The sequence below is a fragment of the Natator depressus genome, chromosome 13 (genome assembly GCF_965152275.1).
Source record: "Natator depressus isolate rNatDep1 chromosome 13, rNatDep2.hap1, whole genome shotgun sequence".
Taxonomy (NCBI): domain Eukaryota; kingdom Metazoa; phylum Chordata; order Testudines; family Cheloniidae; genus Natator; species Natator depressus.
In genome coordinates this window covers 3,559,736-3,629,346 of record NC_134246.1, presented here as the reverse complement: position 1 = coordinate 3,629,346, position 69,611 = coordinate 3,559,736, and the positions used below count along the sequence as shown (strand labels likewise).

Genomic DNA, 69,611 nt, shown 5'->3' with positions numbered 1-69,611 from the left:
ACCCCCGCCCCAATGTGGGGCTGTGAGCCCTGACCCCGAACCTGGCCAGGAGCGGGGCTGCAAGCTATGAGTCTCGACCCCTGTGCTGGGCTGCAAACACAACACCTGACCCTGACACCGGCACGGGGCTGTGAGTCCCGACCCCCGTATGGGGCTGCAGAGCTGCGAGCCCCAACCCCAACCCTGGCCAGGAGTGGGGCTCTGAGCTCTGGCCAGCTGCAGGGCTTTGGGGCTGTGAGACCTGACCCCGACCCCCGTGCACGGCTGCGAGCCCCAACCCCGGCCAGGCGCGGTGTTGTGATTCCCAACCCAACCAGGAGTGGGGCTGTGAGCCCGGAGCTGGGGCATCCAGGATGCTGTGAGCCCCGAGCCCTGTACTGGGGTTGTCAGGCGGAGCCCGGCCATGCTGAGGGTTATCAGCCGGGAGCTCCGCCAGGCACGAGGTGGTTCACCACCAGCCCTGCTACGCACAGGGCTGTGAGCCCGGCCAGGTGCTTGTGAGCCCCCGTCACCACCATGTGTGGAGCTCAGAGCCCCAAGCTCCTCCAGCCCAGCTCCACCCCCAGCTCCACTCCACCTCCAGCCCTGCTCCACCCCCCAAAAAAGGGCGCCAAATAGAAGTTTGCCCAGGGCTCCATTTTTCCTATGGCCGGTCCTGATTCTGAGACAACATTAGAGGGCTTGACTCTTTCGCAGCTGAACAGGTACTTTATGAATTAACAGTCAGACCCACAAGCGCAAACCTTCTCCTGAAAAGAATGGCCACCTGCTAAAACCGCTACAAAACGACCGTATCTCGTCTTACATTAAAACGGGTTTTCCAATATCCTCACCTCCGGTATTGAGAAACCGCAATGCCTCATTTGCTGTGAAGTCTTCTCTGCTGAATCAGTGAAACCGTGCAAACCGCAGCGACATCTGGAAACTAGACCTCCCGAGGCTAAAAATCGAAACGTGGAGAAGACGCAGCGAAGGCGGCCGGGCTTGATGCTGATGGAAGTTTCCGACAGCAAATGTCCTCAACGGTGGAGGTCTCTTACGTTGTGTCCCTACGAACTGCCCGTACCAAAGCGCCGCGTACAGGAGGTGAGGAGCTTCTTCTGCCAGCAGGCAAAGAGATGGAGGTTGGCAAAGATACTGCCATAAACCGGAATATGCTCTCCATGTCTCATGACACTGCGAAGCGCAGAATATGTGAGATGTCTGAAGATATCAAGAAACAAGCTGTGCCTGAAATTAAACATTCTGCTTTCAGTATGTTCAGCCTGCAGCTTGATGAAACCGCTGATGTTACTCGCTGCGCACAACTGGTCGCATCCGTACGGTGTGTTAATGCCGGGGATGTGAAGGATGAGTTCTTCGTCTGCGAACAACTTGAAACAACCACAACGGCACAGGCCATTTTCAATAAGGTGAACACCTTGTCGGAAAGCAGTGACACTGAGTAGAAGAATCTTTGTGGTATCTGTCGGGACGGTGCTCCAGCAAGGATGGGTGCGCAGTCTGGCTTTCAGCAGAAGGTAAAGTGTGTCTCACCCAATGTGATTGTCACTCATTGTGGAATCCATCGTCAAGTCCCAGCTGCAAAGACATTGCCAATAGGCCTTAATGCTGTGTTGGATGTTGTTATACGAGCAGTGAACTACATTAAAGCTCATGCTCTGAATAGTCGTCTCTTTCGAGAGCTCTGCAAGGAAACGGGAAGTGAAGATGAAGTTCTGCTTTTCCACACTCAAGTCCGATGGCTTCCTAGGGGATGCACATTAAAGCGCGTTTTTATACGTGGTGAAGAGATGGCAGATACGGAATGTTTCCAACACTTTCCTCGTTCAGCGAGGAGGAGGAAGTTAACATGGATAGTGCTCTCAAGTCAGTGATCAGTGAACATTTGAGAGCCCATCACAAAGAGTTCTCACACTACTTCCCAGCGCTACCAGAAGTGCTTCATTCTCTGGTGAAGAACCCATTCGGCGTAACAGCCAAGCAGTTATCTACTGACGATATTCATGCACAGGAACAGTTTGTCGACATGATCAATGATGATGAAGTGAAAGCAAAATTCACACAGCTGCCTCCAAATCAGCCCTGTGCTCAGTTGTAAGTGAATACCCACTGGTGTCTGAAATGGCCCTGGGAGTCCTTCTGCCATTTCCCACTACCTACGAATGCGAGAGTGGATTCTCCAGCCTTCTCACAACAAAGACAAAATCTCAAAACCGGCTTGATGTGAAGGGCGACATCAGATGCACCCTTTCTGAAACAACACCAAGAATAAAATTTCCTGTGTCAAATAAACAGCATCATCCATCTCACTGGTTTTTGGCTGCTTCAGGTCATTAATTGCTGTCAATTATTAAAATAAAATTCTACTTAAAAATAACTTTTCCGCTTATATTTAATTCAATAAAAATGTGTTTTAGGCTTAATTTAAAAGCAGTGGGAAAAGGTAAATTCATGTTAAGCAATAGGGTTTAAATTTAGTATTTTACATAGTGTTAAGTATAAAAAATGTGTTTTTAATTTCGGGGGGGGGGGTCGCACTCAGAGGCTTGGTGTTCGAAAGGGGTCACTAGTACAAAAAGTTTGAGAAGCACTGTTTTAGCCCAACCCTCTGTGCTGTCTGCGCTGACCTTCACTACAGAGAGCAAAACTAATATATGCGGAATACGGGGATGTAATGCCTGGAGCAGCCCCCCTGAGTCCTGTGGGTTCGACCCTGAGGGTCAGACTCTTGCTCCCGGGGCTGGCAGGAGCTGGGCGTTTTGAAGATGTGACGCCATGACTTGCAGGAGAGAACTGGTCGAACCTGGCCCAGTGATGGAGCAGCCTGATCAAACCCTATTATCCTCCTGCAGGAGGCCTCTGGGCCTGACTCTGAGACGGGAGGGATGAGAAGACACGGTGGTAAATGGAAGCCGAAGTAAGGTGAAAATGAAGCGATTCCCTGCACCCCCATTCCCCCTGTTAAGCACCCGCCTTCTGCTCTGGGCAAGGTTGGATCCTGTGGCTGACCATGCTGGTCTGTGCTCTGGGACACGGAGGTGATGGGAGCAGGGAGCCCAGACCATCTGTAGAGTTGGCTTGTGCCTTTCTGTGATTCTGGACTCCGGCTGGAGCCTCCTGCCTCTGCTTGGCTGTGAAGAGGCAGGAGAAATTTGTGTAATAATTTCTGGCAATGTTTGAACTCACTCCTGACTGCGGAGCTGGGGTGGGGAGACGGGAAATGTCACGGAGCAATTCCCTAACATTTGTAGCTGTTTTAAAGTCCCATGTCTGAGGCGGGCCTGGGGGGCAGAGCCCCCCTCCACACACTGTGCCGGAGCATCTTTTTCCCCACCTGAGAGAAGTGTCTGTGAGTGAATAGATAATATAGCGACTCATCTGTTCTTACCATTTGTCATTGCTTGTGTTATTTATAAAGTGGCTACACGGTTATAGTCTGTCTGGGAAACTGTCTCTGTATCAGAAGAGCCTGGAGACTTAAGGTCGGGGCGCACAGTTTGTCTGGACACTAGGACGGTTCATGGTGTATTCATACCCTTTGTGCTGGCTGGTCCCGTTTTGAATTTCAGACTTTGCTGAGTCATAGAATCATAGAATATCAGGGTTGGAAGGGACCTCAGGAGGTCATCTAGTCCAACCCCCTGCTCAAAGCAGGACCAATCCCCAATCAAATCATCCCAGCCAGGGCTTTGTCAAGCCTGACCTTAAAAACTTCCAAGGAAGGAGATTCTACCACCTCCCTAGGTAATGCATTCCAGTGTTTCACCACCCTCCTAGTGAAAAAGTTTTTCCTAATATCCAACCTAAACCTCCCCCACTGCAACTTGAGACCATTACTCCTTGTCCTGTCCTCTTCTACCACTGAGAATAGTCTAGAACCATCCTCTCTGGAACCACCTCTCAGGTAGTTGAAAGCAGCTATCAAATCCCCCCTCATTCTTCTCTTCTGCAGACTAAACAATCCCAGTTCCCTCAGCCTCTCCTCATAAGTCATGTTTTCCAGACCCCTAATCATTTTTGTTGCCCTTCGCTGGACTCTCTCCAATTTCTCCACGTCCTTCTTGTAGTGTGGGGCCCAAAACTGGACACAGTACTCCAGATGAGGCCTCACCAATGTCGAACAGAGGGGAACGATCACGTCCCTCGATCTGCTCGCTATGCCCCTACTTATACATCCCAAAATGCCATTGGCCTTCTTGGCAACAAGGGCACACTGCTGACTCATATCCAGCTTCTCGTCCACTGTAACCCCTAGGTCCTTTTCCGCAGAACTGCTGCCTAGCCATTCGGTCCCTAGTCTGTAGCTGTGCATTGGGTTCTTCCATCCTAAGTGCAGGACCCTGCACTTATCCTTAGTGAACCTCATCAGGTTTCTTTTGGCCCAATCCTCCAATTTGTCTAGGTCCCTCTGTATCCTATCCCTGCCCTCCAGCGTATCTACCACTCCTCCCAGTTTAGTATCATCCGCAAATTTGCTGAGAGTGCAATCCACACCATCCTCCAGATCATTTATGAAGATATTGAACAAAACCGGCCCCAGGACCGACCCCTGGGGCACTCCACTTGACACCGGCTGCCAACTAGACATGGAGCCATTGATCACTACCCGTTGAGCCCGACAATCTAGCCAACTTTCTACCCACCTTATAGTGCATTCATCCAGCCCACACTTCTTTAACTTGCTGACAAGAATACTGTGGGAGACCATGTCAAAAGCTTTGCTAAAGTCAAGAAACAATACATCCACTGCTTTCCCTTCATCCACAGAATCAGTAATCTCATCATAGAAGGTGATTAGATTAGTCAGGCATGACCTACCCTTGGTGAATCCATGCTGAGTCCCTTTGGAGTTCTCTGGCCACCCACCCTGATCGGTCCTTGTAAAACCAAGTGACACGCCCAGGGCCAGATCTCCTGGGTCGGCCTCCCAGGCCCTCAGTGTACAGTCCGCAGGGACCAGGGGCCTTGGCACAAGCAGGGGAAGCTGAGCACCACCCAGCTTGTTCATGTGCCAAACTGGGGGAACTCCATGTCCAGAGGGTGTGGGCGATAAATGGGCCCGTGCAATTTCTGGAGATAAGTTGCAGCCACAGAAAAGCCGGGCCCAAGGTGTTTACTGCCAGCAGATGCTGCCCTGGGACTGCTTTGGGTTGGGCATTGTCGTCCACCGACCCACGCGCATCTTCTCCCCGCACCAATAGAAACTCTGTCCCTACGGCCCAGGTGGGCTGACATTTTCCAGAGACCCACAATGTACAACACAACCTGCCTCCCTTTTGTGGCCGCCAGGGGCAGCTGTTGGCAGAGGGAGGCCTGGCAGTGGGGGGGCCAGTGGAGTCACCCCACCAGGGAGCTGGAGAGAGCTGCGGAGGGCCCCAGAGCTGGACAGACAAAGGCAATTTTAAGATGGGAGCGGAGGCCGTGAAGGACTCAGTGACTTCCCCAAGATCACAGATAATTGAACATCTCCTGGAGCCGAGTCCAGTGCTTTTAGCCAAACCTTCTTCCTCCTCTCATCCAAACTGGATCCAAACTAACTCCCAAACCCAAACTCCAGCCTAGACCTAATTCAGAGTCACCCTCTCCCTACCCAGCCCATCTCTAATTAACAGATCAGGTGCCGCGAGTGACCATGTGCCGTCCCCCCACGGAGGCGTGTGTTGAAGGAGCCTCTCTGGTAGCAGTCACAGCCAGGGACTAGCTCCAGAACAGGGGCCTCCGGGCCCAGCTTTCCGATGTCTCTTTGGACAGTGTTTCTCAACGTGAAGTGGCTGGTAAACGCTCTGCTTCGGTGTTCGGGAGGGAGATTTAAAGGCTGTCAGGGAATTCCCTTCCCAAAGAGCCGCACTCTGCCAGGGCCCCTCTTTCCACCCTTCAATACCCCAGCAGCGTTAGCATGGCTGCTTAAGATCATGGCACACAAAGGGCTGGGTTACATGAGGCTTCATGAGAGAACACGGGTCACCAGCCGCTTCGCTGTGAGAAGTAAAATTCATGGTGGGAAAAACCAGTTGAGTCTGCCCAGAGGTGGAAGCAGGAAATGTCACTAATGCAACTCACTTCCTTCTGCATTAGGGGAAGGGCTGATCCTGCACCTCCAACTTCTCAGTATCTCTTTGGACAACGGAGAGCTGGCAAAGGCTGTGGTGCTGACAGGTCGCCCCTCTGAGAGCAAAATGGATCTGTCGACCCCTGTGTCTGGATTGTCTCTTCCATGGCTGGTGCTGCTGCTTCTCCTGGAAATCCCTGGTGAGTGTAGAACACAGACACGGCCCGCGCGAGCACACGCCGGCTCATCTGCTTTCTTGTTGCTTGAGCAGAGGGAAATGCCAGGTGCTCTAAAGGGAGGAATAAACCCTTGTGTAGTTTATATCCCAGAGGAAACCTTCCTGACCCCAGCTTGTGATCACCTTATGCTCTGGAGTGTGAGAACCGGAAGCAGTGTTTAAACTTGATCCCAGCTCATGTCACTGCAGGGGCTGTTCTTATTTTTATAAACGTCTGATCTTTTTGTAGAAATCTGACAGAGCAATTAGATTCAACAATATCCTGCAGCAGTGAATTCCACAGGTTAGTTAGATGTGGGTTAAAAATATTTCTTTGTATCCCTTTAAATCGTGTTGCTTTCAGATTCCATCGGGTGCCATGTCTGTGTGGGGCCATCCAGGGGCAAAATAACCCTCCGTTCATTGGCAGTGACACACCCAGAAGCTCCTTCTCTGTGGCTGGAGCAGCGCAGCAGCGGGGGCTCAGGGCCCTTGTCCCTGCTCGTGCCCAGGAGGCTCTGTCCCTGCCCCGGCTCCCCTGCTCACGCTCAGCGAACAGCTCCCTGGTCCCTGCCTGCCCCCGGGAGCCGGGGCGGAGCTCTGGAAACGCGGCTCTGGGGGCAGCCTGCAGGGGTCGCTGTGGAGCGACACAAAGTCACTCCCCGGGGTGGTAAAGCCCCCCCGCGCGGGCAGGGCCCGGCTCTAGGCAGGGCTGGGGGCAGGATCCACAGAGCGGTGCCCGGGCCTGGGGCTCAGCCCCCTGCGGCTCCGGGGCGGGGGCTTGTGAACCAGCCTCCCCCAGCCTGGCCTGTTCTCTCCTTCCAGGGGCCGGGGCCCAGGAGTTCCAGCTGCTGCAGCCCCCGGGCGCCGTGTGCACGCCAGCAGGAGAGGCTCTCACTCTGACCTGCTTTGTGACCGGCCTCGCTCCAGTAGGACCCGTGAAGTGGTTCAAGGGCTCGGGCGGGGGCCGGCAGCTCGTTTATGCAGAGACGGGATCATTCCCCCGGGTGACGCGGGCTGCGAGTGGCTCTGACACAGACTTCACCATCCACATCAATGACACCCGCCCTGCGGACGCCGGGACCTATCGCTGTGTGAAGTTTAAGAGGGGGTCGGGAGCCGATGAGGAGATCAGATCCGGCGCTGGCACGGCCGTGTCTGTGAGCGGTGAGGGCGAGCTCCCGTCCCAGCCACATGCCCCTGCCCGCCGGGGGCTGGGACCAGGGCGGGGAACAACCTCGCTCCGCCCCGACCCTCCCCGGGGAGCTGCGCTTCCCACCGAGACAGTGGGACCTGGGTTGAGACCTACACCTGTGTGGGGGCGCGGGGGGGGAGGCTGTGGATTTTAGCGAGATGGGGGGGGAAGGGGGAGAAATTTCTCCTCTATCCCCAGGGATCGCTGCCCCCCAACGAAAACGAAGTGCCAGGTGCACCAGGGTGTGCAGTGCTGGTGACTGCCCGGGTGGGTGCATGGGGGGGGTTTCAGGTTTTGAGTTTATTCTTCCCACTCAGCCCCTCCAGAAAGAGCAGCCGGAGCTGCTGGCGGGGGGTGTGGGGGGGCCTCTGCCACCCTTCGCAGCCTCCAGCTGAGCCGGCTGCGACTCCTCACACTCACCTACTCGACCCGAGCTCGGCTGCAGCCAGGGAGTTACTGGGATCTTCTTCTTCTTTTCCTATGACACTTCCCCCGCCCCAGCAAGGACTCTCCTAGTCTGTCCCCCCATCCCCCCGCATTTGCATTTGCTCAGGGGCAGGGGCTGTGGCTCCCCCGAACTCAGGCTGTCCCTGTGGGGAAGCGGGCCCCGTGGGGTGGGGCGGATGGGCTTTCAGGCGCAGAGAGATCTGACTGATAAACGCTTCTCCCTGCAGCCAGCCCCTCGGCCCCGTCCGTGTCCGGCCCCCCCAGCAGGGCGGAGCCGGGACCCTCAGTGACTTTCACCTGCACGTCAGGAGGATTCTCCCCCAGAGATATCACTGTGATCAATGCCACTTTGGCTGCACTCTGTGGCGAGGGAAGATGCTCTCTGCAGCCCTGCAGGGTGTGAATGTCCCTTGGAGAGGGGCTCGAACACGGTGACTCCCGCAGAGCTGGTGATCCAAGGACTCCGGCACTGCTCAGGGGTTTGAGGCTTTTAAGTAAAAGTGCAGGTGGTTCCTCAGTCCTTATTCTCCTGCTCTGCGAAGCTCGAGGTCTCCACTGTAGAGTCTGGCCCTCCCTGGGGCCAGCCAGCCGCGTGTGGAACCAGCTGCCAGGCAGAGCTGGGCAAACTCTGCAGAGGCCATTTGCCAAACTGCTGTTCACAGGTAGGAACTCGCCAAGCCCCGTGGAAGGCCAGTTTCCTCGGAGCCTGGTAAAGGTGACGTGAGCCAGGGCGGGATGGCCGGGAACCAGCAGTTCTCTTGTCTGCTGGGGGTTTCTCTCCATTGGCTGATCTGAGGCATTTCCACTGCAGGTCAGAGCCTGTTCTCCAGCCCCGCTCTCTGGATTGGGCTCTTCCTGGAGAAGATGCTGAGTGCCGCCTTCCTCCTCTTCCTCTTCCTGAGAAGTAAAGAGTAACCAGGTAAATGTCGATTTTCTGTGAGTTACCCTGGGGCATTAAAAAGGAGCCAGAGGGAACCGATTGTAATGCTGCAGCCCAGGAGCAGAGCAGGAAGCGTTAATGTCTCACAGGGAGTCAGTGTCATGGGGTTGGATGTCTCTGGGGCTGCGCGTAGGATACAGACCCTCCCAGTCTGATGCCAGGCCAGATCACTAGTGACCGGGTGGTTTTTTCCGGGGCCCAGTGCAGTTCCTAGAGCCCAAACGGGCCCATCACCAGGTGGCCATCTCCCTGGGCACTAACTGCTGCTCTAATCGGGCATCAGAGACCCCCAGGATTGTGTACAGGTGGGAAATGAATTGCTCTGCCCTATAGAGTGGGTCCTTCTGGCTCAGGGTGAGCTCCGTGGCGAACTGGCAGGGCTGGTCAGGCTTTCCATCACTGTCTGCGCCCCCGTCACATAGAAGCCGCTTTTCTCCTCTCCTGTTCACATGAAGCTTCCTCTCCACACGCTCCCTCCGTTTGGTAAATGCCTCCCGGGTTCTGCTGGGGCAGGTTCCCTGGGGGACACAGTCCAGGGCCCTCGGTGAGCTCCTGAATCCCTGCCCCAAACAGCCAGGCGGGTCGGGGGAGCCCTGCAGGGGCCAGGGACACACAGGGGATCAGTTCCCTTTTATCTCATGTTAGGCGCATTGTCCTAGCCATGTTGCTGCTGGAAATCCTGCCCCAAGGTATTCACCCCCAAGAACAACAGTCCCACTCCAGCCGAGGGCCCGGCATTCCCAGATCCCTGACTCTCTCCTGCGCTGGGCCTGTACAGAGGGTCCCAGCGACCCATTCGTGGCTATGGTCCAGATTCCTTAGTTCCAGAGCCCTGTGACTGCTGTTAACCAGCCTCCCCTGGCATTGCCGCCCAGGTCCCCATATCTGTGCCCCAAAGAGACAAACCCCCAGCTAGTTCCATCCTGCTCAGCCTGATCCTCAGCCCAAAGCTGGTGGCACCGTCCCTCGGGGAACACAACAGTTATAGCTTGAATCCTCCTCAGCATCGCTCTCCTCTGGGCTTCCTAATACTCCTGATCCGGTCCTGATCCCTGACCAGGAGGGTCCCTCCCCTTTCTAGGGCGGGGAGAATTCAGGTACCAGCTTGTCACAGTCACTGGAAATTCAGGAGAGTCAGAGCCCTGAGTAAATCTCCCCTCGGTTAAACGTACAGCGTGAGATGACTGCTCCCTGACACCCCCCCCCCCCAGCTCAGGGCATGCTGGGGGCTGACATGGAGCGCACTAGAGCAGTTTGTCCCTGGGCGGGCTCCTCCCTGGGCTGGGTTAATGCTAAGGCAAGGGTCATTGACTGACTCTCCTCATTCACCTGTTGGATTCTTTCCTTCTGCAGCCCCTAGTCTATTTCCCAGATTTCTCACACTGTCGCCACCTGCCAACTTCTCTGTCAGCAGCCTCTGTCCCCGCAGTCCAGGAAAGGAGTCCCTATATGGTGGAGCTGCAGTGACCCCTGCTGGTGAATGCGATTTAGCCCAGGCCCCTGATGGGACATACCCACCGCTCACTCATGCCTACTGATTGCGAATCCTGACTGGGCTCCCTGCTCCTTCTCGCCCACTGGTTCTCAAACTTGGGATCGCAACCCAGTTGTGTGGGGGGTCGCGAGCCCAGACCCTGCGGCGGGGCTGCGAGCCATGAGCCCCGACCCCTGCGCCAGGCTGCGAGCCCTGACCCCAACAGCGGCGCATGGCTGCGAGCCCTGACCCCCACCCCAATGTGGGGCTGTGAGCCCTGACCCCGAACCTGGCCAGGAGCGGGGCTGCAAGCTATGAGTCTCGACCCCTGTGCTGGGCTGCAACCACAACACCCGACCCTGACACCGGCGCGGGGCTGTGAGTCCCGACCCCCGTATGGGGCTGCAGAGCTGCAAGCCCGAACCCGAACCCTGCTAGCCAGGAGGGGACCCCGAATACAGATTATACAAAGGTTATATACTTTTTAGCAAAGCATGTTGCCCTCGTGCATCGGAAACCTTAGCCAATAAACAAACCCTTTTCTTATCTACCACCTATCCCTGCTTGGTGCATTCCTCGTGCTAAACCAGTATGTTAATTACACAGCATGGTCCTAAAGCCATGCATCAGTAACTTTTATTATCAGGATGGGAGGCCTCACATCAAAGGCCAGGAGATAGGGAGTTAGGGACTGACAAAAAAACAGATACTGGGAGTCAAGGCAGGCTGGAGACAAGGAGGAGGATTTTCACAGGAATGCAGTATCTAAGGAACACGCCTCCTTGTGCATGATGTGCTTGCTTTTAGACAATGGTGGACCCCAAACCAAAATGGAGTCACATGTGCCAGCTTTTCCTTAACAGCCTGCAGCTTTTGGGGGACGTGGTTCAGACCTGGGTCTGTGTTTGTAGCAGGCTAGCATGTCTGGTACCCCGCAGAGGAGCCACTGGAAAAGAATCAGTGATTCTTGTCTGTGGGTCCAGCCCTCTGCCCTATTAAATACAGTATTAACCTCAGAGCCCAGCTTCCTCTCTAGAGTAAATTCAGAACTATATGCATTGAGTATTAGTATTGCCATGCTGCTCAGAGGCCTGAGTCCGGACCAGCACAGCTGGATGCAGCTGCTGTGCAAATATATGGCCCTTGCCCCAAAGAGCCTGCAGTCCAACGATGGGATTTTTTAAAGGGCTCAGGATTGGCCCAGCCCTGCTCCCATTACAGTCAATGGTAAAACTCCAAAAAATTGGTGGAATCCTGACAAGCAACAATGTGCAAACATCCCTCTTTGCATCCTTCGGCCAGCAATGTTGGCACGGATGCTTTATCTCATGGAACTCGAAGGGATGGACTGCATGAAGCTTTGCAAGAGAACACGGGGCACCAGCCGCTTTGCTGTGAGATGCCGAATATATAACGGGGAAAACCAGTTTAGTCTGCACAGATCTGGAAGGAGGACATGTAGCTAACACGCTCCACTTCCTTCTGCATTAGAGGAACTGCCTCTGAGCTCCAAGCTTCTCAGTACCTCTGTGAAGAGATAACAACAGCAACTGTGCAGAACGGTCTCCCTTTACCATCAACCCAAGTGTCTGGATTGTTTATTTTGTGCCTGGTGCTGATGCTTCTCTTGGAAATTCCTGGTGCGTGTAGAACATATAAATCGCCCACATTAGCACAAACCAGCTAGTCTGCTCTCTTGCTGTCCACAATTCCAGATGCTTCCAAACCCTCCATAATGCAACAATTGTGGCATTTCTACCATGAGGAGAAAGTTCTTCCTGACCCAGGTGATGCTCTGGGATCTGGAGAATGAGAATTAGTAACCCTGTAACTTTAGCTCAGCTGGTATCCGTGCAGGGGCTGTTCTTGTGTGAATAAATGTAAAAACTATTTAAAAAAAAACTCTCTAAGCAATTAGCTTCACTAATATCCTGCAGCAGTGAATTCCACAGGTTAATTATTACTGGTCTAAAAAGAATTTCCTTTTAGATTCCATCAGGTGCCCACTATTATTTCTGTGCTAAGAGGGTAAATAGCAGCACTTGTCTTTTTGCTCTTCACTATTTTACCTCTTTATTTTCTTTTCCTCTTTGAAACAGTCCCATTCTTTTTAAGTCACTCACTATATGAAATGTTCCCCACACCCACAGCCTTTCCCAAGGTCTCTGCTAGTTTGGTTGCTCCTCTGTGTCATTTTTTTATTTCAGCTGGAGGAACATCATTTTAGATGAGGCCATTTAATGGGAGTGCAGAATTCAAGGGGAAAGATACAACTGCAATGTATAATTGTCTCGTTGCTTCTTCCTAAAGCTTTATTCTCTAGTCACTGGTTTTTAGCAGTATGCACCGAGCAGACACCTTCACTGAGCTGCCCGTGAAGTTGCCAAGATCACTGTCCTGAGAAGTTCTAGTTACTTTTTGTGGCATTTCCCTCAATCTCCCACTCCGCCAACCCCCGAATCTTGATTAACCTAAAAAATGTCACATTGCCCCCTTGCTCCAATCCCTCTTCCAGATCACTCCAAACTATACTGAGCAGCCCCGTCCTAGTGCTGATCCCTTGTTTTCCCGCTACTTCTCTCTTAGCATGCAGAGCACAGAGCATATATTCCTAATTTTCTTTTCCTGTCTCTTCACCTGATCCATGACAGCCCTTTACTCCTCACTCTGAAGTTGTTGCCTTGAAATGCTCTTACATGGGGACTTATCAGGAAGTATCTGAGAGCCTGATTATGTTCTGTGCACTGGGTATGTTCCTAAGGAAAGCAGCCAGGTTAAACAGAGCTGGGGAGCTGCCCTGGCTACATGGGGTTGTCTAAGGAGCAAAGTCCCCCTCCATTTATTGGAAGTAGGTGACACACAAAGAAAGTCCCTGGTCACCAGAGGTCACTGTAATTTGCATTGAGCTAGTGATTTATTTACTGTGTCCATTTTATTACCCACTGCATCCTCCTGGGGTCAGTGCCATTGGGCTGATGCAGTCTGTGATGGAAGCTTCATCTGCCCTAGCTTTTGAGGCCACTGAAATCAGAGTAAAGACACTCACTGATGGCAGTGGGTTTGGGATAGGGCTCCTACCCCATTTCAGGTGCCAGCGGCCAGAAGTTCCAGGTGCTGCAGGCCCAGGGCCCAGCAAAAGGAAAACATGAAGTATGGAGTGTGCAATGCAGATTATTTCATGTGAATTATACCAGGTTGCTGTTTGACCCGATGGCCCAGGGTAGGTTCCCTGACGATGTGGGTTTGATCCCAAAGCTCAGACTCTTGCTCCCCTGGGGCGGTAGGAGCAGGGAGCCTTGCAAATGTGACCCTTTAGCTGACAGGAATAGAAACAGTCTGAGCTGTTACTACAGCCTCTGTAGCTGGCCTAGCCCTGGAGCAGCCTTGAGAGGTTTCCTAAGGGAGCTTTGGGTATGCTGCTGGCCATTGGGCCTGGCTGCGGGAAGTGGGGGATAAGAGGAAAGTCCGTGATGAGAACGGGGGGGTCTCAAGCAGGTGAATGTAATGCATTCCCCATGGTGATGTCCTGCCTCTCTGCTTTGGGCAGAGTCTGCCGGGGTAGGTGTATGCTCTGATCCCTAAGCAGTGACACAGGGGAGCAGGGAGCGCAGAGGGCCCCTTCTGTGCTAGTCGTTTACACCAGGCCAGCTGGCCATGCAGCGTGGGGAGGTGCTGCTCGGCTGGTTAGGGAGGGAGTTGCTCTCACTGCGCACTGTTCTATGGTAGGTCTACACGGCACACGCCTTTCGACAGTGTGCGGAGCTCACACACCGCACGCCCCCCTACGATGGGTATGAAGTGCTGTGTAGATGGTGAGACATTGGTTAGGCAAGTACAGTAAAGACATCCCTGCACCCTGTGGGTATGTACCCGGATATGTACCTTGCAGGGCTCTCTGCTCACCCAACCAGCACCTCCCTGCATAGGTGCTGACTCCATGGGTGCTCCAGGGCTGGAGCACCCACAGGGAAAAAATGGGGGGTGTTGAGCACTCACCAGCACCCCCCCAGATCAGCACCAGGCCCTCCCCCCAGCGCCTCCCGCCTGCTGGTAGCTCTGCCGATCAGTGTCCCGCCGGCCGTGGATCAGCTGTTCCACGGTGTGCAGGAGGTGCTGGGCGGCGGGGGGGGGGGGAGCGAGGGCGGGGCACGCTTGGGGAAGGGGTTGGAATGGGGCACAAAGAGGTGGGGCGGGGCAGGAACAGGCGAGGGCGTGAAGAGGCAGGGTGGGGTGGGGCCTTGGGGAAGGGATGGAGTGTGGGTGGGGTCTGGGGCAGAGCGGGGGGTGGGGGTCAAGCACCCCCCAGCACAGTAAAAAGTCAACGCCCCTGCCTCCCTGTCTACTTTGCTATTTTCAGCAGTGAAGTTTCCTGCTGCCTCCCTGCTCCCGAAGCCTGTCCCTGCGGCAGGGGGCTCCCGGAGCCTGTCCCCATGCAGGGTTAGCTACGGGATTAGACGGGAAGTGCCGCCAGTGCCCAGAGCAATTTGGCCTCTCTATGCCAGTGATGGCTGGAGGCAGGCAAATCCCCATGCAGGCCTAGCGTGCAAAGAGTGGTTTGTGGGGCTCTAGGTCTGAGCTCAAGCAAAGGGAACTGGGCAGTCACAACAGGAAGTCAAGAGAAAAAGAACGCAGATAGTTAACCCTCTCAGTGCCTGCCCTACTGGTAACATCATTCAAGACGGAGCTGGTTGGGCACAAATAAATTGGGATTTCAAACATAACGTCTCGTGTGTTTGTGCACGCTGACAATTAGAGACGGGCCAAAATGGCTACTTTGAATCCAAAGGCTTTATTTTATTTTATTTTTCTTGGGAATGGGGGTTTCAGGCTGGAAGCTCCGGATCCAAACTTACAGTTTCAATTCCATGTCTGAGCCAGACTGGAAAAGGCCCATTTGATGGATCAGGTTTTGATCTGGGAGAGGGGCTCATGTCATGAGACCTCTGCAGTTTTGGCCCCATTGGACCATTATATCGAGAAGGGCAAAGGACTGGAGAAAGTGAAGCTTCATGAAAGAACATGGGACAGCAGTCGCTTTGCTGTGAGAAGCAAAGTATGTTAATAGTTAAGTCTGATCAAATCTTGTGGCTGGGGCCATCACTAACGCAATCTACTTCCTTCTGCAGTAGGAGATGGTCTGAGCTGGAGCCGTAAGCTTCTCGGTAGCTCTACAGACAACGGAGAACCAGAGCTGGCAAAGGCAGCGAGGCTGAAAGGATTCCCCTCTGCCAGCACAATGGCTACATCAACCCAAGTGTCTGGATTGTCTCTTCCATGCCTGCTGCTGATTCTTCTCCTGGAAATCCCTGGTGAGTGTAGAACAGCAGGTTTCAGCCTGTGGTCTCTGGACCCCTGTAGGTCCACAGACTATGTCTAAGGCTTCCAAAGGATCTGCAGGTCTGCACCTCCAGCTGAAATTTTTTTGCCGGGGCGGGGGGGGTCCGCACATGAAAAAAGGTTGAAAACCACAAATGTAGAAGATACCCAGCAACGGGCACTAACCATCTCGCCTAACGTTTGTTGTCCTTCTATGGATCTTTTCTGTTTCTCCTTTTCCATAGTGGTATCACAGCATTCCCTGAGTTATTGTCTGATCCCTTCTTAACAGAGCCTGATTTCCTCTTTCTTTCTTGACTGCTGCTGCACAGAGAGCAATGTCTTCCTTTGGCTAGCCACAGTGCTGCAGACAGTTTGTTTTCCTCTTAGCCCTTCAAATTAGCTCGGAACCCACCAGCCTGGAGTTTTTAAACGGTTCCTCCGGTTTACGTTTCGGGATGACTAACGCTGTGTTGCCGTAGGAACCCTAGGTACGTCCTGGGGCAGCTTGCCTGTCCTGCTGCCACTGCAGCCATGGCCACACTGCTATTTTTAGTGCACTCGCTCCATCAGAGCTAGTGGAGGCATGTCTCCTGAGGCTGGAAATCTTCCCTCCAGCTCCAGTGTAGACAGACCCTTAGCCTGTCCGCTCTTCGGCGCAATGACCATCATTTTGCTCCGTGTTCATGCAGCACCTCGTGCAATGGGGTCCTGGTCTGTGGCTGGGACTCCAGCATGCTCCCCCAGTGCAGATACACAATGAGCAAGTAGTGATCAGCGCTGAGTTTGATCGGCTGGTGTTGGGCACAGTGCCTTCGTTCAGCTCACCACGTTCCTCCATAGCCTTGATTAATCTGACCAAAGGCAAGGATGCCATGTGGCTATTCAGCTGCCCTTCGAAAACCAGCTGGCACAGCCCCTGTCCTAGCGCTGAGCCCTGGGTGCCCAGCATTTACCTTCTTTCCACGCTGAGCTGTGGCCATTTGCTCTTTGCTTCCAGCTAGTGCCCTAACCCAGGGAAACACTTCACCCTTTAACCTGGAGCTGCCAAGCATTCCTCTTCTGATGGGGGGATGGTCAGAAAGGTTAGGAATTCCCTTTGCCACCCTTTGCTAACTCCTTAAAGAACACTAACAGGTAACCGGGGAATCTGACCTGTCGGGCTAGAACTGTAAAGGGCACAAAGTCTCAGTGTTGCCAACTATTATGATTTTATCTCGAGTCTCGAAATATTGGGTGTGTTTCTTAGCGTTCCAGCTGCTGGAATCAGCAAACTCCTCCCAGCTTTGCTTTTATTTTATTTTTTATATTTTTATTTTGTATTTTTTATTGTTTTTAATTTTTAATTTTTTTAAAAAAATATTTTATTTTATTTTTAACCTAAGTTTCTCACCCTCCTTGTGGAGAGAAGCTGGAGAATGTGAGGTGAATGTGCCCTACAGGCTGATAACCCAGAAAAGAAATTAAAAAACCCAATATCTATTTTAATCTCCTGATTTTTAAGCCAATCTTGTGATTTTGGGGACCTGACTTGTGATTTTTTTTTTAATATTTGGGGCTGGCAATCCTGCTGTCTCACCATTGATTAGATGTGTAGGAGACACACCAGGAAGGCCCTCGTCACAGGAAGATCCCTCCCTGTATTTCCACAGTGAGCTAGGGATGTCTTTATTTTAATTTCAAATCCCCAATGAAGAGCCTGACTCTGTGTGAGTGAGTCTGGGAGGGTTGGCTTCGTCTCAGACCTGCAAACCCTGCTCTTCTAGGAGACATTGTGACACTATGCCCCATATTCTTCATAGAGATATGCTTTTGATATGATTATAACAGATCTAAGATGTATTTTCGGTGAGATGGGTCATGTGAGGTATCATGGGAAAGGTTCTGATTTACTGAATATGATTATCCTATTTGTATACATGTATCATTTCTGTATCTGAAGTTAGGAATATTGACTATGTGTGTTTACACCTCGGGAACGCCCACCAGACAGGATGGCTGGCTGTGAGGAAGAGCCATTAGAGAGAACAATACGTCTCAGAAGATGTTTATCACTCACAGAGAAGTCTTCCTGGGGATGCAGCAAACTAACTCTGAGTTATGGCTGCAGGGTCATGTGATCAAGTCATCTCATACTGACTCCATGATAATATGAGTATTTTTCCACTGACCGGGGGTGGGAATCACACTGGAAGACAAAGGATTCCTGCCATATGTAAAACCTATTTAAGGCAGGGGAGTGTCATAATCATGGTTTGTTCTTCACTGGCTCCCTGCCCAAGATGACTGCTGCAAACAGCTAAGAAACAAAGCCTGAGGGGGAGAGGGGAGAAGAGCTGAGCCCAGGCTAGTAGGTGGACTAGTCTGTGAATGAAATATCTGAAGTTTTAAGCTGTGGGCAAGGACAGCTGGCCTTCAAGAATCTCTGCAATCTGTCTAAAACAACATTTAGGGTGAGAAATTGCTTCTTGTAACCAGTTTCTTTAGTATCTTAAGATTAGCTTGAGTGTTTTATTTGCCTGGTAATCTGCTTTGATCTGTTTGCTATCCCTTATAATCACTTAAAATCTATCATTTGTAGTTAATAAACTTTTTTTTGTTTTCTCTAAAACCAGTTTGTGGAATTCATAACTGGGGGGTAAAAAGCTGTGCATATCTTCCTCCACATTGAGGGAGGGGGCAAATTTCATGAGCTTACGCTGTATAATTTTCTGTGCAGCGCAAGACAATACAATTTTGGATTTATCCTCTAGAAGTGGGTGTGCACCTGAGTATCTGGGTAGCTCCTTAGCTTTCCACCTACATTGTTTACGCTGCATACTCAACACCAAATGGCAAGATAACGTCAGCAACATAGAGGTTCTTCAAAGGACAAATTTACCAAGTGTGACAGCTCTGCTCAAGCAAAGATGACTGCACTGGCTGGGCCATCTGAGTAGGTGGGAAGACGGACGCATACCCAAGGACATGCTATATGGGGATCTATCAGAGGGAATAAGAACAACAGGTCATCCCAAGCTTCGCTATAAAAAGACTGTCATAAATATAAAGGGAAGGGTAACCACCTTTCTGTATACAGAACTATAAAATCCCTCCTGACCAGAGGCAAAACCCTTTCACATGTAAAGGGTTAAGAAGCTAAAATAACCTTGCTGGCACCTGACCAAAATGACCAATGAGGAGACAAGATACTTTCAAAGCTGGAGGGGGGGAAAACAAAGGGTCTGTCTGTCTGTGTGATGCTTTTGCTGGGAACAGATCAGGAATGCTCTTCAGAACTCCTTAAATTAGTAAGTAATCTATCTAGAAATGCATTAGATATCCTTTTGTTTAATGGCTGGTAAAATAGCTGTGCTGAATGGAATGTATATTCCTGTTTTTGTGTCTTTTTATAACTTAAGGTTTTGCCTAGAGGGATTCTCTATGTTTTGAATCTGATTACCCTGTAAGGTATTTACCATCTTGATTTTACAGAGGTGATTCTTTTACTTTTTCTTTAATTAAAATTCTTCTTTTAAGAACTTGATTGCTTTTTCATTGTTCTTAAGATCCAAGGGTTTGGGTCTGTGTTCACCTATGCAAATTGGTGAGGATTTTTATCAAGCCTTCCCCAGGAAAGGGGGTATAGGGCTTGGGGCGATATTTTGGGGGGAAGACATCTCCAAGTGGGCTCTTTCCCTGTTCTTTGTTTAACACGCTTGGTGGTGGCAGCATAGGGTTCAAGGTCAAGGCAAAGTTTGTACCTTGAGGAAGTTTTTAACCTAAGCTAGTAAGAATAAGCCTAGGGGGTCTTTCATGCAGGTCCCCACATCTGTACCCTAGAGTTCAGAGTGGGGAAGGAACCTTGACAGAGACATGCAAGCGAGATATGAAAGAATTTGGAATTGATCCTGACCAATGGGAAGTCTTGGTAAGTGATCGTAGCAAGTGGAGCCATCGTCTCCATCAGGGTATCAAAGTCCATGACAGGAGCTGGCCCCCCAAAGCTTGAAGAGAAAAGAGCCGGTAGGAAGCAAGCAGCTTCCAACCAAGACACAGATATTTGCAACAACTGCCAAAGATCATGCAAATCTCGGATTGGACTATTCAGTCCCATGAGACATTGCAAACCATCTACACCCTAGGCTGCAATTCCCACTGTCTCTCTCAGATGACAGAATGCCAACATCAGGCCTTAGCTGAAGCATGCCCATGCAGGGGCCAGGCAGAAAGCCTGTTTGCAGGTTACAACAGCTGGGTGTTTCCCACCTGTATGTGTGCTGGTGAAAGCGTGAGACTGGGAGTGGGTCTGCAGCTTGTCACAGCAGTACAGTTAAAGAGAGCCCAGAGTTGGCAGAGGTCCAGCTCCCTCCTCCCTCTTAGTCCCCAGACACAGTTCGCCGGAAAATAACAGCCCAGAGTCCAGGCCGCAGGCAATGCTATGGGTTTACTGGGGCTAAACAAGCAAGCATATTCTGAAGCCCTTCACACCAGTCGGGCTATCTCTATATGCCGCTAGTGATTTAGGCTTCCTGTTATAATGGGCTCAGGCAGGCTGGGTCCGGGTTGTCTGGCACACTATGGTGCGGGTTTACTACTGTTTACACACGTTACAACTGATGGCTGCTTTTCATTTTGCTGTGGTAGTATTGTTTAGTCGGTACCCCATTTACTTCACATTTTTCTAACACCTAGGCTGGTGGGTCAGGTGGGCTCAGTGGTACCCCAGTTCCAAGTGGCATCCTGGGGCGGGGGGGAGGTAACATCACAGACGTCTCCCCTGAACATGAGCTGTAGCATCCTCTCCATCTCCCTCAGTAATTCTCTCACCTGTGCGGGGCTCCCAGCTCCAGGTGGACGTGAGAACAAGTCTTTCAAACAACAGGGCTCAGACTCAGGAATCCAGCACAGTAGCATTGATCCCTGATACTCAGTTCAGGCTGTCCAAATAAAATGTCTGTCTCTCCTCTCTCCGCCTGGCCTGTTCTCTGTGTTAGGTGCCGGGGCCCAGAAGTTCCAGCTGCTGCAGCCCCCGGGCGCCGTGTGGGTGTCAGCGGGAGAGACTCTCACTCTGACCTGCTCTGTGACTGGGGTCGGTCCAGTAGGACCCGTGAAGTGATTCAAGGGCTCGGGCGGGGGCTGGCAGCTCGTTTATGCAACCTGGGGATCATTCCCCCGGGTGACGCGGGCTGCGAGTGGCTCTGACACAGACTTCACCATCTGCATCAGTGACACCCGCCCCGCGGACGCCGGGACCTATCGCTGTGTGAAGTTTAAGAAGGTGTCGGGAGCCGCTGAGGAGTTCAGATCTGGCGCTGGCACGGCCGTGTCTGTGCGCGGTGAGTATGAGTTCCCATCCCAGCCACACGCCCCTCCCCACGGGGGGCCGGTACCAGGGAGGGGAGCAAACCCAGCTCAGCCCAGACACTCACCAGGAAGTTCACTGGGCCGGTGTTAAAGTAGGGCCAGGGGGAGATTTATGCCTCTACAGAGGGGGCGGCAGTACAGGAAGGACCGGGGGAATTTCTGCTCTAGCTCTGGATTTGCTCTGGAGATTCCCCCTTCCTGCCTCCCCCACACCTACCTGAGCAGCAAATGCTTGTGTATGTGTGTGTGAGAGAGAAGCCGTGCAGAGCAGGGTGGGGACCCTTTTTGCTATTTTTCCTCCCTTCTCATGTTTCCCCACGGGGGAGAGGTAAGGGAATGAACTGTTAATTTCTCTCTGCAAATCTCTCCAGCAAAACATGGATCCGTGAGGGTCTCTGCATCCCCTGCTGGGCTAGGTGAAGGTTCAGCTTGATCTGAGCCTGGTGCAGGGGCATGGCAGCATGTGCGGGATGGCTAAGAACCAGCAGTTCTGTTTGTGCTGTGCCTGGGTGGAGATGCCGGGTGGGTCACACTCTGGGCAGGTCACGCTCACACACTTCACAGACACTCCCAGGGGGCTCCTGTCCATTTGCTGATCTGATACTTTTCTGCCACAGGTAGGGGGCCGTTAGCCAGCCCCGCTCTCTGGATTGGGCTCTTCCTGAAGAAGGTGCTGATTGCCGCCTTCCTCCTTGTCTCCTTCCTCTCCACGATGTGCAAAGGGTACCTGTCGCTTTTCTGTAATTTGCGCTGGGCAGAGCACAGGAACTAGCATGAGCGGCATTAATGCTGCAGCCCAGGGACAAAGCCCCCTGGGGAAGGGAGCGTTATGCTCTGGATGTCTCTGGGGTCACGACTTGCTGGGAGAAGGTGATTCCTGGGAAGACGAGAGTAACTGGCTCAGGCAGGGCTGGATTATGCAGTCCAGGCTTTAGCCACATGGGCGTACAAGAGCTGTGGTCTGGGCTAGGCTGGAGGGTGTCTGGGCAGACGGGGGCTCCCCTTCTCCTCCCAGCAATGACAGGGCCCCCCACCCTCTGCCTGGGAGCAGTGGCAGGGCCCCTCCTCTGCTCAGGAGTGGCAGCAGGGGCCTCTTCCCCTGAGGGCCAGCAGAAGGGCTGTCCTCCCCTCATCCTCCGGAGACGCAGAAGTGGCAGCAGGGCCCTCCACCCTGTGTTTGTCCCAGCAGCCAGGGGGTATCAGTGGCAGGGGCTGGGGGACTGGGCCCACTGCACTCTTCCCCTGCTACGCAGCCAGCCTTGGGCTGCAGTGGGGTTGGCAGGGTCCCCTGGAGCAATGGGCCTTGGAGAATTAACACCTCTGCTGCCAGACTAACGATGATTTACCGTCTGGACGTTCTCCAGCACAGGGATGTGAGGCGCTGGTGACACTTTGCCCTGGGGGGCTCCTGGCTGGGCTGGGCTAATGCTCAGGGAAGGGTCATTGACTGACTCTCCTTCATCAGTTGGATTCTTTCCTTTTGCAGCCCCAGGGCTGTTTCCTGGTTTTCTTGCACCGTCGCCACCTGCCAACGTCTCTGTCTGCGCCTCCATCCCCGCAGGCCAGGAAATGAGTCCACAGATGCACCTGCAGTGAGCCCTGCTGGTCGGGCAGAGGGAGCCCAGGCCTGATGGGATGTACCCACCAAGCTCACCCACCTCCTGATGGAGCAGCCGACGTGGAATTCCTGACTTGGCTTCTGGCCACTCCGCCTGTCTCTCTGCGCTGTCTGCACTGACCTTCACTTCAGGGAGCAAGCTCAAATATGAGAAATTTAATTATTGATTTTATTCCTTTAAGATGGGGTGAAATGCAATTTACTCCTGTTTAACACATAGTGTGGCCCCACAGCAGCACCCCTGAGTCCTGCGGGTTCGACCCTGAGGCTCTGACTCTTGCTCCCTGGGCTGGCAGGAGCTGGGTGTTTTGCAGATGTGACCCGGTGACCTGATTGGAAAGAGCTAGTCACATGCTCTTACCACTGGGTCTGCCCTGGCCAATCACGGGAGCAGCCTGGAGAGGGGGGTTTTAAACGATATCGTTCTCCGGGAAGAGGCCTCCGGGAAGAGGCCATTATCACACAACACAGTGTGATAAATGGAAGCTCCCCCCACCCCATTAATCACCCACCTCTCGGCTCTGGGCAACCTCCGAAGAACGAACTCACTGCGCACGACTCCCTGGCCCCCTGGGCTGATGCGAGCAGGGAGCTCACAATCCATAGAGCTTTATTACGCCTTTCCTGCTACTTTCAGACAGGCTGGAGCCTCCTGCCTTTGTGAGAGGGCAGCGGGTAATTTGGTAATCACTTCCCTTTGCAAATAAACCACATCGAAGGGGGCTGCACTTACCCGGACATGCAGAGTCCTCGGGCGGATCTACCACGGAGTCAGGGCTAATTGTCCCATGTAAAAAGAAAAGGAGTACTTGTGGCACCTTAGAGACTAACAAATTTATCACGAAAGCTTATGCTCAAATAAATTTGTTAGTCTCTAAGGTGCCACAAGTACTCCTGTCCTTTTTGCGGATACAGACTAACACGGCTGCTACTCTCAAACTTGTCCCATGTAGTCAGTCAAGGACCAAATCAAGCATTTTCTGTGGACGTAGGTTGTGGGGACTTGGGCTGAGCATTTCCTAGTGTTTTGAGATCTGGGTTTGATGCCCACAGTCCTGAAAGCCCCTGGGAGCTGGCAGTCCTTCTCTGCAGCAGCGACCTTAACGCCCCGTGAGTGACGAGCTAATGCAATGGCTGATCAGTGTGTTGCTTATAAAGCGCCCCTGCTGTGCTGTGGGCCACTCAACTAACTGGTGCGGAGCTGGGGGCACCGGGCGCTGCAGAACGGGTTGCGTGGCTGGGTGGGCGGAGTTGATGGGCTGGGGCAGAGGTCAGGGTTGGAGGGCACGATATTAACTGAGGTGGGGCTGGGGGTGCAGAGCTGATGAGGGGGCTGGGGCATGGAATTAATTGTTGTCAGGATGCAGTGGCCAAAATTGTATCCCCCGCTATAAACTGGCAACACAACGCGACACACACACATGGGGTGGGGTGGGGTCAAAAACCAGAAGACAGCTCAAAAACCATTCATCTTTTTTTTTAATCTCATAATTTGGGGGGGCTGTCTCCTGATTTTTGGGGTCTGACTCAGGTTGTTTTGAATGTTGGGGCTTAGCAAGACTGCTGCTTTGACAAGTCCCGTGGGAGTTATGGGCGGCCAGCCCTCCTCATTCCTTGTGCTCAAAACAAACATACACCCAAATGACCCCCGCGCGGCTGTGGGTGAGAATCTCCTTTGCTAAGCCTGTGTTAGGTGCGTCCCTGCCCTGCTGAAGGGTTTAGCTAGACACCAGAGCTCCCACAGCCACGTGGACTTGAGGGGAGAGTGTTTAAGCACTGGGAGCTTGGGAGGGCTGAAGCACTGGGTCTGGGGTCTGAGGCAGTCAGACTGTGGGGTCCCACTGCCTCAGAAGGGGGTCAGCCATGGGGCCTGCACCTGAGAGACCCAGAGCTAGGATCAGGGACCAATCTCTGCTCAGAACCAGGGGCCCAGCCCAGTACCTCATGGACTCAGGGTTTGGCTCAATTTGCAGCAGACTGGTGTCCATCCACAAGAGGGGCCAGGATGGAACAACTGTGGGTAGAAAATATGGGGTTGGAGGAATGAAACCCACTTGGTCCATGCACAGAAGAGTCCCCTCTGCTCATGGGTCTCACTCTGCTTGCCTGGAGGGCCAGGTCAGCTGTCTGCAGCACAATCCCCCTGGCCACAGAGAGCATCTGCCAAAGGTTTGGAGCTCTGTGTATGGAAAGGGTTGGGGATGGGGGGCTGTGTAATCTCTACCACAGCTCCCCTCCGTACTGGAGAACCCGCTTATCAAAGCACTAATAATTCACCGCAGACACCCCGGGTAACCGAAACGGTGTCACAGCCTGATGTGGGTAGAAGGGGAATGACGAAAAAAATCTGGTGAGAAATAAAAACCCAAATAAGGTGCAAATGAAACAACTCACTGGTCTGGCTGTTAATAACCAGCCTCTGCTTTAAGCAGCGTCAGATCCTGGAGGTGGCCATACGGGGCTGTGCTCCGGGACATGGGGGAGATGAGAACAGGGAATTGCTGCTTTGAGCCTCGGTCTGAAGCCTCCTGCTTCTGGGGCTTGAGACGGCAGGACAGTTTTTGCATTTACTTCTCTATTAAGATAAGCTGCTCTGAAGATGCCTGAATTCACCCCCAGATGTGCCGAGTCCTTTACTTGCCCGCCCACCGATCCCATTGTCACAGGACGTATTGCAGAGCAGAACTGCAGTGTGACCTCTCTTACAGCCCGTTATCTCCGGGGACCCTGCTGGTTGCATGCTGCCGGGGAGAGTGAGCAAGTCTGGGTTCTGCTGGTGGAAGTGTTCCCCCCACTGTGGGAACGGTTTTAACGACAACCTTCACGTCTGTCTAATCTGCCTAGTACTTTTATGGCCCCGCCACAGTGGTATAGGAGCAGCTCACAAACGACTGAGTGTAGCCCGTCCCTGAGTATTTCTCTCTTGGAGGGTCTGGGCCTGTATCTTTTTGGCACCCTGTGAGGTAGGCTGAGGTTATTATCCCCATTGTGTGGAAGGAGAACTCAGGCTCAGAGAGATCGGGACCAAAATGTTCAAAAGCAGCCCCGTGATTTTGGAGTGGCTCCGGTTTGGGGCACGCTCCTGGAGGCCTGCTCTCCAGAGAGGCCATCCTTCGCATGGCGGCTCCCAGTGGGGGACGGTGGGATGTTCAGTGTTTCTGAAAACTGGGCCCAAGTTGGGCACCCAGAACCAGTGGCTGCTTTTAAAGCTCTTGGCGTAAGTGGTTTGTCCGTGGAGGCTGGGACAGGGCTGGGAACTGAGCCCTCATCCCCCGAGCTCGGCGGAGCCGGGGTCCTGACGCACCCCAGGAGAGGCGCCCTAAGCCCTGGCGCCGGCTGGCCCCAGGAACGGTCCGTGTCTCTCCCTCCCTTGGCCCAGCTCCTGGTGGTGTGATTGGGGGTCAGATGCAGGAGGGGGCTGAGCACCCAGCAGGGACCTTGGTGGGACGGGACCCACGTGGGAACCGGGGGCAGGTTGATGAAGTGGGGACCCCAGGGGCCCCTGCGTTTCCATCTCCCCCCAGCAGAGGGCAGCGTGTGTCCGCCTCTGCGCCCGGCCGGAAGCCTCCCGCTGCCCGTCGCGCTGGGGGCCGGCAGGTGGCGCTGTGGGCGGCGCGCGTTTCCGCACGGAGGGCTTTGAGTGCTGCACGCCCGGCCCGCCAGGCGCGGCCTCCGGCGCGGGCCGGGGGGGATTGGCCGCTGCACCGGGAAGATGGCGGATCGGCAGGAGGCGCTGAGGGAGTTCGTGGCCGTGACCGGGACCGAGGAAGAGCGGGCCCGCTTCTTCCTGGAGTCGGCGGGCTGGGACCTGCAGGTAGCGCAGGGCCGGGCCGGGGGAGGGGCCGCCGCGGAACCGCACCGTCATCCCGGCATGGGGGGGCCCGGCCCGGCCCGGCCCGGCCTCCCCCGGGCCCGACTCGGGCCGACCTCCCCGCCCCCTCCGGCTCGCTCCCCCCATCCCGGCCTCCCCTCCCCGGCGCCCGCCCGCAGTCCCGACTTCTCCGCCTTCACTGCTGACCCGGCCCCGCTCCCCCTGCTCCCTACCCCGGCCAGCGCCCCCCGGCCCCCAGCCGGAAGGAGATTCCTCCATCTCCCTAGGTAACGCATTCCAGTGCTTCACCACCCTCCGAGTGAAAAAGTTTTTTTCTAATATCCAACCTGAATCTCCCCCACTGCAACTTGAGACCATTACTCCTTGTCCTGTCATCAGCCACCACTGAGAACAGTCTAGAGCCATCCTCTTTGGAACCCCCTTTCAGATAGTTGAAAGCAGCTATCAAATCCCCCCTCATTCTTCTCTTCCGCAGACTAAACAATCCCAGCTCCCTCAGCCTCTCCTCATAAGTCGTGTGTTCCAGTTCCCTAATCATTTTTGTTGCCCTCCGTTGGACGTTTTCCAATTTTTCCACATCCTTCTTGTAGTGTGGGGCCCAAAACTGGACACCAATGAGGCCTCACCAATGTCAAATAGAGGGGAACGATCTGCTGGCAATGCCCCTACTTATACATTCCAAAATGCCACTGGCCTTCTTGGCAACAAGGGCACACTGTTGACTCATATCCAGCTTCTCGTCCACTGTAACCCCTAGGTCCTTTTGTGCAGAACTGCTGCCTAGCCATTTGGTCCTTAGTCTGTAGTGGTGCATTGGATTCTTCCGTCCTAAGTGCAGGACTTTGCACTTGTCCTTGTTGAACCTCATCAGATTTCTTTTGGCCCAATCCTCCAATTTGTCTAGGTTCCTCTGTATCCTATCCCTACTCTCCAGCGTATCTACCGCTCCTTCCAGTTTAGTGTCATCTGCAAACTTGCTGAGGGTGCAATCCACACCATCCTCCAGATCATTAATGAAGATATTGAACAAAACCGGCCCGAGGACCGACCCTTGGGGCACTCCACTTGATACTGGCTGCCAACTAGACATGGAGCCATTGATCACTACCCGTTGAGCCCGACAATCTAGCCAGTGTTCTATCCACCTTATAGTCCATTCATCCAGCCCATACTTCTTTAACTTGCTGGCAAGAATACTGTGGGAGACAGTGTCAAAAGCTTTGCTAAAGTCAAGGAACAACACGTCCACTGCTTTCCCTTCATCCACAGAACCAGTTATCTTGTCATAGAAGGCAATTAGATTAGTCAGGCATGACTTGCCCTTGGTGAATCCATGCTGACTGTTCCTGATCACTTTCCTCTCCTCTAAGTGCTTCAGAATTGATTCCTTGAGGACCTGCTCCATGATTTTTCCAGGGACTGAGGTGAGGCTGACTGGCCTGTAGTTCCCAGGATCATCCTCCTTCCCCTCATATATATTAAGAGCACTGAAAATTCCTCTGATTATCCTAATTTCAGCCACCTGAAACTATTCAAAGTCTATGAAATATGCTTAATCAAGATTGTATATGATACAGACTCCTGTATTTAGCCAGTCAGGTAGAGTGGAAGGCTCTGTAAATGGTATCCACTTGGTCAGAAGGGGTGAAAACCAGTTATTGCTAGCACAGATTCGGCCATGGTGTGAACAGGACCTGAAAATTGTAAGTGAATGCATGATCACCAGTTTGACCAATTGCCTTTTTCCCTGCAAACTTACCCTCTGGCCATGTCTACACTAGCACATTTAATTGAGGGCTTGTGCGTGCTTGGAAATGTACTGAAATAGCTATTCTGTAATAATTATTTGTGTATAAACCCCCATGAAGATACTCTTATTCTGGAATAAGGCTGCCTTTTTCAGATTTAGCTAAATCCACTTTAGAAGTAGAGTAAGCTAAATCAGAAACAAGCAGCCTTATTCTGGAATAAGGAGTTATTCCAGAAGAAATGTTTCAGTACATTTCTGAGTGTAGGCAACCCCTAACATGGCAGTAAAAAAACTGGAAGCTGCTAGATGAGCCTTATCTCTGCTAAGACTCCTGAAGGTGGAAATTGTTTTGTAAAATTCCTTAGAGTAGATGTGGCTTAAGCGATTGGGTGTGACAAAAGTTCTGAGTAAATGCAGTATTTTAATCTTTTTAATAGATATAGTTCTGACATCTTTCTGACAGCAATGATGTACGAGATGATTGGTCTTCTTCTTAAAAGCTGCTGTAATTCTGTCCTTTCAGATTGCTCTAGCTAGTTTTTATGAGGACGGGGGTGATGAAGACATTGTAACGCTTCCTCAGCCAACTGCCAGCTCTGTGTCCAGAGGCACTGCACCCAGGTGAGGAGAAACTTTGCAAATTATATGGGTCTGCTCATTAAGCAGTTATACATGTGGGAGTGGAAGCCACCTATCGAAGTACTTATACTATGCCCATCACATTGCTGTATGACCGTTATCAGAGAAGACATCCATGAATTCTGTTCAGCTTTATTTCGTAAGTTTCATTAGCCTTTGTGAAACCCCAGCAGTGTTGTATTCCCCTAGCTTGGATGTGATTGCACATCTTATGCAAAGAATTTTGTAGAATGATTTTACCTCATTGCTCAAAAAGAATGGATTATTCTATTTTAGTTTGCTTTGGGGCCAGAAGAGAACTCAGCAGATCTAAACATTTTCTGTAATACAGAATACTATAATTCTCTAGAATAGTTTGCAATTCTATACGCCGCCTATCTGAGGGTGTCAAGGCACTTTACAAGCTTGAATGAATTTGGCCTGATTCTGTCCCAGTGAAATAGGAAAATATTATCCCCATTTTACAGATGAGGGATCTGAAGCACAGAGAGTTCTCATGTGATTGGTAGTTGTCTGTGTAAAATGAATTTGATGGTCTAAGTGCAGATTCTAGTGGGTAAGTGTCCACATCACAAAAAAATCGCCATTTCAGTTAGCACCCTAGTAGGTAGCTCCGCAGAAACACAGAGGATCAACAGACATGTAACCTGAACTCCATTCACCTTTAACAGAGGCTCCCTAAACAGGGCCACGTTAGATACCTTGCATTTTTGGGGATTATGCCATAACTATTCTGTGGATAAATAAAGGTTCCTAAATCCAGTACATCTGCAGGGAAATGACTGAAGATTTGTTACGTTTGTTGTGTTCATGACCCCTTATCAAGCATTGTGCGTACACTCACCTGGTATTTGTCGATGTAATGGGGAGAGGATGAGATACTTGGAGACTGATTCACCACTCTTACACCAATGTGACTCGATGGTCTAGTGGAGTGATGAATCAGGTCCCTAGGGTTGGAAGGGACCCAGATTAACCCACTATATAATTGCAGAAATTCTTCTACTCCAGCTTTCTTCAATCCAGGTTCCTTTTTTTTGTCTTGTATAGAAACCTTTCAGATCTTTCTTTATATATCATAAAGACACAAAAGGCACAAACCTGTTTGTTTCTAGTGATCTCTTAGATATGTTTAGACTATTCTAAGAGTGTATGTTGTTTTCACTTGAGGTCAGGGAGGGAGCTAAGTGTTGGGCAGTGGTTCCCAAACTTGTTCTGCTACTTGTGCAGGGAAAGCCCCTGGTGGGCCGGGCTGGCTTGTTTACCTGCCGCGTCCGCAGGTTCGGCCAATCGCGGCTCCCAGTGGCTGCAGTTCTTTGCTCCAGGCCAATGGGAGCTGCTGGAAGTGGCGGCCAGTACGTCCCTCAGCCCACGCTGCTTCCAGCAGCTCCCATTGGCCTAGAGCAGCGAACCGTGGCCACTGGGAGCCGCGATCGGCCGAACCTGCGGACGCAGCAGGTAAACAGCCCGGCCTGCCAGGGGCTTTCCCCGCATAAGCGGCGGAACAAGTTTGGGAACCACCGGTGTAGGATATTAGGATAGTCTTCCTTATTTTGACAACAGTCCCCAAGAGGGAAAGAGCAGATGGACTTTGCTGAATGGTTAATGAGGACAGCAATAGTACCTGTCCCTTCTGAGCTGCCATTTGATCAGTATATGGAGGGTGTTTAATTAGTGCAAGAACTGAAGTTCAGTGGAAATAAATGCTGTTTAACCCAGATGCATAGTAGAGGACAGAAGCACAACATAACAGCCACTTTCCTGCTTTATAGTTCACGTTACATGTCTGATATCTATCTATCTCTTTGGGGAATGTGTGCGCTTATTTGGTTATCTTTTTACAGTGACCACCGGGTGACATCATTCAGAGACCTTGTTCATGCTCAAGAAGATGATGATGAAGAGGAAGAGGGACAACGGTCAGTCTCCGGTTAAATATATAAACCACATGGTCTTTTATCTTGTGGGAGAGCATGGCACTGTACAGAACCTTATTTAAATCTGAGTTTTAATCACTACTGACGAGTCTCTGGTTTTCATGCTCACTGAGTCTTATTCTGAAAGGCTAGTCAATGAAAATGATGTCTGCAAGGACAGGCTTAGCATTGTTTGTAGAAATTCTCTGTACTGGTTTGAGAGTTGTGAGATGTTAAATTCAGTGGTGATCAGTACAGTTCTGAATGCATGTCCTTCTCCCCATTGTTGAGAGAAGTTAATTCCAGGGCTTGCACAATGAGTGTTTGCATTTTTGCTAGAGCAGTGAGCCCCAGCACTCCCATGTCTTTGTTTGTGATGTTGCTGTATGGGAATGCAGTTGCAGTTCCCCTTTTCATCTGGGTTTTTCCCTTCTTTTGAGCGTCATTTAGGAAATGTTAGTGGGAAATTTCCTGCAGTGACAGCTATCATGACAGCTAGCGAGGAGAGCTTTAAACTAGATACAAAAGGGGCAGGTGATAAAAGCCCACAGGTAGGTGCAAAAAAAAGTGATGTTAACAGAGGACTAAATATGGGGCGGGGGTCATTGGAGCTACATGAGGGGTAGCAATGGGGGAAGCTGCTCAATAGCTTAGCTGTCTGTATACAGAAATGCAAGGAATATGGGGAGTAAACTGGAAGAACGTGAAGTATTAGTCCATAAGCTAAATTATGACTTAATTGGCATCACAGAGACTTGGTGGTATAGTGGGGTTATGGCTTGTTCAGGAAGGATAGGCCAGGGAGAAGGTGTTGCATTGTACCTCGATATGTACTCTTGATCTGAGGTCCAGAAGGAGGTGAGAGTCAGACCAGCTGAAAGTCTCTGGATGAAGATAAAAGGAGGGGAAAAAATGGGTGATGTCATGGTCTACTCTAGACTAACAAATCAGGAGGAAGAGGTGGATCAGGCATTTTGAGAACAAATAACAGAAATATGCAAAACACAAGTAGTAATGGGGGACTGTAACTACCCAGTCACCTGGTGGAAAAATAATACAGCAAAACCCAAAATATCCAATAAGTTCTTGGAATGTATTAGAGGACAATTTTTTGTTTCAGAAAGTAGAGGAAGTAATCGGTGGGACAGCCATATTAGATTTGATTCTGGCTAGCAAGGAGGAATTAGTTGAAAATCTGAAGGTTCAGAGCAATTTGGGTGAAAGTGATCATGAAATGATAGATTTCATGATTTTAAGGAATGGAAGGAGTGAAAGTAACAATGGACTTAAAAAAGCAGACAGTAACAAACTCAGAACTGGTAGGTAAGGTCCCAAAAGGAGTTCAGGAAAGATGGCAGTTATTCAAAGAGACAGTATTAGGGGCTCAATAGCAAACCATCCTGATGCGAGAGGAAGAATAGTAAGGGTATGTCTACACTGTAAAGAAACACTTGCTGCACCAAGTCTCAGAGTTCAGGTCAACTGACTCAGGCTCACAGGGCTTGGGCTGTAGAGCTAAAAATAGCAGTGTATATGTTCTGGCTTGGGGTGGAGCCTGGACTCTGAAACCCATATGTCACCCACATGACATTCTGGTAAGCAAACTAGGAAATGAGGTCTAGATTGAATTATTATAAGATGGGTAAACAGCTAGTTAAGACTGTACTCAAAAGGGTAGTTATCAGTGGTTCACTGCCAAACTGGGAGGGCATATCTAGTGGGGTCTGCAGGGTCAGTCCTGGGTCTGATACTGGTCAGTATTTTCATTAATGACTTGCTTATAAAATTTGTAGATGGCACCAAGCTGGGGAAGGGATTGCTAGCACTTTGGAGGACGTGATTAGAATTCAAAATGACCTTGACAAACTGGAGAATTGGTCTGAGATCAACAAGATTAAATTTAATAGACAAGTGCAAAATACTGCACTTAGTGAGAGAAAATCAAATGAACAACTTCAAAATGGGAGATAACTGGCTAGGAAGTAGTACTGCTGAAAGGAATCTGGGGGTTATAGTAAATCACAAATTGAATATGAGTCAAAAATATGAGTCTGCAGTTGCTAAAAAGGTTAATATTCTGGGGTGTACTAACAGGAATGTTAAAAAGACACGAGGTAATTGTCCCCCTATACGCAGCACTGGGGAGGCCTCAGCTGGAGTACTGTGTCCATTTCTGGGCGCTGCACTTTAGGAAAGATGTGGACAAATTGGAGAGAATCCAAAGGAGAGCAACAAAAATGATGAAAGGTTTCGAACACCTGACCTATGAAGAAAAGTTAAAAAACTGGGCGTGTTTAGTCTTGAGAAAAGAAGATTGAAGGGCACTTGATAAGTTTTCCGATATGTTAAGGACTGTCATAAAGAGGACACTGATGAGTTGTTCTCCATGTCCACTGAAGGTAGGACAAGAAGTAATCCACTTAATCTGCAGCAAGGGAGATTTAGGTGAGATATTAGGGAAAAAATTCTAACTATAAGGATAGTTAAGCACTGGAATAGGCTTTCAAGGGAGGTTGTGGAATCCCTGTCATTGCAGGACTTTAAGAGCGAGTTAGACAAACACCCTGTCAAAGATGGTCTCAGTTTACTTGACTGTGCCTCAGCGCAGGGTGCTGGACTGGATGATCTCTCGAGGGCCCTTCCAGCCCTATGTGTCTCAGATTCTATAAGTAGTTTATAGGTGACATGCAAAGCAAATTGAATGGAGCCATCCCTGTGAGGTGGCCAAGTATATAAACAATCTTACTGATGGGTAAATTAAGGCACAGATCAGATCAGTGCCTTAAGTTGGTGGTGTACCTGGCAGTAGAATTCAGGAGTGCAGATAACCAGTCCCATTAGTCTAGGTTCTCTCCTTTCCCTCTTTCCCTCCCCCCATTTGTTAAATTTGGGAGCTTTAAGGCTAGGAGATTACTTGATTGTCACTAGTTAATACACAGCTTTTCAAACTCTGTTACAGAAGAAGCTGCTGAGTCTGGCAGAGACCTCATTTCATGGTTTTCTGTTCACATCAGTTACAGTGATTGGCCAGAGTAGATGAACACTTCCCAGTAAACTGTATGACTATAGAAGAGAAAGTGAGAATAACCAACTGTGCAAGAGCAAAAACTGTTTGTGTGGGCAGCCACATCCTGGACCTGAAACTCAGTCTGCTCCTGTAACCTCTTGGGGCTTCTCAGGTCCACGTCCTGGAAAATCATTTGTCCAAGTAACTAACCCCAAGTCCCTAGATAATAATTGTGTGTTCTGTTCAGGTTCTATGCTGGGGGCTCGGAAAGAAGTGGGCAGCAGATCGTTGGCCCACCAAGGAAGAAAAGCCCCAATGAGCTGGTGGAGGATCTGTTCAAAGGAGCTAAGGAGCATGGAGCGGTGGCTGTCGATCGGCCGACTAAGAGCCCCGGCGAGAGCAGTAGACCAAAAGTGAGGAATGCTGGGGTCTTCTTTCCTTTCCTTATTTAAATCTGTTTTTAATGGAGGTGTTCTCCCTCCACCAGCTCAGTGACAGCTGTTCTATATTGGTGAGTGCTGGGATTCTCTTGTAAGGACAGCTACCCCGCCATTAGCGCTGATCTAGCTATGTGCCATAATGGCAAGAAAAGCTAATTCAGGGGGTCAGATGATTCATTGGCTAACAAGTTGGCCACTGCAGCTTTGAGATGTGTTACGTAGCTTATAACCATATTGCTGGTACAGTGAAGCCCATGTTTACTCATGGCAATATTCTTGTGAAGGGGAAACAAGCATTGTCTGGGTGCATATCATTCTGTAATCTCTTCTGCGTGCCTCTCTCTTGTAGCCATTTGCAGGGGGAGGGTACCGCCTTGGAGCTGCTCCAGAGGAGGAGTCGGCCTATGTGTCAGGAGAGAGGAGGCAGCATTCTGGTCAGGATGTGAGTAGCTCTCACCCTTCATCTTTGCAAAGATCTTCCTTAGTGGATTATTTTATTTAGCTACAAAGCATCTGTTTTCCCTCTTGATGAGCCCAGAGAAGGAAATGGACATAGAAGGCTGAGGTGCAGTAAGCCTAGCTTTGGTAAATTCTTAGACTGGAGAGTGCTCTTTGCTCCACTTGTAGATTTAATGAATAATCAAGTGTTCTGTAGGCAGTGTTCTGCTGAAGTGTTACTTAAAAACCTGGAAGCTCCTCATAAGCTCAAGGACCTTTTCTCAACATCTCTAGCTGTGAAATTAATGCTCCTGAAAGGTGGCATATAGAAAGCACTGGAGAATGAAATTCCCTGTATCCCCAGAGGAGGCGCAGTAGCAGTGCAGACTTCTCTCCTCTGCCTGACCAGTGTGTTCCACTGTGAGCCTGGAGGGGCCACCTCTGGGGTGGGTGTGGGCTCAGTCTCCCTGTCCCATGGACTCTTTGGCTTTTTATCCAGACCTGCCAAAAAGAGGGTGATCTGTGATGGTGGCTTTGTGTTGGTGAGTGACACCACCAAGCAGCCAGCCAACGTTTTTTCTTTCTTTTATCTGTGTTGGCTTAGGGAAGTCCCCACTGGGGCACAACCCTCTATCTGAAATTACCCCGCTGGGCAGGCTTTTCACTGCCAGTTGTTGCTATGTTTTATGAAGACACTGGCAAGGAGCTAACTTTTCTGCTTGGGGTGATTGCAGGTACATATCGTACTGAAACTGTGGAAGAGTGGATTCAGCCTGGACAGTGGAGAGCTGAGGAGCTACCAAGACCCATCCAATGCCCAGTTTCTGGAGTCTATCCGCAGAGGGTATGCAGCATGAGGCTTGGGGGGACCTCTGATGGGGTGTGTCTGAGAAGGAAGCGCCTGTATGCTAAAATATAGGAATGTAGGAAATCCAGGGTGCTGGGAATCAGAGCTTAGTATAAATAGCTCATTTAATCTGAAGCATTTTCATTAGTTTCTTAACGTGGTAGCAATGGGGTGGGTAAAATACAGTGGTTGCCTTTATATCAGGTATTTAGCTGTGGAAGCAGCCCCATCCCATGAAGGGATAGGAGACTTTGAGGATTAGAAGTGAGGGAACAGTCTCTTCCATATGTGGGATGCAGAGTCCTGAGGATTACAAAAGGCAGGTTATCCTAAACACAAACTAGTGCGAGAAACCTTTCATGTGTGTTAGGCCCTGGGAAGGTGAGTCCTCCTCAAATCCTGCTTAGCTGATGAGATGATGACTAAAGGATGCTTTGATTCCTGGGGACAGGAGGGAAGGTTTCTAATAGCCTGTGATGGGACTGGCATTTGTGGTGACAGTTCCCTGGGCAGCATAAACAGGAAGCAAGCATTATCTGGGTGCATGTTCTGTAATCTCTTCTGCATGCCTGTCTCTCTTGTAGCCATTGGCAGGGGGAGGGCACCATTTTGAAGCTGCTCCGGAAGAGGAGCCCGCCTGTGTGTCAGGACACAACAGAAGGTAGTTTTCAGCTCTTTATCTATGGATTTTATTACAATGCACATTCTTCTTGCTTCCAGGGAAGTCCCAGCCGAGCTCCGCAGGTTAGCACGCGGTGGACAAGTGAACTTGGATATGGAGGACCACCGTGACGAGGATTTTGTGAAATCCAAAGGTGCCTTCAGGGCTTTCACTGGAGAGGGGCAGAAACTGGGCAGGTGAGAAGACAGCAATACTGATTTGGTATCTGCTGCCATAGCCCATCTGAGCTTGCACGGTTTCTTTCTTTAACAAAATAGCAGTTGATTTGGCTGTTTGTTAGGGTGACGGAATAGCTGGCATTTTATAAGCAGGATTAACAGCATTTAATGTTGCAGGTGGTTTTTAACAAATACGAAGGACTGGCTTTAACTCCTTGCTGTTAATTCCCTATTGCAAACTCCTGTGAATCAATTGCAAAACGGCATTGATGGCAGATATAAAGTGTGTTGCAGAGGTCTGAGCACAAGTCTTTGAGCCAGGAACATGAGTTTGATTCCTGGCTCTGCCCCTGATTCTGTGGCCTACGTCAAATCACTTAATCTTTGTTTCCTTATATGTAAAAAGAGGATAACATATCTGCTCTGCAGAGCGGCGGTACGGTGGTGATTAATCATTTTAATGTTTGTAAATGCTAAATATTGTGTGTGATATGCACCCTCATTAGCAGTTAGTCAAGAGATCAATCCGAAGCGAGGAGATGGGGAGGTAGTAGGGACCATGATTAGATGTCTGGAAGCATGGGAATGTCTAAGTCAGGTTGAGTGGGGGTTGGATTGGAAGACATTGGAGGTTGTATAATCTGTTGGCTCTGAGAGGTTGGTTTGGAGATTAGATAAGTGTCTGAGGGCCCCTGATGTGTCACCAGTTGGTTCCTGAGTTCCTGTTCTCAGTGCTAATATGTTTGCATCTGTGCCTCTTTTGTGGGAATCCTGATTCCTGGGCCTGGAAAGAGGTGGTTTATAAAACCTGTCCTCTGTGTTTTCCTCCTCTTAGCACTGCCCCCCAGGTGATGGGCACCAGCTCTCCAGCACAGCAGGCAGAGAACGAAGCCAAAGCCAGTTCTTCTATCACCATTGATGAGTCAGCGCCCACCACCAACATCCAAATCCGGCTCGCTGATGGCGGGCGATTGGTCCAGAAATTTAACCACAGCCACAGGTACAAGGGCAACTGGAAACACAGGTTACTAACTGGGAAGGCCTGAGTGACACTGCGAACTGTACACAGCTGGAGCAGATGTTAAAATCCTGGCTAGCCAGCTAAAGGGAGCTCTGGGGATCCTTCTCGTATAGGTGAATAGGAGCAGAATTACTGCGGGGTTTGGTGATTGTTAAATATTAGTAGGATAGGATTTGTTTTCCTAACAGTGACAGCTGTTGAACTCGTGATCTCTCATTTGAACACTTCAGTATTCTCAGTGTAACTGTCTGTAGTGGCAACTAAATTATCCCAAGGTCTTTGGACATCTTCAGATAATTAAGGAACTTAGCTCAGTTGACTTCTTCTGACCCCGAATACAAATTTGTTTGCTTAGCCACTCTCTTCACTGCAGATAGCTTGAGAGAGGAGGTTCCCTTTAAAACAGGTTCAGCGGGAGGCGCAAAATTAATTCCATGGAGTCCATTGCTCAGTAGGACTTAAGCATGTGACTTCTGTGCTGGAGTCCTGCTCAGCCAACCATTCTTGGAGAACACAGCTGGTCACCCGTACTTTTCTCCAGTTCTTATAGGAGAATTGAACCACATCTCTGCTCAAGCAGGGGAGACTGGAAGACAAATCTCTTTTCCAGGCCCCCTTGTTATCCACAATGGTATCATGCCCCCTAAGGGATCAGATAATCTGGGATCTGCCTCGCTTATGCGGAATGCTGCTCTCCTGCCCATCCAGCAGTTTATAAATTACATTGCACCTTTCATCCTGAAGGGATACCAAAGCATTTTACAAACTATACATGCAGGAATCTCTTGATCCACCAACGTGTCCAGACACCATGGTGATCTGCAGGTATTAAAAACTTACTAGTATAGCCATCAATCACTGCATGTGTTTAAGGCAGGAAGTTACAAAGACTATCTAGTTGTGACCACAGCTTATGCTCAAAGGCTTTAGCCTCACTTGTAATAGGTGGAAAGCAGTTTCGTGTGTTATTTCAGGGAACTCGTGTGTCTGTATAGATGTGCAACAGAAAATGAAAAGTCATCTTTAAAAGTAGCTTAAATGTGAAATCTGCTTAATGTGGCTTTTGCCGTTTGCTGGTAGTGTTGATGCTGTGACATTGCAGGCGCTTACACCTTCGGGAAGAGGGGTGAAGTTAGTCTGTTTCCCACACGTTTGTGCAGTAAATGAAATAACAGGGTCACCATTGTGTGTTTGATCCCCTTGGACAGCATCCGTGACATCCGGCTCTTCATAGTAGATGCCCGGCCAGCGATGGCTGCTACCAGCTTTGTCCTCATGACCACCTTCCCGAATAAAGAGCTGTCTGACGAGGACCAAACCCTGAAGGAAGCCAACCTGCTCAACGCTGTCATCGTCCAGCGATTAATATAATGGAACCCATCTCTCTTCACGCGTCTACCTGCTGCGCGCATGTGTCGTTTCGTCCTGTATGCGCACCTGTGCCACGCAGCACAGTGTCACATCTACCTGTAGCTCTGGGTTCTTAGATCTTGGTTGGACTTTTTTCTCATTAGTTGCATTTCCCATGTTTTTGTGATGATCAGTGGACTTTAAAATAAATAAACAAAACAAACCCATTTTGAAAGGGGCTGCAGCCTATTGTGCCAGAAATTCTCCCACTGGAGTTGTCACGGGTGCTTTATGGATCACGTTACTGACTGCAGAGTGGGAGGGGAGGTCTGGTGAAAGGGAGCTCAAAGGAAGTAGTTTCCGTCCATGCTGGGGAAGAACGACTTATAGCAACCCATTACTCTTCGCTCCTCCCAGGCCTTATGCAAAATGCTTCCTTTGTTTCAGTGTGTTAAATAAAAACCATCCCATAAATGGGTGATCTGATTGCCAGGCTGACACTGACATTGGTGTAATGCCAGCACTAGCCGATAGATCCTTGGGAAGCCACAATTCTCTTGTACTGTATGTGGGTTAAAGCTTGGATTTGCATGCAGAGGCATAAGGTTAATGCTTTTCTCATCCTTTTTCAGAAGTAAAGTTCTGATTTCCCCCTGCCCCCGCTACAAAGTTCTGACATTCCTCACAGGAGAGCCCTGCTCAGGACTGGTGTCCTGCAGGACCCACCACCATACTAGCAGGAACGGGATTAAAAAATAGCCCTGTGCAGGGCTCTACCTCACAGCATCCAGCCTGGTCTCTTGTTTTCTCCCCTCTCTCCACTAAGCGAGACTGGCTGTCCACAGTTTTGCCTTGCTGTGTGCTGGGCTGCTTCATGGCTTTGGGAAGGACAGCCTGCTCCTTGGTTTCCGCCCCAAGAGGGCAGGATGCTGGATCTGCTGTGGAAGTGAATGGAAGTGAAAAGTGATAAAGATGGATACACTTTAACTTAATGGAAAGTAGAGATTTTTGGTAAGGAATTTTAAAAAAGAATTGTTGAGATGCTGGGAATGGCCAGGGTGTAATTTAAGGCTGTGGGGAAGAGATTAACCCTTAAATTTACTTTCTCACATTTGTTGAGGACCAGTTTAGCTACACACTTGTAGTCCTCTACCCTTTGTCTGTTTTATTGTTTGCATTTTGGGCTCAGGTCTCTTCTTTATTAAGAATCTCGTGAGTAAATTCGGTGCTCCTAGAAATGAGGGACTAATGGGATTAGCTTGAGCCAGGTGTAGCTCATGCAGGTTTGCCACCTAGTGCACCTCACGTCCCAGTGCATCTCACGTCTGACTCCGTGTTCTGGACTTATCCCGAGCAGAGCCTGCAGCTGTGCTGAACCATCAGCTTTGTGACACCAGCTAATTTGATGCTACACTGAGACCAGTAGTCTCGCTGTGATGCAAGTATCTGAATTGTGACCCCGTGAGTTGTTAGAACATGTGTCCCATTTTCCAGGCTTAGTCATGCTGGAGCATAGAGTTCGAGCACTGTAACCCTACCTCCCCTGATGCTTCACGGTTTCCTGTTCCCCAGTTTTGGTACTTGCAATGAGCAGAGAACAAACACTAGGCATGCCTACGCGGGGGACAGGTCAGCAGGTTCCACAAGCTCAGCATGAGAAACTCGCTTAGCTAGGTGCATCAAGCACAATAGAGGAGTGAATAGCGGACCTTAGCAAGGGCATTTTGTTAGCACTTACTCTACTGGGGGTTGAATGAATTAGCATTTTTCATGATTAAATGGATACACAATGTACGTAACGGCAAACGTTGTAAATTATTGTGAAAGTGACCATTAAAAAATAGGAAAATGTCTTCTGACCCTTTCTAACATGATGCATGAAATTGTCCATGTTTGTTGAGGAACAGCTGGCATCTGCTTTTGCGCTTTGGGGGTGTGTTGCTAGCAGGTTTGCTCTGTGCAGAACAATCTTCAGCTAATTTGGCATTAACATCTTGGCAGTATTTGCTGTTCCACTGACTGTGAGCCACTCTGAGTTATGGAGTTGGGGTTTTGCACCGATTGTTTAATGCCGGAAGCAGTGATGTGCCATATTTCAGGATAAGTCTGTGTGATCTGCACTAAAAGGAGCTTGAAGGTGGATTTTTCCCTACAGCCAGAGTAGAGCCATAGCTGCCTCATGCCAGGACATTTGTTTCAAAGCGATTTGTTAGAGGAGAACTTGGATCTCACAATTGTCTGTCCCAAATGAGCCTGGATTCTTGTGATGTAATGCCACCAAATGGCGGGCTCACCTCATCTTGCCCTTTGGGGAGAGGGCATACGTAATTAGCCACGTGCCGCAGAGGGTGCAGCTTCCTGAGCGGAGCTAGAGGAGTTTAGTAAAGGAAGAGGCTGGGAAGATAAATCTTCCGTTTCCCCTCTAACTGGTGGTGGTTTTCCAAGAAAACTGAGGCAGGAGGCTCTCTGTCATTTTTGTCTCTGGCTGGGTGTGCCATAATGCATGCAGGGTTATTAAATGCATGTCAGCAAGTCAGCGTGATTCAGATTAGATTGCTTCAGACTGGGGTTGTGATTAGTCTGGTTCTGCTGGACAACTGAAATAGATTTGTAGCCTGGTTTCTACAAGAACCCTTGAAATCCCACGTGCTGTGATGGTTTCATTATTTGGGGCAGATGGGTGGGAGGGGAAGAGGGAGGGAGTTTGATTTCAGACCATGTTCCCTGAGCAGCTTTTCCATTATGAAAACTGTATTACCTCTCCAAAGCAGAGGGTGGAACTACTGCCAAGCATCTCTGTCTTTGAACTGCCCACGAGCTTTCAGCTCTTAATAGCCGAGGAGCTTTGCAAGGCTTAACTCTATCACACACATTTGTGAAGTCTAGTTTAATGTACTCACTTCCCTGTCACCTTGCTCTGCTAATTCTCCTTCCCTTCTTCTCTCAGGCTTTCCTATTAATGTGTAGTCCTCATCTTGTGGTAGCTTTGGTTATGTCTGCAGCATCTCGCACTGTGGGGCTATGTAGAGTTTGCCAGAGCAGAGCAGTGCAAATGTTGTTAGCCTGGATATAGATCTTCTATAACTACTACTGTTGACATGGCAGAGCTCGTAGAGTTGCCTGGCTATCCAGTACGTGGCATCTGCCTGATTGAAGCTGGTCTTCTTCAATAGACAAAGGAAAATTAGTGAGGCTTGCTGGAGAGAGAAAAGTTCAAAATACACCAGAGTGGATGAAAGTAGAAGGTGAAACTGGGCTTGAGAGTGCACAACGGTTCTCACAAGTGGGATGGCGAGTTGCCTTTTTTAACCTATTGTTGCAGGCCTTGTATGCTTCACTCTGAGCTACTCCCTGCAGGGGAGGGAGGGAATTCTCACCTCTGCAACTCCTACTGCTGGGAGGTCCATTCATTAACAGAGTCAGCTTTCTGAGGGCAAAAGTGCCTTTTTCCTGCACTCCTGGGTAGATTCAGTGGGCTGAGATTGTTCATGTTCTGCCATGTTTCTGTGTGGGAAGCTAATCTGTGCCACACTTGATAAAACCAACAGAGTCAGACTCATGCTGCTATCTCATTTCCTTTTTAAAATGCCTTTTCCTTTTCAGTGCCTGAGAGACTTGATTTTTACTTATTTAGTAGTAAAGCAGCCAATTTCCTCTCTCTCTCCTCCCAAGCAGAGTTCTGCCTGCATTTCTCATGGTTTATAATGCACTCTGGCAAAAACTTACTTTCTCATGTTAGAATTTACACCTTGATTTCTGCCTAGTTTTTTTGTGTATGGTTTCAGAGTAACAGCCGTGTTAGTCTGTATTCGTAAAAAGAAAAAAGAAAAGGAGTACTTGTGGCACCTTAGAGACTAACCAGTTTATTTGAGCATGAGCTTTCGTGAGCTACAGCTCACTTCATCGGATGCATAGCATATCGTGGAAACTGCAGAAGACATTATATACACACAGAGACCATGAAACAAAACTTCCTCCCACCCCACTGTCCTGCTGCTAACAGCTTATCTAAAGTGATCATCAAGTGATCATCAAGGAAGGCCATTTCCAGCACAAATCAAGGTTTTCTCACTCTTCCCCCCCCCCCCCCACACACACACACATACAGGAGAGTGAGTTTGTATGTGTGTCTGTGTGTGTTGGGGGGCGGGGGGGAAGAGTGAGAAAACCTGGATTTGTGCTGGAAATGGCCTTCCTTGATGATCACTTGATGATCACTTTAGATAAGCTGTTAGCAGCAGGACAGTGGGGTGGGAGGAAGTTTTGTTTCATGGTCTCTGTGTGTATATAATGTCTTCTGCAGTTTTCACGATATGCTATGCATCCGATGAAGTGAGCTGTAGCTCACGAAAGCTCATGCTCAAATAAACTGGTTAGTCTCTAAGGTGCCACAAGTACTCCTTTTCTTTTCTTTTCTTTTTTTTTTTTTTTTTTTTTTTTGTGTATGTTTATGTGAGACCCCTTCATAGGTCTGCTGAGCTTTATTTGTAAGGAGTAAACACAACTGTGTGTGTGTGTGTGTGTGTGTGTGAGAGAGAGAGAGAGAGTACTGCTCAGAGTTTAATAACTCAGAGTGTTCTGTTTGTGGTTGGCAGTCTTAGCTGTAGAAGTGTTCTCACTCCCCTGACAAGCATTCTCACTGCAGTGGCAGTCTCCTCCAAGAGGTGAGAAATCACAGGACTTTCTCTTGTGCTCCTCCTCCATATCTGGTTCATTGTTATTCCTCTCCCTTTCTAATTGCACATTTTTCACATACTTCTGCTGCATACTTCCCTCCCCCCTTCTCCGAGCAGGTTCTGCTTCTCCCCTGTGTTCAGGAAGCTTGTGCTTCCCCTTTGCGGTGCTTGATGCTGCTGCCACCTCTGTTGTTTCCAAGTGAGGGTCTCCTTGATCACTGCCCCAATGTGACATGCTCTAAGGTTACGTTTCAGTGGGCATATTTTCTATTTTGTTTAACATGGATGGACCTGTAATCTCTTTTTAAGGATTTGATTTTAAAGTAGCAGGTCAGCATTGTTACCTTTGGCTGTAATCAGCCATATTTAGTTTCGGATTGTGAAACTCTCTTACTCACTAGGAAGTGACTGATCATAACACATCCCATATTCAAGAACTAGAAACTGGCCTTCATGCTGCTGCCCTTATTCTTGTATGGCATTACATGTTTAAATAGAACCTCTTAAAAAATCAAAGCCTGCTCCAAGGATGCTCTTTTGAAGCTCAGTCTATTGCTGGTGACCTTTTGGCTTTTATAAGATAGAGCCACTTTACAAGCTTCACCTCCCTTGCCTAACTGCCATTGAATTCACGCCACCTTTGGAGTTAAGTTGCTGTAGAAAACCAGCTCGGGGTGTGCATGCACATACTAAGTCACACTAGGACACACAAGGCCTGATCCAAAGTCCACCGAAGTCAGTGGAAAGTGTCCTGTTAATTTCAGTGGGTTTTGGATCGGGCCCTTTAAACAAGTGCAGGCATGTTTATAGACGTCTGCAGCTGCATGTATGTTCACAGGCCTGTTGCACATTTGAAGGAATACAGTGCTCCCCTCCTCCTGTCCCTAAATGTATATGCTTTGTTTCTAGTGGTGAATGTGAAATGCCTAAAAATCAAGCTCCCAAATCTTAAACATCTTAAACTACAAAGTAATTTTAAAACAAAGTAATGTATCCTTTATTTTCTAGCAAAGACCAGAGTTCAGAACTCTGGGTTTCCCTTCTTCCGTCTGGGCTGACATTTATGTAAGCAGGGTCTGAATGAGCTCTCCCCTAATGTCTAGTGATGCGCTGGTGGAAGAAGGTTTCAGGAACAGACCATATTTGCGTGAACACTCCTCCTCTACCTAGATGCAGAGCATGATGGAGCTGCTTTGCCAAAGTGATCAATTTTGGCTGGTAGTCGGTTACAAATCACTTCAGTATTGAGTGCAAAGGTAATGAAATGTTATCCTTATTATATGAGCAAAGGGCAGCAGAATTGTACTTAGCTTGCCCGATTGAGGGGCTCACCCCAAACTGATCCTCACTAAGCAAGGGGCAGGCATGCCAAATCCCAATGAAAGGGGGAGAGGGTGGGACCAAGTGTTCCTGCATGGTGGTGTGAGCTGTGCCTAGGTACCATTTGATCCTCTCCTATCCACTGTGTAAAGACAGAGCTGACTGGATTCCATTGAGTGTCCCTGTTTTCAGCTGTAGTGATCACTGAACCAACCAGTGACACCCGGGTGCTGAGCCTGAGACCTGGTGCCGGACAGTGTTGCTGTCCTGTACTAGCTGTGCGGTTCCCCACTACCTGCTGAAATCACTGCGAGCTGCAATTGCTGAGAGCTGGGGCAAGTGCTGGAACCTCAGAGAGTGATGTCACAGGGTGGAGGCAGCGGTAGCAGAGGGGGGCAGTGGCAGCCCGGATGTAATGATGGCTGCACCAGCTGAGGTGTTGCTTGATGCCTCACCCCCACTGAACTCTGGGTCTTCGCTGACCAAGGACAGCAACTGTGAGCGCGGTGCAGTGGAGGGAGAGGGCAGTGGCCCGTCGAAGGAACATTTGTTGGACTTTCAGGCCGCAAGGTGAGAAACAGAGGCAAAGGACACCGCCCAGTGAACTCTGGGGTGGTGGTTGCTCTTAGTGATGTTTGAGAGTTATGGTTGTGGTGTTTTCCCAATGAATGCTCCGGTCCTTTTCCCTTTTTATTAAGTTTCCTTTTTATTAAGTATTGCTTCTTAGAGGCACCAGGGGGGTGGTTCACTTTTGCAGATTACTGAGTGAGGGCTCAAGCTGGTTCTGTTTTGTATTGTTAAGAGGAACCCCTAGATACTGAACCCAGCCCTTCTTCCTACCAGCTCTGCCTGGCAGAACGGTTACATTTATAAGCAACTCAAGCCATGTAAGGAGGGACTTAAATGATGATTCTGGGCAAAACTATGGTAGTCAATAGGAGTTCTTGCATGAGTAAAGGCTGCAGGATTGGGCCCTTTTCAAGATCTGCTGTCGAGACACAGGTTTCTGTATGTCTGAATGGAGATCCGAGTGACTGAAAAGCTTTTCAACTTCTTCTGACTAGAATCAGATTTTCAGCACTGTGCACGTACAGACGTGTTTGTTTGTTTTGCTTGTTGTTGCAGCAACCGTACACACACCCTGGTAGCTGTCCAATTGAATGTACTTGTGCAGTTGCAATAATTATGCATGTAAATTAGACCTGGAATAGCACATGTACAATTGTGAAGAGCTGGGCCTTTGTATTTACACCTCTGGGTGAAGGAGCAGGGATTTCAAACTGTTATTTTTACACTGGTTTAAGCCCTTCAGTTTACATGAGGAAGGAAAAAAAACCCTGAAGTTAACTGGTTTATGCTAAGGGTTGAGCTGTGATTCTTGTTCTCACTCAGGTAAATAATGCATATGTCAAAGCTTATGGCAGTAAATAATTTATGTAAAAGATATATTTACAGGGACTGAAAAGCATTAAATCATTCTTGGAGCTGGTGGAATGTGCTTTCTATAATCCTTGACACCAGCTGCCCAGAGCCTGACACGTACAGCTCCTGCAATTTCATTCCCCTTTCCCCTCACCCGCAGCCATGACCACTAACACATTCATCACACAAACTCCGTTAAGGATTCTGCTGCAGCTCTGTGAAGATATTTGCTTCTGCCTATCTTTGGTGGGGCAGGGAGAAATCTGCCTTCTTGGGGCTGGCAGATGTAATTTATCCAAAGGCTGTCACTGGGTTCGCTGCAAAGAAATTCCAGTTCCTGGGCTCAATCCATTTCAAGTGGCAGGATTCCTCTGCAGTAACCAGCCCCTCTACTTCGCTGCAAGCTGAGAGAAGCTGCTTAATTAGCTCTGTTTGGAACTCCTTCAATAGCACATTCCTGAGCCAGGAGCTGCCTTGAAACTTGTTCAAGGGCTACTTCTCTCCAGTGCCGAAACACACTGGCTGGATTCATGGTAATTTCTTTCTGCTTCTTCTGAAGCTGGAGGGTCTGGTCTGATCTGAGTGAATACACAATGACAAAGATAGCAGCAGTTGTGCAGATTCCTTCCTCCCCGTCCCCAAACGTCTCTGTAATCAATTGAGACCAAAACCCAGGCAAACGGGATCGCTGCAGCCTTTCTCTTGCTGCAGTAAGTTCTCCCTTGAACCCTCACCCTTGAATGTTCACAGAGACAGCCCCATGCTCTGGGTGTCCCTACGCCTCTGACTGCCAGCTGCTGGGATTGGACAACGGGATGGATCACTCATTAATTCCCTCTGAAGCACCTGGCACTGGCCTGTTGGAAGACAGGCTACTGGGCTAGCTGGACCACTGATCTGACCCAGTCTGGCCGTTCTTACGCTCTGTGTGTCAAGAGCTGGTTTGGGCAGCTTCTGGGCCTTAGTGCCGGCATCGTTAGTTGCCCGCAGTCCTGAGAGCTCCCAGTAGCCCAGTGTATGAAGGTGTAATGGCAGAAGGTGGTTGGTGCCATTTCTTAAAATTGCTCACCCTGGCACAGCCCGTCAAGCCTGAGCGGGTTGCAAACACAACCTCCTGTGTCTGCATTACCTCTAGTTCCCTCTGGCCTAGGCTTGATACATGGGGCTGTCTTGCGTACGGCATGAGTGGGGATACAATGAAAGGCCTTAGCAGGACCTAAATGGAGTAATGGAAAAGCTTTCCTCTGCTGCAGGGAAGAGTGTGGAATTAGGCAGGCAGTGATGGACATCGCTGTGCTGCAGGCTTAATAGCACCTGCGCAAACTCCATATTGATCATGTGTGCGGAAAAGGCAGCCTGCTGCACCCAGAAACCCCACAAGAGTCACGGGGGACAAGCACTGAGGGCCAGACCTCCAACGGCTGTTCTGCGCCTCTCCAGCTCGTGCAGGGGTGGGGGAAGGAAGGTTGTGGGTTGCAGGCAGGTGCACAATGATACGTTTGAAAAATCTGGCCCCTCGTGGATTTTTGTTTGGGATTCAGTCTTTCCCTCCCTGCTGCTAGGTACAATAAAGCAGATTGCGTGTAGAAGGATCCGTGTTTCCTTCGGTACGCTGGTGGGAGACGGAGTGGGCTGTACCTGCTTCGGCAGGGTACCCTATGGGTAATGCTTGCGATCCAGGACTTGAGTAAAATGGTGATGAAAAGATGCACTACCGAGTCAGTCACTGCACTGTTGGTCGTGGATCTCAAGATTTTGTAAATGACCCCAAGCTGGAGGGGACGGGAAAGGGCAGATGACCATCCCTCACCTCAACCCATGGGGCACCAGAATGCTTCAAAGGGGCTTGGGGGGTTTCCTGTCCCCCAGGGTGGGCTGAGCTCACCTCCTCGCTCCAGCTGAAGCCCCCGGGGTCCCAGCACCACTCGGAGTTGGCCCAGCCCCCATGACGCCAAGAGTCTGCGTAGGCCAAATGTGAGCTGCTGCAACCCCAGGAGCCAGATCACGACTCCACTCCCACAACTTTGGTCTGGCCGGGGGGCAAACCTGAGCAGTGCCTCACCTGGCCTGGAGAGCCACGTCCAGCCACCCCCGCTGCGCAGGAGCTGCCCCTGTGTGGCGCAGGACCCAATCCCTCCCCGGGCGCAGGACCACCCCAGGGCCCCCAGACTGTTTACTGGGCCCTGACTTTACAAATGAGTCCTGAGCCCCCAGAGGTTGAGAACCGCTGAGCTCCAGCACCCCCAGCCACCCGCGTCTCAGGGCAGCTCCAGGACTGGCTTGGGTCAGTGCAAACCCCCTTTCTCTCCCTACGAAGCGGGCACAGGGCAGCTCGGGACTCAACCAAACGTGTCTCCCCCTGCGCCTCACTAGGCTCCGCCCCGAGGTTTGGTTGGTCAGCTACGGTTCGGCGGCGGTGAGGCCGATCAGCCCCTGGGTCGCGTTACACCCCTGGGGGCCGGTGCGCTTCTCGGGCCTGGTTTCCCCCGCCTGGGAGCTCGGCTCGCAGTAGGGTTGATCCTTGCTCCCTGCGCCGGGAAGGGAGGCCGGGTGTTTGTGAACATGCTCCCAGAGAGCCCGGGGAGTGCGGGAGACCGGCCCGGAGCGAGTTCGAGACACAGCGAGGTAAGAACAGCGGGCTGCGGGTCGGCCCCTCTCTCAGACCGATGCAATCTAGCTGGGGCAGGCAGCCAGGGGGTATTTTTAGGGCTTCGGTAGTTTTTATGACTCGGCCTGAGTTCGGTTGCTGATGGCACTCAAATGACCTGGGTGCACTGAGATGTGGGGACCTTCCGATATCCCGAGACGTGGTGGGGGGGTGTTAATATCTTTTATTGGCTCAACTTCTGTTGGTGAGAGACACGCTTTTGACCTGCCCCCAGCAGCCCTTCTGCAGGGCTGGGAAAGGTGCTCCCAGCAAACTGCAAGGTGGAGCAGGGGGTTTAGCATAAGAAGTTAGCACCTGTTGTAAGGCACCACTCGAGGAAGAGTGACCTGTCAACACCTCTGCAGTCTGCTGGGGGCCCTGAAAAGAGGGGGAGGGAAGCACCAGGGGAAGAGAAGCTTTTACAAAACCGAGATTTTAAAAATGGAGCTGCAGTGGAAACTGTTATTTAAACAACTAAGCATTCCCCTGCAAGGCATGCAAGCCAACCATGGTAGCCGGAAAGTGAAACTGTCTATCAACAAAAGGGAATCCCACTTCACTAGATCTTTGCTGCAAGCTCTGAAAATTGGCCAGCCAGACACATCCATAAATTCCTCTGCACCTAGCTGAATGATGGACTCTCTCATCAGCCTGTCTCCCTTCCCCTAAAATGTTCCCCTGCACCTTGTCCCCGATCTATAAAACCCAGTGGACTCTGGACTTTATTCTGTCCCTGGATCAGCAGTGGTGATGCTATGTGAAATTCGCACTTATGTGTTGTTATCGTGAAGCCTCAGTGGAAAAAGAAGAGCAAAACGGAGTGTTATCTGAACAGATCAGTGATTCACTGGCACTTTCGGGCTAGATTCTGAGCGTGGTTAAGCCAGTGGAAATTTGGTGTTTTTGCAGACGTACGCCAGGGTACATGAGAGGAGAACGAAGCCATTAGTGTCCGTAACTAGATTCATGTCCACAAAGTACCAAAGCAGCTGATTCCAACAGCATGCAGTCAAGGCAGAAGCCCACCTAACAATAGTCCCACCTGGGTACACAGGGGACAAGGACTGAAAATATACTGGCTGGAAAGAGCAGGAATGGAAGTTGCATTAGTGTCTCAGACTCCTAGCAGAGTTGGGCATCTCGCCCACTAAAATGCTGATACAGAAAAGTCCCTCTGGCAGGAACGTGCCCAGATGCTGCACAGGCCACGGATTCAAGCCCAAGGTGCACACATGGCTCTTTGCTTCCTGCTAGGCTGGAGCGTGGCGGGTGGGCTGGGGTCACATACTCAGGCCTGGAAGGAAGAAAGAGGAGAGCCTCACGTCACAGACACCAATTCCTCTGCCTGCTTCAGATTGTGGAGTCCTCGGCCCAAGTGGCAGCTGCAGTGGCAGGGATCATGGTTGGGGTAAAGCTGAGGCTCTGGCAGGGCTGGTTTTACCATGAGGTGAACTGAGGCCGACGCCTCAGGTCCCAGACGGGGGGGGGGGCACTAGGACCCAGAGTGTAGAAGATGGTGTCTGCTGCTGGTGCATCTGTATCCTCTCCGCTTGCTGGAGATGCACAGAGAGGGTGGAGCGCTGGGCTGGAGGGAGGAGGGCACAAGAGACAGAACAGGCAGGCAGGAGAAAAGGGGAGAGGGAATCACAGAAAGCAGCAGGAGCTGCAGGGAGAGAGAGGAGGAGGAGCCTCTTATTTACCCCTCGAGCACCCCCAGGAGCCTGGCCTGTTAACCCCAGCCTCTCCAGGAGCTTTCTGTTTCCTGCTGCTTTGCTGAACCCACTTGAGGAGAACAGGCCGTCAGCTGGAGTAGTAGGAGCCAGTTAGGCCCTTAAGACACTGATGTCTCCCCTCGCTCAGGCCCTGCTACCAGCCTGCTTATTTGTCCCCTTCAATTGAGTGTTGAGAGACACTCTAGCTGGCACAGAACAGCAGCCATGCGTGAAAGAAGAAAACGCCCGTCTGGGGCAGCACTCAGAAAAAGAAAGCAAGCAACGGAAGCTTTTCTATCTAAGCAGGAAGGAGCTCTCCTGAGATACATAGACACAAATGTTCACTGTGAGCCTTCCGGCCCCAGGGAGGATGGGAGTGGTGAGGAGATGCCTGATCTTCCATATAGTCAGAGGGCAGGTGACCTGGCAGCTACTGCAGCATCCGTATCTCCATCTCCAATGGATGTAGCCATGCACAGTCCTGAAGAAAAGTGTAGATCAGAGAAGAGTGTGGTGGAGGCGCAAGAAACAGCTGCTGCTGAGTTTAGTTCCTTAAGTCCAGATGATCCAGGACTGTGAATCCACTTGAGCAGTAGCCTGAGGGACTTCCTTGTACTGCATGGGCCACAGCAAGTGAAAAACTTCATGTTCTCCAAAGACCATGAAAACAGAAGCTTCCATCCAACACATTACTGGGGTGAAATCCTCAATGGTGACAAAGTGGAGAGGCCATGGCTTATGTACTCAGAAACCCAGAATGCTGCATACTGTTTTTATTGCAAACTCTTCCAGTCTAATGTCCCAGCCACATTGGGTTCTACAGGAACAAAGGACTGGAAAAATCTGGCGAGAAGGCAGCAAGTCACCAGAGAGCATTCCACAGGTGGAAAGAGCTTGAGATGAGACTAAGGTTTAAAGGCCACCATAGACGATCAGCATCAAGAGAAGATTGCATCAGCTTCTGTTTACTGGCAAAATGTTCTGAAAAGGCTCACTGCATTGTGAGAATGCTTGCTCCCAAAACTTAGCCCTGCTTGGCACTTCAGATCAGCTGTACGTGCCAAACAATGGAAACTTCCTTAAAATTGTGGAGCTGATGGCTGAGTTTGATGCTGTTCTCCAGGATCATCTAAGAAGAGTCACCACCCAAGAAATGTACACACACCACTACCATGGAAAAACAATTCAAAATGAGATCATACAGTTCCTGGCAACAAAAGTCAAACAGAAGATTGTGGAGATCTGAAGTCAGCAAGATCTTACTCTGTTATTCTGGACTGCACACCTGACGTCAGCCATATGGAAGAAATGACTTTAATGCTGCATTTTGTAACAACAGAACCTAGTGAAAATGTCCCGGCAATGGTGACTGTCCGAGAGCATTTTCTAGAATTTATTGACATTGATGATACTACAGGAGCTGGTATGACAAATGTGCTTCTTAAAAAGCTGGAAGAGACGGGAATTGCAATGGCTGACATGAGAGGTCAGGGCTACGATAATGGTGCCAACATGAGAGGACAGAACAGAGGAGTGCCAGAGTTAAACCCTTGAGTTTTTTTTGTCCCATCCAGTTCTCATTCATTGAACTTGGTGGTCAGTGATGCAGCGTCAGCTTCCAGTGAAGCTGCTGAATTTTTTAATCTAATTCAAAGCATCTCTGGATTTTTCTCTGCATCAACTCATCGATGGCAAATTTTGAAGCAACATCTGGGAACATCCTCTCTGACACTGAGACCACTGAGTGCCACATGATGGGAAAGTCAAGTGGAGGCGATAAAGCCTATCAAACACCAAATTGGGAAGATAGATGATGCCACAGTTGCCATTATGGAGAATAATGCTGTGACAGGAACTGTTCATGGGAGAACAGTGGCAGAGGGAAATGGAATCACCAGAAACTTCAAATTTCTGTGTGGCTTAGTGTTGTGGCCTGACATACGGTTTGAAATAAATGTTGTAAGCAAGAGACTCCAAGGTGTTGACCTTGATATATCTGGAGCAATGGAACAACTGGACCAAGCGAAGTCAGACCTCCGGTCTTACCAGTCAGATGGGGGATTTCAAAACGTTCTGAAGCGTGCACAGAAGTCGGCAGAGGAACTTCACACTGAAGCGATTTTCCACCCATTCAAGAATACAAGTGTCATCGAAGAAGAAGAAATTTTGATTACGAGGCATGGGATAATCCCATAAGAGACCCCAAACAACAATTCAAAGTTGAATTCTTTAACCAGGTGCTAGATTGTGCAATCCAGTCAGTTGAAGAACATTTCATGCAGCTCAAGGAACACAGCAGTATATTTGGGATGTTGTATGATATTCCAAAACTCCTCACAATACCTGAAGAAGGCCTACACCAGCAATGCAGGGCACTAGAGACAGTGTTGACACATGATGACATGCGCAATATTGATGCGATTGATTTAGGTGATGAACTGAAAGCCCTTTCAAGTTACATTTCAGCAGGATCAACTCCAAAGGCTGTTCTGGAATATATGTGCACAAATAAGATGGCCACCCTCTTTCCAAATGCTTTTGTTGCTCTGTGCATACTTCTAACACTTCCTGTAACAGTTGCCAGTGGAGAACGCAGCTTCTCCAAGCTGAAGTTAATAAAAACACATCTACGCTCCACAATGACCCAGGAGAGGCTGGTCGGCCTTGCAACCATCTCAACAGAGCATGAGCTAGCCCAGACTGTGGACCTTCAGGAAGCAGTTCAAATCTTTGCAAGCAAGAAGCCACGGAAAGCACCACTTTGATTATTCAAACAGATACAAATGCCAGTGTTTACTACGCAGACAAGAAACGTTACATTTGCTGTTCAGGCGTTTGAAAGTGAAGTGTTCCTTAAAATTTTTGAACAAGGCATTTGAAGTGGTTAGTTCTCCTTTATTGGGGTAGGCAGCAGAGCAGTACCATGAGAGGAGTAGAACAGGAAGAAGGCAGAATTGAGACCTTTCAAAGTTTTGGCCCAAGCGAGGGGGCATGGGGGCATCATTTGAGCTCCCCACCTCAGGTGTCAAAATGTTGTGGGCCGGCTCTGGGCAGGGTTGGGAGGATATCCAGGGATGGGAAGAGCAAAGGCAGAGAGAAGCGTCGCTAACATCTTGGGCGCATGTGTCAGTTTGCAGTGAGCGGGGCTCATTTGTGTCTTGGTTCCAGACGCAGCCGGCACCACTGCCTTTCTACAGGAAGCTCTGTTACGCCATAGGGGGTGCTCCATACCAGATGACAGGAAATGCCCTCGGGTTCTTCCTCCAGATCTTCCTACTGGACGTTGTGCAAGTGAGCAGCCGCTTTCTCGCTGGATGGTGGGGCTCGGAAGCAGAGAGGCTCTGTACAGGAGTGTGTATGTGTGGGGCAGTCTAGGTGAAAGTGGGTCTTGCAGCTTATTCTTGAGACGACCTTGATAGTGCCGGATGGTGTTCTTGGAAAGACCTTGATGGTGCCCCACAGCGTCAAGTGCTACAATTTCATCAGGAGCCTTAGATCCAAAGAGCTGCAGGAGGAGGAGGTGTGTGTGTGGGGGGGAGGTTTCCATGTCATTCCAGTTCCCAGAATGATAGCCTGGAATTCTGCCCAGAGCTGGCTGCTCCAGGGCCGAGTCATTCTGACTCTTTCCGCCTTGGGCTGGGATCTTGTTCGCTTTCATGCTGTGGCCTGATCCAACTGTTTGTCTCTCTCAGTTGGAACCGTTCCATTCCTCTCTGATCCTTTTCCTTGGGCGAGCCTGGGATGCAGTTACAGACCCCACTGTCGGCTTCCTGGTCAGCAAGAGCCCCAGAAGGAAGCTTGGCAAGCTGATCCCCTGGTGAGCATTGGGGGCTGAGGCTGAGCGGGCGTTGATTTGGCTTTGGAGGTCAGGCGCAGCCTCTTTGGGGACTGGGACCAAAAGCCTCTGGCTGTGCGCTTACAATGGGCAGTTTGAAAAGGGGGAGCACTAACAAGAATCAGTCACCTTGTAACAATTGCAGTTCCTGCAAGATTCACTAAATATTCAAAGTGACTGGAGGGTTGATACCCAGTGGCTCTCACCTGTGTTACATGGAGCCCTCCGGACAATCCGCTAAGCTGTGGGTAGGGGAGAAGCTCTCCCATGAAGTGAGCAGCACAATACACATGTAGCAGATCGCTGCTCTAATATTTAACCCCCAAGCCTGCAGTTGGGTCCATGTGGCTGGACCCTGTCCCCCTGGATCCCACTGCTGGATCAGGGCCTTGAATATTCGAGCAGGGGCTGAGATAAGTGGATCTGGGACCAGCACAGTTCTGCTGCTGCCCATCTGTTTTTTTCCTTGCATTGAGCAAAACTACCCTCCCCTGCTCACCCTGATCCTGGAGAGGGGTGCCAACTTTCTAATTGCACAAAACCGAATACCCCTGCCCTGTCCCCACTCGCTCCATCCCCCCTTCATCTGTTGCTTGCTCTCCCCCACCCTCACTCACTTTCACCGGGCTGGGACAGGGGGTTGTGGTGCGGGGAGGGCTCCAGCTGGGGGTGCAGGCTCCAGGCTGGGGCAGGGTGTTGGGGTGAGGACCCCGGATGGCCCCTAGGTGCATGGGCAGCCAGGGAGGCTTGATGCACTGCCCTAGTGTCTGGAGGTGCCACCCCTGCAACTCCCATTGGCTGAGAACCATGACCAATAGGAGCTGCGGAGCTGGCACTAGGGGCAGGGGCAGTGTGTGGAGCCTCCCTGGCCGCCCATGCGCCATGGGGCCACAAGGTGGCTGCTTCTGGGAGCCATGCAGAGCCAGGGCAGGCAGGGAGCCTGCCTTAGCCCCGCTGCGCCACCAACTGGACTTTTAACTGCCCGGTCGGTGGTGCCGACCAGAGCGGCCAGGGTCCCTTTTCTACTGGGCGTTCTGGTTGAAAAACAGACGCCTGGCGACCCTAATCCTGCAGGGGATGAGCTGTGGCATGGCGAGCAGGAAAGGAGGCCAGTGCATGAGGCAGTAATAAACCTGACTCTCACTTTGCTTCGGTGCTTGTGTCGAATCATCTCCGCTTGCCCCTGCAGGATTGTCTGCTCCACGCCATTCGGGGTGGTCTTCTACTGCATGGTCTGGTCCACCCCCTCCGACGCCATGCCGGTCTCCCTCAAGTTCCTTTGGTACCTGGCCATGTACTGCTTCTTCCAGACGAGCATGAGTGTAAGGACTGCAACATCTGTGGCTAAGTGTTTTAGGAGCTGTCTTCACCTTGCTGCCGAGAACAGGCTAGGCAGGCCGTGGGTCCCGTTCTAAGCTGGACCTTCCTGCTTCTAAATGCAAACGTCCCCTACCTGGAACTGAAACAAGGCCGGATGTGTTTGTTTCCCATGTCACGGATGAGGGATGCCATTCTGAAGCACGCCGTGTGTGCGCGAGGTCATTCCAGTGGGGGTGGGGTGACACGTTCACGTTCTGTGGGGTGGTTGCCAGGTCACACGAGCAGGGGCTGGGTCACCCAGGAACGCCAGGGGCCTGCCGCTGCCTGCAAGCACCAGAATCTCTGGTATGCTGGGGGTGCCTGAGTGGCCCCTCTAGAAGAGGAACACAATCTGTAGGGGAGCGCACAGCTGCTCTGGCTCCAGACTTTCCCAGCAGGGGGCGCTGTAGGGCACAGTATCTGGTTGGTTATATAGTGACGTCATGAAACAGGGCAGTAGTTTTCGTTTTCATGGCTGCTCTCTGTGGTGGCAGCTCCTCCAAGGGGCTCACCTCACCAGAGGTGTTCCCAGGAGGGGAGGGCGGTGTCTGCCCCCAGAGGGTGGGATGTGAGAGACAAGGGATCCCAATATCAGAGGAGAAGCGGCTGAGTTGTTTGGTATCTGAGCTGTTTTTCTCCCCAGTGCTATCATGTGCCGTATTCCTCCCTGACCATGTTCCTGGGAGGGAATCCGCGAGACCGGGACTCGGCCACCGCCTACAGTAAGTGTCTCTGTCTGGATGCAGGGTTTCCTTCACGGTCTCAGGCCTGTGTGAGTTCTCTCCAGTGCCTCACTCCATGCCAGAGGGGGTGTTCTCTCTGAATCTGGGTTTGTAATAGGGTCATACCGGACGTGAATTTGCCCTGATACATTATAAAATATCAAAAAAACTCCCATACTTGGGATCCACATATTATTGCAGCTAAACAATAACTGGGCTGCAGCGTTAACCAGGGACACTCTGACGGCTTGGATCTCAATCTCAGGGCACGTGGCATCCCTAGAAGTTCTTCTTTTGTTAAATCAGCCCATCCACAGTGCAGGCGATATCACACGGCACGGAGTATGGTTATACTGAACTCACACAGACCTTGGGCTGGTTGCTGTAAAGACTCTCTGTGTAGAAGCATTTATTAGACAAACAACTCCCATGGGGAACCAGGACTAGACTCTGGCCCCTCAGTTCCAAAAATTTAGGCCTCTACCACTGGAGTGAAGGGGGAAATTTTAGAGCAGGCAGAAATAGTAGATCTCTTATCCGCTTTGTGAGCGGCCACCAGAGGGGAGTCTCACCCTTTCAGGCACACAAAGCCAATACGTTACTTTGCAAGGCACATGCTGGCCGCCCTTTCCCTAGGGGATCTGCTCTGAGGCTCAGGCCACAAGACTGTCTGACCCCTCTCCCATTTGTCCTGGCTCTTGGCAGGAATGGGGGTGGAGGTGTTCAGCACGCTGGTCGGCTCGGGTATCCAGGGGCAGATAGTCGGCAGGTACCACGCCAGCATGATGAAAAGCTGCAGCATGCCCAATGGGACTCTGTACAACAGCACCCCCCCGGGGCTCACTGACACCTTGGAGAACACGGTAAGCACCTGGCGGTCTGCTCCCTGCCCCTCTGCAGAGCTCTGGGTGGGAGAGCGCTGTATGCGCTCCCTGCAACTAGTGCCTAGGTTGTGACAGCTGCATCGGCTCTTGTCTTCCAGCGCAGGGCATACGTGATCGCCTCCGTGGTCCTGGGCTCGCTCTACTGCATGGCCTGCCTGATTCTCGTCCTCGGAGTGAAGGAGCAGCCCGGTTAGGTCACTTCTCTGGATCCTCTTGCGATGGTTTGGAGGGTGCCCTGTGGCCGTGGCTCTGGGGGATGGGTGCAAGTCCAGCGGGGGAGGGAGCTGGGAATCTGCTGGCTGGGCGGGCTGTCGGGAGACACGGTGCCTGGCCTGTGGGTGCGAAGGAGGCGCGTCGAGGGACATGGTGCATGCTTCAGTCTCAAGACTTTCGCCAGCCTGTGACGTGGGAGTTGGTGGCTTGTTGCTTTCCAGCCTCCTGCACCATCCAGTTCACGTCAGCTCTGAGGAGGCTGCTCCCCTCGGCTGGGAGGGCAGAAAGAAAAATGGAGCCTCGGTAGGGCAAGGCCGGTCAGAGCCCCAGTCAGGCTGGGAGGCTGGGCCAAGCATGGCGAAGGCCTCATCAGTCGCTAGGCGCGAGGCGGCCTGGGGTAGTGTTCGCGGCTCTCGGCTTCAACGCGTACAGTAATCACCATCGTCCCTGGGGCGTAGGGCTGGGGGTGACTCTGCTGCACTTCCGTTCTCATCCCTGCAGGGCCCCTCAGTCCCTTGGGAAAGACCCAGCTGCCCTTCTTTCACAGCCTGCGAATAATCCTGGGACACCAGCCCTATGTCCAGCTGATCTGTGGCTTCCTCTTCATGTCCCTGGCCTTCCAGGTACCATCACACCCACGGCTGGCATGGAGAGAGGGGTGACTGCAGCGTGGGCAGTGGCTGGGCTCTTCCAGAAAGTCCTGGGGCAAAAGTATCTGAACAATGAGGAGAAGCAGGTCCCCGAGGTGTAGAGGGATGGCGGGGAGCGGCGGCTTGAAACACACAAGCTGTGTGGGAGAAGAGGCAAGGAGGGACCTGCACAGACTCCAGGGGCTTTCTCCACCAGGCTGTGCCCAGCCCATGTTTAGGAGCCCACCAGACCGAGCCCCTGGTTCTACCTTTCCCATCCATGCCCACCAATACAATCCCCCGTCATGCCATGCTAATAAAAGTGAGATTGTGCCAGCTGAGTGCAGCAGCCCCTGCTGTGGGACTGTTGTGATAAGACCACCGAGGGGGTCAGTAGGCCAGGAGAGATCCTGTGCAGAGCCTTTAACTCTAGGGTGCAGGTTCAAATCCATCTCAGGTCTGCAGTGATTGGAAGTTGTTCCTGCTGTACAGTGTTAGGTGGCCTCTTGATCATCATGAGTCCCGTGTTCTCAGTCAGATTCCCCAGGGATGAGTGTCGGTTTCCCAGAAACCACCTCACCTACCTCTAACCGGCAGCCTCGGCAGAGAGACCAAGGAGTGAATGGGCAAAGAGAATGAACGCCCCCTTATTGTGAGGGGGGGTCTACCCAGGGCACATTGGCAGGTGGTATGGGGGCGTTTGCCCCATTGATGCCCATGATGTGCCTGCTCCATGAGCAAAGAGAGAATTTGTGTTTCCAGGGTGGCTGATCAGACTCTTTTCACCAGCACTGAACTCACAGGCGCTTTTATGGCTTTAAAATTGAAATAAAATGAAACAGCCCCCGAGAGGCAGGTGGGAGATGGAGGCCTGGTGATACAAAGTGCGGGCGTGGGAAGCCAGCTAGTGACTCACTGGCTGAGTGCCGCATTAGACAGGTGGGTTCTGTGGTCCCTGGAAAAATGGATGCGGAGTCAGGAGCGTGTGTGTGAGAGATTGGGGGGCGGATGGAATAGGCATCTCCAGCCAGATGGTGAGGAGCAGCAAAGATCCATCTGACCTCCTAGCTTGCTGCACTGCAGGCTCCTTCGGGGCTGGACAGCGGGCCCAGGAGCTAAGCGCTGAGCGTCTGTATGTTCCCTTCCCAGATCGCTCAGGGGATCTTTGCCTTTTTCTGCACACACGCTGCTGGGCTGGCTGGGAGGTTCCAGCACTTGGTGCTCATCATGCTGGTACGTCTACACAGTGGAACCGGTCTCCCCTCACAGCCCCCCTCTCCAAAGCCAATGGTGCCCCCAGAATGTACTCACAGGAGGGGTCAACCCCCCACCTATCCAGGGCCCCTCCCTGCTCTTTCACCTAGCATGACAGAAGTTGACACAGTGTGGGCAGCACAGGGAGAGGGGATAATGGTGCCCAAGGCTGGTCTGATGGATTTCAGTATCTTTGCTGCCCATGTCCCCCATGCCATAACATGGATGTCTCCGGGGGAATGCTCCGAGGGTCCTGGAAGGCCTTGCTGAGTCTCTCCCTGTGGCTCTGTCTCCCCCAGGTCATGGCTTTCCTCTCCATTCCCTTCTGGCAGTGGTTTCTGGTGCATTTTGGGAAAAAACCAGCTGTGTTCGTGGGCCTACCAGTGAGTGTCCGTTCTCCTCTGGCTTTAAATAGATATTTAAACTGAAATTCCTACAGCACTTCTGCCCTGCACCCTGCACCGCCTCCTTCTGGAAGAGGCTGGGACTGGGAACCCCCGCCCCCGGTCAGCCCTCCTACCCTGCTCCCTACAACTCCTGCTGCTGGGAGAGGCTGGGACTGGAGTTACCGAAAGCCCCGCCCCACCGGTGCTATACCTGTACCAGTCCTTGCGGTGACTCCTGCTGCATGTGGCCCCCACCGGAGCAGCGATGAGCACATCCCTAGGCAGTTTCCTGCCCCATTCCCTAGAGAGTGTCCCTGAACAGAGCTGGCTTTGGCGCCTCTGTGAGCCCCTCCTCTGTAGCACCCCCCCCCCCCGCTGTGGAACACGTGCCCGTGGGGAAGGCGGTGCAGACACGAACGGAAACTGACCCCGCACCCTTACACGACACTTCCCAGCAAACACACCAGTGCAGCCACTTCCAGACCACAGAGGGCTCGCTGACAGCTGGTGTTAGGGGGCTTATTCCTTCAGCCACTTACTTCCCTGGTCCTTCTCGTATGAACAGAGAGCAACAATACCCGAAGTCCAAAGGTGCAAACAGTGTTTATTGGGGTGAACTTCCAACAAGCATAATTCCAGTTTCCTTCCTTAGTGTCCCCCTTCCCAGGTCTGACACCACAGAGCCTTACCTGTGGCCCTGTTCCCATTCCTGCCCTTAGCAAAACATGATTCCAGTTTCCCCACCTCCATTCCCTCTTCCCATTTCCTCCCTTACCCACTCACTTCCGGATTGACTGCAGACTATAGTAAAACTTGAGTTCTGCTTAGCTATACTGTAACCAGTCATTTTACTGAAATTTAACTAACCAATCCTAACATATTGTAACATGATTATTTAACCAATTATATCCCACCACCTTAATTAGTTTACACCCAGTAAAATTAATTATACAGCAGACAGAAACAATCACAGAACCAGACAGAGATTATACAGACAAACAATGGGGAAATGGGGACTACAGTGATAGAACAACACAGAAATGAGGATTTCACATCCCTGCTATTGATAAGTGAGTTCTTGCCAGACAGGATGCTATCAAACTAAGTTTCCTTTTACATCTTCTTGGCACTTCCCTTTCTCTGGAGGCGATAGGCATCATCAGGACAGGATTGTATTCCTAACAGCCCAATAGCACCTTCATTCAATGTGACTAGTTTGGGATGTGAGGAGGTGACCGGTCGCTTCCCAGCTTATGGCTGCCTCTGCTGCTTAGCCAAAGGCCTTAGCCTAAGAACAGGGCCCCAGACTGTCGCAGTGAGAGAAGGGCCTTACACCGGCAGACAGTGATTTTGATTCTTTCTTTTATACCTCTATAACTAGCCAAGTGATAAGAATACACCTAAATTCTTAGAGTACAGGCCTTTACAGACAGGCCTGAATAGCTATACCCTAACAGCTGGCACCACCACCGCCCCCCGAGGGCTGGCTGAAGATGTGTCACTGGGCTGAAACGCCCCCTGTGCTAATCAGACAGGCGCAGCTCGGGGCAGGGAGGGCAGAGAACGTGCAGGATGTAGATGCGCAGTGTGCTCTGCTGCGATCTCTGCCACGCACGCTCAGCATGGTGCCAACTGGCTGCTTTGTGTCATGCCGATCGGCCACGGCCTGGGCAGTGACCAGTATAGAGACTGCAGCATATGCAGCCAATTCCTTTCCCCTCCCCCATACTGCCCTGGAGTCTCACACGACTGTTTGTTGGGTGTCCTTAATACCCAGGGAGAATAAGAAGCATTGATTAATGCTTTGCATTCCCCTAGAGCAGTGGTGGGCAACCTGCGGCCCGCGGGCCAATCCGCTGGTGGGCCGCGAGACAGTTTGTTTACACCGACCATCTGCAGGTACGGCCGCCCACAGCTCCCATAGGCCAGGAATGGTGAACCACGGCCACAGGGAGCTGCGGGCGGCCATGCCTGCAGGCGGTCAATGTAAACAAACTGTCTCATGGCCCGCCAGCGGATTACCTCCTTGGGCCACGTGCAGCCCACTGGCCGCAGGTTGCCCACCACTGCCCTAGAGCCTTCCACCCCTCAGGTTAATTAACTTGGCCTCCTGATAGCCCATGCAATGGGGACAGATAAGGCACAGGGAGGTTAAGGAATGGACGCGGGGCTGTCCAGGGAGTTTTCCCAGTGATGTCAGGGTTTACTGATGACATCCCAAGGGTCTGTGATCACGCCTGCGGTCAGCGTCAATGGGAGCTGGGGTGCTCAGCACCATGGACAGTCCCTTAGGGCTGTATACACTGTGCTGAGCCCTGCTCAAAACCTGGCTCCCATTGTGGGTGCTCACCACTAGGGGCCACGTTTACAAAGGGATTCAGGTACCTGAAGATGCAGATAGGCACCTAATGAGATTTTATAAAAGCACGTAGGCAGGTTATGTGCCTAACCCCCATTGACAGTCATGGCTGTCAGGTGCCTAACTCCCACTGACAGCCATGGGAGTCAGGTGCCCAACCTGCTTAGGTGCTTTTGTAAAATCCCACTGGGGTGCCTATCTGCATCTTTAGTCACCTAAATCCTTTTGTAAATCTGGATCTAGGTGACTCGCCCAAGGTCACATAGTAAGAATGGCAGAACAAGAACCCAGGAATCCAGACTCCCAGTTCAACCACTGCACCACACTCCCTTCTACACTGGAATCGTATTTGAGTTCTGCTCCTGTGGGGGTTCCTATGGCACTCAGGATTTCTAGTAATTAATGCAGCATTATGTTATCATCTGTCGAGCTCCGTCCATGCTCTCAGGGCTGCACAGAACACAGGAAGGAGAGATGCAGTCTCTGCCTCAAGGAGCTTCCATTGAGAATTAGACCACAGAGGGGGCACTGAAATATCAGAAATAGTCTAATGTCCAAGCAATGATGCAGAGTTGCTACTGAACTTGCATGTCTCTATGATGCAGGAAGCTCTGATGGGAGAAGTGAGGTTTAGTCCATGGTAGGTATTTGTGAGCAGAGGAGGGGTTTGCGTGGAGAGAGCGGGGAGCATGGTCTTGGGGTCCTGGGGAGTGAGGGCCACAAGCATGCAGAAGAAAAGGAGCATAAGCCCCTCTCTCTCTCTCTCTGCTGTAGTTAATTATCCCTGCCCTCATCGTTATCACCCTAGTGAGCCACAACTTCCTGGTCTTTGTCTTCATGGTGGTATTAGCGGGATGCAGCCTGGCTGTCCTCTACTTGTTACCCTGGTGAGTGGAGCGGTTCTCCAAGCCACGGCTGGGGCTGCTCATTCCTGGACTGTTAAAAGGCTAGGTCACTAGGAGGAACAAACTGAATGGGGGGGGAGGAGAGTTTGTTGGGAAGCACGGTTGATAAAGGCCTAGATGTGGGTGCATTCATCTGCGTGACCAAATAAGAGAGCAAAGGGGGATGGGCACCTTTGTCATGGCTGTGAGTGGCATTAGACAGGGAGGTTTGTGTGTCACTGAGCGATTGTACAGCATGGGCATTGCATCAGTCTGCGAACAATGTAAACTCCGAGTTAGCTGCAAGCATGTGGCCCTGCTTTCATTATGCAAAACACTTAACTTCTGTCTTGTACTGCCTCCTGCAAAATAGCATCGAAGGCCCAATGTCCAGACTCGTGCTAATATGTGCATACATTTGCACACCTAATTTGCACATGCAAGTGGAGCAATTGGTCAGCTTAGGCACATAAGTGCACATGCAGTCTTGAAAACCTGGGTCCTACTGTGTTTTTTCCCCAAACCACAGTCCAAAGCTTTGGCCAGTGCTGGAGGGCTGCAGTGTCAGAAGCCCAGCAATGCCTAACGGGAGAGAACCAGGGCAGGCAGTAGTGTTGGGTTTGACTAGCACCTTTACCAGGCTGTTCATCCCCAGGTCCATGCTACCGGACGCAGTGGATGATTTCAGGCTGAAGAATCCGAACTGTCTAAACCTGGAAGCTTTTTTCTACTCGTTCTATGTTTTCTTCAACAAGTTTGCAGGAGGACTCTCCTTGGGGATATCAACAATGAGCCTACAGTAGGCCTCAAACTCTACTTTCTGTTTATCACTGGGTTCATGGTTACCCTGTGGGAGAGGCTGGAACAGGAACAGCTGGGAGCTCCCAATGGTCAGTGTTCTATACCATTCCCCACAGCCCCTCCTGCTGGAGGTGGCTGGAACCAGACTAGCTGGGAGTGTCCCATGGCCAGCTCTACCGTGCCATTCCCTACAGCACTTCCTGCTCAGCAAACCTGTGAGTGAAGTCGCTGTTTGCTCCTTTCCAATTCTCTGCCATGACTTGCTGGGACTGTGGTGTGTGTAAGCTTTTCCATTGCCAGCACTCTGCCCAGGGGCTCTGGTTTCTAGGGGAAACAAAGGCCAGTGTTTCCATGGCAGAAAGCTGGTGCTTTTTTCATTGTGCTTCTCTTCAGTTTTGCAGGTTACAGAGCCAGTGACTGCACACACAACCCCTCTGTCATCCTCACGCTGCGGATACTCATGGCCCCTGTGCCAATAACCCTGCTGCTCATTGCCATGGCCATATTCTGCTTCTACCCCATCGACGAGGAGAGGAGAAAACAGATGAGGGTGGAGATGGAGGCAGCTGGGTAAGTGCAGTGCCCTCTGAGGAGCGTTTACGTGTTCTACAGTTCTTTGGTTCAAGCCTCCACACTAGAACTGCCTAATACACCTAGCACAGGTCTCCGTCATGACTTGGAGGGATTCCCCAGCATGAGTATATTATAGCCACTTTGCAGTGGAATTCAACTCAGATCTCAATCCACACTCAATGGCAACCAGCCAGCAAATTCTTCTACACCTTTTCCTAGTTAGGAGAGGCTGGGACTGGAAGAGCTGGGAGGCCCCCTATAGTCTCCACTCCCTGTAGAGATTCCTGCCTTGGAGCCGGGATTACTGTCTTTATTAAGGCCAGGTCGACACTACCGATTACTTAGGTATAATTTACATTGCTCATGGGGTGTGAATAAGCCACCCCCCGAACGACATTAGTTACTCTGACCTAAGTGCTGGTGTGGACAGGACTATATCAGTGGGAGAGCTTCTCCTACTGACAGAACTACCGCCTCACCTGGAGGCAGATTTATTATGACCACGGGAGAGCTCTCTCCTGTCAGCACAGAGCATCTTCACCAGACACACCACAGTGGTGCAGCTGTGCCGATGTAGTGCTTCTAGCGTAGACTAGCCCTTAGACTTTTATTGAGCACACTGGGGTTTTTAAAGTTCTTTATACAATGCAATTCCACCAGTTCCAGGGGTCTGCTGCAGGGCGCCAGCTTGGGGCCTCCTAATGCTTCAGAAGAAGGCTGAATTGGGAAGCTTCAGGAGGTATAACGTGGCTGGCCAGCAGTGACTGCTCCATCAGATGTCTCCTCCCCACCCTGTACATTGAGATGGGGATGACTAGAACAACCCCCCCCCCATTTGCTAGCAGGCAGTGCTACCTCAGGAACAACTGGAGATATGGGTCCTGAAATGTGTCTCTGAGCCAGAGTGATTGTCCCCCCGCTCCCTTTGGTCCCCATGCCTAGATATCTGGGGAGAAAAGGAGAATTTGCCAGGAAATAAACCCCCATTTATAGCCAGGGCACTCCATGTTGATGCAATGGGACTGGGTCTGGGACCAAGCACCGCATCCTCCCTCTCTCTTTTTAATGTGGATTTTAAGTTGGATTTCATATTCATTTCTGTTCTTTTTAACAGTCATTGGGTAAAGAATGAAAACCCAGGATAAACTAAACCTTGCGCCAATCTCGGGAAATTCACTTGGAAAGAATCCAGTATTGCTACATATCCGTGAGGATGCATCAGTGTAATTTAAAGGCTCAGCTGCCTGTTGTTGCCGATTTTCCCCATCACAAAGGACACAGCTCTGCGAGACCAGTCCTGCAGTGCTTCTGCAGGGAGGTCGGCAGAGTTGGTGGGACCCCACAGCACTGCATTCTGCATGGCTTAGCTTTTGCTTTTCTGGCTGCTCTGGGACTCTCAAAACAGGACCAAAGGGTGGGGGAGATAGTTTCTCTTTGGAAGATCACGATCATTAGTACTGAGAGCTAAGTTTTGGGGGAAATACAGTATTTTTAGGAAGGGTATTGTATGCATAATATATTTCTAGGTCATCAGACTGGCAAGATGAAGTCTCCTAGACTGTACTAACCCACCCATCTCATTAGGAACAAAGGAATTGTCACACCAGAACAGACAGGTGGTCCAGCTCATCCAGGATCCTACCTCTGATAGCGGAATGGTCAATGCTGGCTGCTTCAGAGGAAGGTGTCAAACATCTCCCTAATGATCCTGACTGAGTAATACTGTACCTGTGAGGAGATGGGGGAGGATGGGTCCTTTTGACCCCATGTGGTGATCAGTTCCTGCCTTGCAGCTCGAAGATTTACTTCTGTCAGGTTCCTAGGTAAAAGTAGGTAGGACTAGTGGCAAGAGCTTGGAATCCCAGAACTGAAGCCAGGGATCAGAGCCAGTACCAGAATCAAGCCGAGGGTCTAGCCAGAGTCAGAAATCAGTCCAGGGTCAATACCAGGTATCAGGGTCTGTGTTGGGTTTCCAGGGGTTGATTAGGAGTCAGAATCCGAGTCAGAGCAAGGTCAGTGCCAGGAGTTCAGAAGTACGGTAGCTAGCTAGGAATCCACGTTGTTGCCTGGACACTTCCTGGTATACCCCATGGGCGTCTCTATGGTCAAAGAGCCAATCAGGGATCGCAAAAAGAAAAGGAGTACTTGTGGCACCTTAGAGACTAACAAATTTATTTGAGCATAAAGCTTATAAAGCTTATATTTGAGCATAAAGCTTATGCTCAAATAAATTTGTTAGTCTCTAAGGTGCCACAAGTCCTCCTTTTCTTTTTGCGAATACAGACTAACACGGCTGCTACTCTGGAACCAATCAGGGATCGCTAGACCACTGTCAGTCAGGTCATCTGAGGTGGAATTTCCTCTGCAGGTTGTAGGTCACAGAGAGTGGCCCAGGAGACAGTGTAAGGATGGTGGTTACCTTGTAGCCCAGCAGGCCTGGGATTACAACCTCCCCCATGCAGAGCAGCTGACTCACTGTTCTCCAACCAGAACACCAAGCCAAAGAGAACGGCTGAATTCAGCCACTTGGAACTCTGGGTTGGATACAGCGTAGTGATATGAGATGGGTTGGGGAATCACTGAGCTAGTCGCTCTGACACGCTGTAACAGCAGCATTGTGCCTCATGGGTACCAGGGCTGAGGTATTACCGCCAGTTACTGACAGGGCTGAAGGAACGTGGTAGAGGTAGGCTGTGAGGCTTGGAAGGGGTAAGGAAAAGTGGGTCACTGCCTGTTGTCAATGGCTAAACACCTGCCTTCATTATCCAGCACAGAGCAAGCTACAGTATTTTGATCACCTGCTGGCATGATGCTGTTCCTGGAGAGTGGCCAGTAGGATGATCCTAGTTCACCTTGTTTCCCAGAGGGCTGGTCCCCTGTATTTTTAAAGACAGAATCTATTATTCTGTGGAAAGATGCCAAAGTTCAAGTGTAGAAATTTAAAAGAGAAGCACATGCCCAAAAGGAGAAGTATGCACACCACACAACCTCTAGTATCACTATTCAAAAAAACCAACCATGGTTCCCTGCCTTGGGTTCATTAGCAGGCAGTTCAGCTAGTTAGCAATCAGATGAAAGGGGTCACAGGAATAGACTAAGCTACCTGCGATCTTGCTTTCTTAGCGGTTTATTACAAGGTCTGCCCCGTGCCTGCCATCCACAGGAGTGTCAAATTCACTCAATGGAAAGGGCTGAATTGCACTTTTAATGATAGTTTCTAGAACAGTTCTAAAATCAGCATCTTGTACAACCTTCAGCACACCACAGATCTCCCACTGCACAAAGATCAAGGTTTGGGTCTGGCCCTTCTGTCGTGACTAAACTTTCAGTAAGTAAAATTTAATTGCATTTGGCACCATGCATTAGCTTGTTATTTTTCAGGCCAGTGCTATTTCTGCCTTTTCTTTAAACCAGTGGCTCTCAACCCACAGGCGGCCCAGTCAGCACACAGCTGCGGCCCATGTGACATCCTCAGGGCCATATAGGTAGTATTTTTATATATATATATATTATATATAGTGTGGATGCAGCCCCATAACACACAGAGAGCTGCATATGAGGCCCCCAAAGGCGAACAGGTTAAGAACCACTGCTTTAAACATTTGAGCTTGCAGCTACCCAATCTGCACACATAATGGCAGTTTTTGTGCAAATTAGCCCCCAGTTTTGCACCTACTTCATTTGAAAATCTGGTCCTTAAAGTGGCATCATGAGGCTTAAGAGTTAACCACGCTTTCCGATGAATAGGGAAGATCCCACCTCAGAGCTATAACAGGATGTCTGCAGATAGCCTGGCAGGAAAGCAACATTATATCAGTTACACACAGATCACATTTACTTTGTCACGAGGGCCAGAAATGTAACTCAGGAAGGCCTGGTCTGGGTGTTTTGAACCTAGTGGGCTATGGGCCGTTGCTTCCCATTCAACGTTGTTGTCTATATATTTTGATGGCCTTTGTGTGCCAAGAAATGAGACATGATTCGTTCTCAAGCTACAAGTCATATGATTGGCAAGAACTGTGTTAAGATGCATTTGCAATTGCTATATCACACCATCCGGGCGGGGAAGGATGTGTAGTGTGCTGCACCAACCTTCCAGGTGGATTTGTATTTGTAGATTTGTATTTTCTGATGTCAGTATTTTTCAACTGTTTTTTTAATTATAAACTCAAAGGCAGATTTTTAAAAGTATTAAATCAGTGCAAACATTAATGTTTTCTCCCCTTGGCATTTCTTGCTTTGCAAGCAGGAGAAGGCCTTGGTTCACAGCTCTCCCTACGGATCAGCCAGCTTGGTGGGGCATGGTGGGGAATCATTCAAGGAGAATCAGCTTGTTTTGCAGGTTGAAAAGTTTCACCATGAACTGAGATACTAGAAGCTGATACCTCATTCTGTTTCCTGGTGAGTGCAGACTGCACCGTGGTGTCACCAAGGCTGACCACTGAGATCTTCCAGCTCATCTCTGTCTCAAGCTGCTCTTGCTATGCCCCCTTCCCCGTTAAGAAAGTTACGTTAAAAAGATCCTGGTAATCCTGTGGGCATTGCAGGTGTACAGTCCACTGTTCAGTAAGGAGTAAGATGAGAACACCAAGCTCAAGGGGGATCTGAATCTGGGTCATCAGAGGTGACCAACTAACCCACCACGCTTTCCACAACAGTTAACGGGGAACAATGGACCTAATTTGGCTCTTTATTTTTCTTCTGAGCTTTATAGCTTGAACCAGTATTTTCTAACATAGCTTTGTGGTGGAATGTACACGCCTTCACATGCAGTCTGACAGGGAAGGGATTAAGGCAGGGCTGGAGGGTGACTGGACATACTTGAAAGTGGCTACAGCTATAAAGAGACTTGTCTCTCAGCTGGGAGGAGCTCTAGTTAGGGGTAAGATGTTTCTCCGGAGAGCACAGCAGAGATGCTGACAAAGTGTTTGGCCAGAAGAACAGTTAGATCCAAGAAAATACAGGAGGCCCTTTGTTAGAGCTTCAACTGTATGTGGGGAAGGTTAACTGGGCAAAGCCATTTTCCTGGGGCTCACTGTTTGAGCTGGAAGAAGCCAGTTCTGATACTTCTAGGAGCCACTAAACACCTTTGCTGTGTTCCAGCAGGGTAGATGGGACATGGAGAGCTCCTGAGAAAAGTGACTGAGCAGTCTGCTGTGACGCCAGAGTGGTGCTGAGAGCTCCGAGAGGCGCCTGAGGCAGCGTGGGGTAATCACTGGCTGGAGTTATTGATAAGCTTTCAGCTTCACT

General features: G+C 50.7%; 2 protein-coding genes across 3 annotated transcripts; both read left to right on the top strand.

Annotated features, from left to right (window-relative positions):
* The first annotated feature begins 26,260 nt into the window (after positions 1–26,260).
* Positions 26,261–40,499, top strand: NSFL1C (NSFL1 cofactor). Its single transcript, XM_074970305.1, has 9 exons — positions 26,261–26,419; positions 28,711–28,808; positions 30,671–30,745; positions 33,997–34,162; positions 34,539–34,631; positions 35,362–35,471; positions 36,195–36,332; positions 37,150–37,314; positions 38,544–40,499. The coding sequence occupies exons 1-9, from the start codon at positions 26,318–26,320 to the stop codon at positions 38,704–38,706; spliced, it is 1,110 nt and encodes a 369-aa protein (XP_074826406.1). The 5' UTR covers positions 26,261–26,317; the 3' UTR covers positions 38,707–40,499.
* Positions 40,500–48,507: 8,008 nt separating this feature from the next.
* LOC141997234 (sodium-dependent lysophosphatidylcholine symporter 1-like) lies at positions 48,508–65,624 on the top strand. Of its 2 annotated transcripts, XM_074969495.1 has the most exons (14): positions 48,508–48,728; positions 53,631–53,753; positions 54,155–54,279; positions 55,487–55,619; positions 56,300–56,378; positions 57,084–57,241; positions 57,361–57,451; positions 57,977–58,098; positions 59,254–59,337; positions 59,658–59,741; positions 62,878–62,990; positions 63,643–63,786; positions 64,182–64,358; positions 65,476–65,624. In XM_074969495.1, exons 1-14 carry the CDS (start codon positions 48,666–48,668, stop codon positions 65,504–65,506), a joined length of 1,527 nt encoding a protein of 508 aa, XP_074825596.1. In that variant the 5' UTR covers positions 48,508–48,665; the 3' UTR covers positions 65,507–65,624. The 2 variants fall into 2 exon arrangements, with proteins under 2 accessions (XP_074825596.1, XP_074825594.1); XM_074969493.1 differs by lacking the exon at positions 48,508–48,728 and having other exon boundaries at positions 52,832–53,753.
* The last annotated feature ends 3,987 nt before the right edge of the window (positions 65,625–69,611 follow it).

Excerpts from the sequence above, each read along its gene's own strand:
- NSFL1C (XM_074970305.1), top strand. The coding sequence starts at position 26,318 with ATGGCGGATCGGCAGGAGGCGCTGAGGGAGTTCGTGGCCGTGACCGGG. Across the intron at positions 30,746-33,996 it reads GAAGAGGAAGAGGGACAACG|GTTCTATGCTGGGGGCTCGG; the intron begins GTCAGTCTCCGG and ends TGTTCTGTTCAG. Across the intron at positions 36,333-37,149 it reads GAGGGGCAGAAACTGGGCAG|CACTGCCCCCCAGGTGATGG; the intron begins GTGAGAAGACAG and ends TCCTCCTCTTAG.
- LOC141997234 (XM_074969493.1), top strand. The coding sequence starts at position 53,454 with ATGGGGGCATCATTTGAGCTCCCCACCTCAGGTGTCAAAATGTTGTGG. Across the intron at positions 58,099-59,253 it reads TCATGTCCCTGGCCTTCCAG|ATCGCTCAGGGGATCTTTGC; the intron begins GTACCATCACAC and ends TTCCCTTCCCAG. Across the intron at positions 63,787-64,181 it reads ATATCAACAATGAGCCTACA|TTTTGCAGGTTACAGAGCCA; the intron begins GTAGGCCTCAAA and ends GCTTCTCTTCAG.